We start from the raw sequence: 60948 nt of genomic DNA on the forward strand, positions 1-60948 counted from the left end.
TTACTCAAAGGAAGCATTACAGGTCCCCAAGGGGGTATTTTTGTAACTTTCTATAAACATTTAGCAAATATACTGACATAAGCAATTCTACCTAGTTGCTATTTATTCATTTGTGTGGGTGGTGCCATCATTTCTCTAATGTGGAAAAACGATTTTGGTGCAAATCACAAGGAGCCTGACCCCAGAAAGTTCCAGCAGTTGACCGGGTGTGGGGGGCAAATGAGTGCCTTTAAAAAAATAAATGTGAACGTCTGGTGTTTGCTTTATCATACATATGCTTCCCTTTTTCACCTTGTATATTCTCTCCATTATTTAGGAATTTCATGTCCTGTTTGTACAGACCCTACTGTTCATATACAATAGGTGATTCAAATTTGAAAACTGCAGATACATGCCTTGTTTGACCCTGTTATAAAACCAGAGAGTGTACATTTAAAGAAAATGTTCTAAATTCTAAATGTTCTAAAGTAAAGTTCACAAAAAAAAACATAGAAGCAACTGAATTTCTCCACTTGAAAGGCACAAGTTCTTGGAAAGGAAGGGATAGGAAAAAACACATACAATGCTCTCCACAAAAATGTTAAGAAAAACTTCTAATATGCACAATGGATGTAAAAGCATTTTTACATTTTTTAACAGTAATTCCCCAGTTATTCTACTTTGGAAGGGAATTCTATAATAAACACTATTAGCATGGACACCAGGATATCCACATTTTCTCCAAAAACCCTTTTTTTTTCTAAATGAATAAGGAAAGAAATGAATGTACTTCAAGCAGATGATTCTCCTTTAATGTTTGAGTTCAAGGCACCTGCAATATAAGAAGTACACATTCAGTTTTATGTTTCTGTGTGTACCATACTGATTATGGAAAAAGGGGTCTTTGTCTGAGGTGTTAAGATGAAGAACGGTAGGAAAGCTTAGACAATCTCAAGTTTCAGGTCCATCTCTAGAGGCCTTTTTGTTCCAGTGTCTACCAAACACAATGTTATTAAGAAGTTTAAGGCCGATGGCATTGTAACCAATCTTTATGGACATGGACTCCAGACTAAAATTGATCTTGCAGGGAAGGATAGTTTGAATTGTGGTGAAAGATCCTTGATCAACTGCCAAATGGATTTATGCTGACCTTTAGACACACGGTACAGTTTTAGCTCAAATGTTGAAAGGGGGATTTGTGGTAGGAGACACAAAAATACCTTACTGCTAACAGAGAAACATTAAAAACACCTGAACTAAGTAAGCTTTATCAAGGTCTATTTGAATAAAACCAATTACACAAAAACAGTAATGAGTCCTCGGTCAAAAGAACCATGTAATTCCTTTGCTTCTATTCTGTATACATGGGCTTCTTTATCATACTTCCTTCTCTCAGCTCAAACCTCCCAGGTATGGACATGAGCCTGAGCAGCTTGCTCCTCTCTCCCATTCCGCTCCCTTCTTATTCCTCCCTCTCCTCTCCCTGCTGTAATCTGAGACCAGAGCTACCAGCGAGCAGGGAGAAATACAGGCAGGAGGAGAAGGAAGTAGGGTAGAAGAAAGTTACATCACAGAAAGCTAATACAGCAGCTGTTTACTAAGGTATAGTAAAGCGTTCTACAAAATAAATATACCATTCTAGCTTCCACTATTGTGGATAATCTGGCTCTGGCACACGGGGAGATTAGTCACCCGCGACAAATCTCCCTGTTCGCGGGCAACTAATCTCCCCGACTAATCTCCGCGAAATTGTGCCACCGTGTGTGCCATCCCACCGGCGACTTACATTTTCGCCGGTGGGATGGCAGGTGAAGGCAACTCAGGGAGATTAGTCGCCCGCGAACAGGAAGTTTTGTCGCGGGTGACTAATCTCCCCGTGTGCCAGAGCCCTTAGAGTAAATATTGTCAGTAGCTTTCCTTCTCCTTTAATAGCTACTAAGAGTTACTTGTTGATAACTGCAGAGCTTAATGCAATATCTAATACCCCAAACCTTGGGTAATCATTCAGCAAACATGGGCTCTTCTAAGCAAATGAGGGATAATCTGAAGATTAAGATAACCAATCCAAAGTAAGGAAAGTAAGGAAAGACAAAATACCTTACATTTACAGTAATACACCATGAAGAGGCCATACAGGCCTGCTGACAGGCCCTACTTAATCAACCCCCAAAGCACCACCAATAGAATTTCTTTTGGCGTTATTGCTATTAAACTTATACTGTAACTGTGTTCTTTTAGAGAACACTTTGCATGCTTTTTTTTATCACAACAGGTCTTACAAGACTTGTATCATGAAAATTACTTTATAGCAGAGAAGAAACCAAAAAAATTTTTCAAAGAGGCCTGCAATGAGACAAAATAGGCCAACTAGCTAGAAATGTATTTATTAGATTTCTTTTGAAAACATATAAGACTTGACCTTTTAAACACGTTTTAAATCTAGGGATTTTTTCGATCAGAAGAGCCTTGGCCCAAGTTAGGCTCATAATGGACATGGATTGATTTTACAAACCCTCCCTAAATGGTTGTTTCCTTTGGTTCCTCTTTCAGAAATTTCCACTCAGTAAGACAATAGTTTGGTCTTGTAATGTTTTAACTATTTGGCTGACTTTCTTCCTATGTAACAGGTGAGGCATTTTTGGAAGGGCTGATTCCCAAAGTATAGAACAATATAAAATTAACTACAAACTGTCCCGCACAACATATTTTCTAATCTACATGGCTCGGTGTTGGTGTGGGTTGGATTACATAGGCAAATCTATATCATCATTAAGAGAGTGAATTTGCAATCACATATCTACTTTTAGGAAACCACTGAACAATGGGAACTCAGATCCAACCATTTTTAAACACTTCCTTTCACATAGACCCACCTTGCTAAAGTTTTTAGCAACTGACTATGTACCAGCCCCCAGAAGAGGAGAAAATCGAGAACTAATCCTGCAGAAATTAGAATCATGGTCGATTTATAAGTTGGACACAGTGGCCCCTAGGGGTCTCAATGAGCTTCTGCTTGTCTCAGTATTTCTAATGTAAGTGAGATGTTCTTATTGATTTTTTGAATATAATCTCAGGAGCATGCGCACTTTTAAAATACCTGAGGATCATAGAATTCTTAGACCAGGTCATACCCAGATCCAAACGTATATTGCTGTATATTTTGGTCCCACTAATATGGATGAGACTCTAGGGGGCACATTTACTAAGACACGAATCTGAACCAAATTGGAAAAATTCCGATTTGAAAACAAACATTTTGCGACTTTTTCGTATTTTTTGCGATTTTTTCGGCGTCTTTACGACTTTTCGGAAATTGTCGCGACTTTTTCGTTACCAATACGATTTGCGCGAAAAAACGCGAGTTTTTCGTAGCCATTCCGAAAGTTGCGCAAAATCTGGCGATTTTTTTGTAGCGTTAAAACTTGCACGAAAAGTTGCGCCTTTTTCGTAGCTGTAAAACTTAAAAGGTGCGACGTTTCGCGCAAGTTTTAACGCTACGAAAAAATCGCAACTTTTTGCGCAAGTTTTAACGCTACGAAAAATCGCCAGATTTTGCGCAACTTTCGGAATGGCTATGAAAAACTCGCGTTTTTTCGCACAAATCGTATTAGTAACGAAAAAGTCGCGACAATTTTCCGAAAAAATCGCAAAATACCGATCATTACGAAAAAAACGCAATCGGACGCTTTCGGCCCGTTCGTGGGTTAGTAAATGTGCCCCTAGATCTTTCATAACTCTTATGCTGATAAGATTATATTTCTCAATGAGTGGTCCATAAGCGCCATAGCAACTATAACTTAGACAAAACTACAAATTATTGTAGTTAAATTTTTTACTGTTTCTTTTTGTTCTACTTATGTTTTTATCTGCAATGTATTTTAACAGATAACAGAAAAAATACATTAATAACAGGCACAATGACACCAATGAAAAGAACCACTGTTTGATCTTCAAAGGGGAACAAAACTCATAAAAAAATACATATGGGTCAAAATGCATATTTTTTTATACTGAACTTAATGCACCAGCCTAACATTTAATAATTTCTATTACAGTAATGATCCAGGCTTTCAAATTTATGCAGAGGGGTCACCTTCTAAGATTTTGTTTGGAGTGTCAGTGACACTGCACATGATCAGTGTGCTCTGGGCAGCTGTTGAAAAGCTACGCTTAGGGGTCGTCATGTCAGCATCTACAGGGATGATTATTAATTTCAGATGCTATTGCACTAGTTTCTGAGCTGCCATGTTATAAGAATCTGATTTAATTACAAAACAGCCTCATTTTGAACTTTTATATTCTGTATATACGTGTAGCATGTTGTGACAGCAGCACTTCAGTGATGCAGAGGTCATAAGCAATACTGGGGCCTTACCCTATGGTGATCTCATGGCCACAAAAAATAGACCTTTCACTAAATAAGAAAGAACTGCACCTGGTAGGGGTCAATGCTCAAATGTCAAGGTCATTTCTGATAACAGCTGCAAGTCTATAAAGAGAAGCAGCTACATAAATCATCTTCTTGTAACACTTTCTCTGAAATATTTCTTTAAAGAACTGAGAAACTGCATTTCCCATACTTCTGCATTCAAAGATGATAACTTTCATTACCCTTCCTGAGCATCCTCTGCACCCTGTTGCAATCGGATGATGAATGAAAAAGCAGTGATAACTAAATCATTCTAAGAAGCCAACTAGATCTTGCCTGTAACTGAGGTCACAAAAAACTGAACTAGCCTGAACTGAATTCACTGCTGCCCTACATGAAGATTTGTAGTTTCTCTGGTTTCAGGGAATTGTGAAACACTAACTGATACTGAAATGCTATTTCCTATACGAGCTATATAACCACTGCACACATAGTTGTAGTTGTTGTTAAATATACATAATATGTAAGAATAAATAATAATTTATATTAAATTTGTACCATTCATAATCAAACTTGACAGATTAAAATAAGCTACTTAATTGGTATTTAAGGTTCAAAAACATGAGGCTAAGGACATCATACTTTCTCAGTGAATTAAGTTACATTTGTATTGTTAATCCACAAGTATTAATTAATGTTGCTGGCCAACAACCTATGGAATTAGCTAATGTGTATACAGGGCCACCAGGGAAGGGGAGATGGCACTGTTTTCGTCTGACAGAGGCTCAGCCATATAGCAGAATCAGTAAGTTTCAAATGTAAAGCATAGTTAGTGTAGATTCTATATCATCTATCAATCACTATATTTCACTAGAAAATAGTAAGGGTCAATATTTCAGTTTGTATACTTCTCATCTAGCGTTCTACAAACAGCTTTATTGTCATCTTTCACAAGAAATATGTATACTTTGCTAATTCTGTCTCAAACATCTACAGTCTTTAATGCTGCTTAGCACACAGTTTTCTCCTTGTCACACTCCTATCAGAATTTGAAATAAAAACTGGTTTTTAATCCTATGTAGTCAGTGCTCCTTAGAGGTCCTTGTAGCTAATCTTCAACCAGTGTGGTTTTTTCTGCTGGTGGACTATATTTTCTGCTTGGGACCATTTTTGTAATCTCTTTGTACCCACCCCTTTGGTAAACTCAATATGGATATTTGGCTTTTCAATACCATCTATGCTGATGGCAACCATAGATCACTTACCTTTCCCCTTCTTCTCTTAGTTCAGAAGAAGGGAACTGAGTCTTGAGATCAAGCACTGAACAAGTTCTTCTACCTCCTAAGTCTTCACCAGCAGCACTGGAATCTAAGTCAACAATTAGAAACAAGAAAAAATTGCATGTTATTTTATTATTTTGGAGTAAAATCATTCTATCTTGATGAATTACATACTATGCATTTGCAGTGTTGCAGTTAATCCAAGGGATGTAGACTAAGCCCATGTATCTGTGGTTTCTAAATATGATGGAACGAGATTTAAAAGTTGGACCTTGGAACCTTGAGATTCACTGAGATCTCAGACTCTGAATTGTACGTACACAGATATGACTCTTTTATATATAGGTACAGGTTTCACCAGTATTTTGGTTGGTCTGGTTTTCCTGGACAGTTTGTATTCCATAGATTTCTGCCCACAAATTTATGGTGATGGAAGGAAAAATTATGAATTGCATTATTTTATAACTTTCCACTAATTCAATCTGATCCAGCAAAAACTGACAGCTCAGCTGATTCCACTTAACTCTATGGTACTGTGCTGAATTAGTGTACACAAACGATTTTATAGCTGGAAATTATCTGTATAAATTACACCAGACAGAAACATTTATAGGAAAGAGTACTAAAAAGACATGAATTGAATACTTCAGATTTAAACTTGTCCTGTCCATTTTTCAGTCCTACAAAATCAGACCAAGGAAAATCATCGGGTAAACAAATAAGGCGTTTTTCATTAAATCCCCTGCCACTAGTGCTAGAAAACTAAGGGATAAAAAACTGCACCCTTAGAGGCTGATTCATCAAGTACGAGTTTGAATCCCGAAATGGGTAAAATTCGGATTAGATACGATAATTTCTGATGATCGGAAATGTCACGAATATGCTTACGGAAAAATCGTAATAGTCACAATAATATCGTATTGGCGATCCGAAAGTCACAAAATTTTCGTATCCAATCGTAAACGGCGGGAAAACCTTTCTGACTTTGATCGTTCTGTGCATGATTTTGGAAGCCTCCCATAGGACTCAATGACACTCTGCAGCTCCAACCTGGCCCAAGTAAAGTCTCCCATAGGGCTCAATGGCACTCTGCAGCTCCAACCTGGCCCAAGGAAAGTCTCCCATAGGACTCAATGGCACTCTGCAGCTCCAACCCGGCCCAAGGAAAGTCTCCCATAGGACTCAATGGCACTCTGCAGCTCCAACCTGGCCCAAGGAAAGTCTCCCATAGGACTCAATGACACTCTGCAGCTCCAACCTGGCCCAAGGAAAGTCATGATAACGAAGCTTTAATGAATCCGAAACTTTCGTACTCTGCGCATCAAATACGATTTTGTTGCACAAATTGTCACACAGTATGAAAAAAAATATGCACAGTACAAAAACAAACTTTTAGTATTCGGAAACAATTGTACTTTGATAAATGTGTCCCTTACTGTAATTTACTCTGCAATTGCTGAAGGGGATTTGTGTACAACCTTCACCTTGCACAGAGCAAGGTGCAGTGTGCAATGTGTAGTGCTATGGACACAATGCAGATATGATATGCATTAGGCATAAGAAATTAGAATCTTGTGCCTGGTTGTGCTCCCTGATAATCTGAATGATGTGCAAACTAGGGATCACCTAAGGCAGGGGTCTACAATCTTCTATACACGTGAGCCACACATGTCGTCACGTCAGCATTTACAGGGTTGTTGCACTGGTTTCTGAGCTGCCATGTTATAAGAATCAGATTTAATTACTAATCAGCCTTGTATCTGAACTTTTATATTTTATATATATGTAGTATATTGTGACATTTAACTGACAGCAGCAAAGAGCATGTGCAGTGAATCAGCAGAAAAGCTCACATTTGTGCAGAGGGGTCACCTCTTAGATTTTGTTTGGAGTGTCAGTGACACTGCACATGCTCTGTGTGCTCTGGGCAGCTGTTGAGAAGCTAAGCTTAGGGGTCATTGCGTCAGCATCTACAGGGCTGATTATTAATTTCTTATGATATTGCACTGGTTTCTTAGCAGCCATATTATAAGAATCTACTTTAATTACTAATCAGCCTCATTTTTGAACTTTTTTATTCTTTATATATATATATATGAAGTATGTTGTGACATTTAACTGACAGCAGCACTTCAGTGATGCAGAGGTCATAAGCAATACTGGGGCCTAACCCTATGGTGATCTCATGGCCACAAAAAAAATACACCTTCCACTAAATAGGAAAGAACTGCACCTGGTAGGGGTCAATGCTCAAATGTCAAGGCCATTTCTGATAACAGCTGCAAGTCTATAAAGAAAAGGAGCTTTATAAATTATAAAAAATTCTCATATTCAAGCATTTCCCATACTTCTGCATTCAAAGATGAGAACTTTCATTGCCCTTCCTGAGCAGCCTCTGCACCCTGTTGCAATCGGATGATGAATGAAAAAGCAGCGATAGCTAAATCATTCTAAGAAGCCAACTTGATCTTGCCTGTAACTGAGGCCTGAACTGAATTTATTGTTGCCCTACAGTCAGATTTTGTGTGAAGTTTCGCTGGTTTCAAGGAATTAAGAAACACTAACTCCTAAATCTTCCCCAGTAGCACTTAACTCTAAGGGTCCGATTCATTAAAACGCAAGTTCGAATCTGAATGGGAAAAATTTGGATTGAATACGATAATTTCTTAAGATCGCAAATATCACGAATATGCTAACGAAAAAATCGTATTACCCACAATAATATCATATTGGTGTTCTGAAAGTCACGAAAAATGTCACGATCGTAAAATGCAGGAAAACCTTTCTGACTTTGAACCTTTAGTGCATGATTTTGGAAGCCTCCCATAGGAATCAATGGCACTCTGCAGCTCCAACATGGCCCAAGGAAAGTCACGATACCGAAGCTTGAATGAATCCGAAACTTTTGTACTCGTTGCAACAATACGATTTTGTCAGGCTAACATGTTATTTCTGTTTCTTACTTTCAGAGTATATGATGTCAAATATATAATGTGAGAAGTAGAACACCTGTAAAGTCCTACACAAAATGTTATCACTATATAAAGAATATTATTATTAATAATAATGTATTTGCCTAGTTAAGCAATTAACAATATGCAGGCTGTCTAACCTAGTCTGTGTTTGTTATGAGTGTATCATTTGCACTGCAGTGGACATTATAAGTGAGGTAAATTCAAGTAACTATGTCTATGTGCATATGGTAATTTGTTGTTATAATAATATGTGGGAATAGTTGAACTCTATATACAGTAGGTAAGCCTTGTGTTAGTGCCAGACGTTTGCTCATTTTCCTCCCTGCTTCCCTCTTTCCGCTCATGGAAAGTCCATCTCCTCCATATCATGTGCTGGTTGTGGGAGGAAATGGCACATTCCTCACGAGAGGAAGAGAGGTGAGGGGTAGAGCAGCAGGGTAACAACACAGTTGTTCACCCTACCATGCCATTCAGACTAGTTCAGTTCCGCCTTGCAGACTTTCCTACACCCTCACTGTAATCATTACAAATGGCACATCCCGTGACCATGTTTATTATACACATCCCTCCCTCCATACTGTGGGTACGTCACTGGTTGTAGGAAAAGTACAGGGTGAAAGGCAATGCACCTGCTATATACTTTAGGCATACAGTAATAATTTACTTAGCCTGTTGTCTAAAGAGTAATATGGAACAGTGGAATACTGGAATTGGATATATTATCCCTACTGCTTGGGCTCTGGGGTTTTCCAGATAAGGTTCACCATACCTTAAGTGTACTAAAAGATAATTTAAATAATTCAAACATTAAATAAACCCAACAAGATAGTTTTGTGGATCTCCTAATATGGATGTATGCAGTGTAGTTACCATCAAGTACAGGGTATGCACAGGAATAATCAATAAAAACATTAGAATTATTTGCTTCAAAAGGGCTCTATAGGAGCTTTTTAGGCCAATTTCAGCCCAAAAATGTTCTTGCCTCAATTGCTGTGAATAGTTAATAACACAACACCACTGTCTGAGGCTTGTCTCGCCGCTCCTTGCCAGTTCTCCAAGAGTACACTCCCTTCTATTAGAGGATCGTCACCTCATCACTCACTGAAGAATGTGTATGGGATTCCCACATCCCTCAATCCACCTCTGTGCCAGTAGGTAGCAGCGCCGGCCAGACTGTGAACAAGCCAACACCACTATACTCCTAGGTAGAAATTCAGAAAAATACATTGTAACTGAGTAGTGGCTTTGCCCCATGTTGTGGTCAGCAACTACTGATTATCAGGATAAGTGTTGAAAGAGCTATGGTTCTGTGTAATGTAACAGACAGTATCAGGCCTGGCTCACACAATGCAGTGTTTCTAACTGATGTATAATGACCAATTATCTGCACAGTATTGGCAAATGCTTGTTTTGTTAACTTTGCAAACAAGTCAAATAAGAAATAATAATCTTTAAATAAATCATTAAGTAATATGCTTTTCTAGGCTGCTTTTCAAACACCATAATGTATGATTATATCACCATCCTATCAGGTTTGCAGCATTTGACTGAACCTGAGCAGAAAGTAAAGACCTATGCTCTTTAGAATTTATCCACTGTTCCATTGGCAGGCATAAATGCCAATACCATAACACTGCCTCTAGCATGTTTCATATTTAATATGGTATGCTTTGGATCATGAGCTATTCCATCCCTCTTCCCATCATTCTGGTACATGTTGATATTAGCAACACCTGTCTAAAGAATATTGTTCCAGAAGTGGGAAAACTTTTTTAGATTTTTTCTAGCAATGTCTAATCTGCCCTTCCAGTGACTTACCAGTGGCTTAAGCCTTGTAGTAAACCCTCAGTATTTACTGTCATAGTACTGCTTCTGTCTTTGCTAATGATACTAAATTGTGCAAAACTATAAGTTCCATGTAATGCCAATGGGCATTGTTTTTGCAACCATTGGATTCTATGGCCATTTTTTGGCGGCAAAACCTGGTATAAAATGTCTCTCAACACTGGAATAAAAAAATGCTTGCAAGGATAATTCTTTAATGATAATGACATGATAATTCTTTACTAGTACATTAGAGGGAATTATAAACAGATGGGGTGAATTGTTTACCCATACAAATTATCAAAACAGCAGAGACCACCCCTTTAGATTAGAGGAACAGAACTTTCATTTGAAGCAACATAGGTAGTTCTTCACAGTGAGGGCAGTAAGGATGTGGAATGCTCTGCCAAGAGATGTTGTGATGACAAGAGTGGCGTGGATGGTTTTATATCCAGCGCTATTGTGATCTTCAAAAAGACAGATCAAAAGCTAAACAGTATAGATACATTTGTATGTATAGTTTATCCTTGTGAATGTACATAAAGGTCAGTATAAGTCCATATATGTGCACTGGGGTTCATATGGAGGGGGGTTTCCTTCTTTTTCAACCCAACTTAACTATGTAACTGTGCAACTAAATGATCTCTTCTCTTGATTGTAGACTTTGACATGTAATGCTGCAAAGGGGTTTTCATTCGCCATTGAAAATATTGTGTGATTATCCATAACAACTGCCTTCTTTGGTCCTCCAGGCCTTCTCGTGTCGCTAAGCTCACCAAAACTTTGCTTCTTTTTTAAGTATGTTGTTGATTTGACCACTCCTAATTATTTTAATTATTATTTTTTTAAATAGCCTAACAATGTCCTGCCTTACTTGCATTAAGTTTTATTTTGTTTACTTAGCCTAATGATGCGCTGCTTTAGTTGCACTGGCACCTCTTTGGACCTCATATTGAAAGTTCACAGCAACAGCTTCCAAAGTCAAATTCCATACTGTAAATCAGGCCTTTTACCTGACTGCTAATAAAATGATGAGGGAAATGACCAGACCTCACCATGGAAAAGCTTGTCAGTCAATTGTCCAATTTTGGTCCCTTGAAAGGATGGGTAATACTTACACCATTTACCAAATTTGGATGAATATACACTCAAGTTAAAGCTGGCAGTATGCACGTGGCTATGACTGATTTGTGAATGTCACTCTTACATGTAAAGCACTTTTTGCTATATGCTGATTGCTTAAAAAACACATGTGCCATTAGGGATACCAAGCATACAGTTATATATTTTATACTTAATGTTTAAGAAAAGGTACATCACGTCAAGAGCAAAACGTTCCACTGGCTTATCATATTCAGTCCATTAAGAATAACCTCAGATTCATGCACTCCTCTATATTATACTACTTATGGGGGCACATTCATTAAAGTATGAAACCGAATCATGAAATCCGATAATTTCTGATGATTGCAAAAGTCATGAAAATTCAGTTAGTTTGAATACAAAGATTTCAAACTTATGGTCCGAAAGTTCTGAAATTTTCGTATTGAAACGATCGTTTGCGAATGGCAATCCGATTTTTCATATCCGAACGATCGTAAACAGCAGGAAAACCTTTCAGACTTTGAACCTTCAGTGCATGATTTTGGAAGCCTCCCATAGGACTCAATGGCACTCTGCAGCTCCAACCTGGCCCAAGGAAAGTCTCCCATAGGGCTCAATGGCACTCTGCAGCTCCAACCTGGCCCAAGGAAATTCTCCCATAGGGCTCAATGGCACTCTGCAGCTCCAACCTGGCCCAAGGAAAGTCTCCCATAGGGCTCAATTGCACTCTGTAGCTCCAACCCGGCCCAAGGAAAGTCTCCCATAGGACTCAATGGCACTCTGCAGCTCCAACCTGACCCAAGGGAAGCTTGAATGAATCCAAAACTTTCATACTTGTTGCAACAAATACGATTTTGTTGCGCAAATTGTCGTAAAGTAAATTAGGCGAAAGTTGTAAACTTTAGAAAATTTTTTGTAATCGGATCTGTTGTACTTTAATGTATGTGCCCCATAGCATGTGCTACTTATAGCAAACCATCAGATCTTTGCTTTCATTTTCTTAAAAGCTTGCATTATTGGAATGTAAGCTTATAAACAAACATTAATATTATCAAAAGTCTATTTTAAGTTCTGCTACACCTCCTCTGTAAATCCAAGAGTAATGGTTAGTAAAATGTTCAATATATATGGTATATTATGTTTGCATGTGTTGCCTTTGAGCACTCCAGTTTCCTTCCACACTCTAAAAACATAATGAAAGGTTAATTGGCTCCTGATGAAACTGACCATAATTAGCGTGTGAATGTGAAAGGGAACTTAGATTGTAAAGATCTCCTGTAATCTTGATCTTGTCTTGACATGGAAGTATGAAGGCAGGGGAACAGTACTTTTAATTTCCAAGAGCGTTTACAATTGCACAGGGTCTGCAGTTCATTTATGGTATTAACCCTACAAAAGTATAAAACTTAACAACTGAGAGAAACAAGATAAATAATTGCTATATTTTAAATCTGCAATCACAAAAAGCATTTCAGATCCTGTCACTTGACAGTGTATGGTATCCGGCCAGTATCACAGATAAGACACTGTGGACACAGAGCAGGAGCAATGCTAAGGGGCTGATTTCCGAATGGAAAAAAATCGGATTGGAAACGAACATTTTGCGACTTTTACGTATTTTTTGAGAATTTTTCGTCACTGTCGCGACTTTTTCGTAGCCGTTACTATTTGCGCGAATTGTCGCGACTTTTTCATAACCATTATGACTTTTGTGAATTGTTGCGACTTTTGCATAGCCATTATGACTTTCGTGAATTGTCGCGACTTTTGCATAGCCATTATGACTTTCGTGAATTGTCGCTACTTTTGCATAGCCATTATGACTTTCGTGAATTGTCGCGACTTTTGCATAGCCATTATGACTTTCGTGAATTGTCGCGACTTTTGCATAGCCATTATGACTTTCGTGAATTGTCGCAACTTTTGCATAGCCATTACGACTTTCGCAAATTGTCGCGACTTTTTCGTATTGAGCGCTCGATCATTATGAAAAAAACGCATTCGGACGCTTTTCGGACGTTCGTGGATTAGTAAATGTGCCCCTAAGAATGCTATTGTGGTCATAGTTCAAAGGGAGGTATATATATGTTTCTATATAATGAAGGAGGCTTGTACCCCAGAGTTAAGTAGCGAACAGCGCAGTCAAAGGCACACAAAACAACAATTTTAAAATAAACTGCATAGTTATAGCTAGCCGGGACTTTGGCCTGAACAAGGCACACACAACAGTAGCATAACTAACGGGGGGTGCACCCGGGCCCACTCCACCTCAAGCCTGCCGGAATCACCAAACTGAATTTCTATGCGCATCCAACAAGAAAATGCGTATATATGGAGAGGGGGGGGGGCTGGGTGCCCATGGGTGGGTGGCCTACCCAATGATCAGTTAATTACTGCTAAACATTTGCAAGGGCACTTCTTGGGCACTTTTTGGCTTGGTCCCTTCTTTTTTAAGCAAACAGACATATCTCGGGCATTTTGTGAGAATTTCAAAATCCCTTTCCAGGCTGTAGTCTGCAATATATATATATATATATATATATATATATATATATATATAAAAACAAGAGCAATACATGGAGCTTGAAAAGAAATTGATTTTACACTTACTCCCTCCTTCCTCCCAGTTAATTTAATTTACTAAGAAATCCACCTTATCTGTTATGAATAAGGACAAGATCATTAATCAGAGCTTATTATTTGTTCCTGCATTGACTTTAGCTGGAGGAAGTAAATTATAAACAAACCATGCTTCAAACAATTTGCTGTTGTTTTCGAGCAGACAAGAACACATGCTACTTATTTGGATGACTTTTAACATAGATGTATATTTTTTTTATTGGCCAAGGAGAAACTTCCAAAACATGCAGTAAGCCAAATAACTTAAAGAGAAACCTGGCCAGAAAAAAAAGGACTAGCTCCCCCACAGGAACAATGCACGAAACTTGCAAGTATTGCACAATGTCTCCATATTTACAGAAGAGGAATAGCAGGAGTAGGCAATACATATGGAGATCTGCTCTTTTGGCTAGGTTGCAAAACAAGTGGACCTCTGCCTGATTTGGCCACCTACAATCTGCATAAAATAAGGAGCAGAAAATGCAACATTAATAATCAGTTGCATTGTGATCAGTGGTGTATTTGAAGTGATTCTGTTCACACTGCTAAAAGTGGGAAGACAAGTGAGAACTTCTGTGCCATGCTCTCCTCCTCAGCAGTGATATGATGTGATACACAGTCGCAAGAAATGTCACCCAAAACTACCAACCAAACATTTTCCAACACTGAAGGTCAAGATGGCATAGGTATTATTAAAACCTGCTCACTCCAGTGGAGAGCAGTGAGCAGGTTGATATAGATTTTATAGGTTTATTCTCAGAGAGAATGCTGCATATAAAACAAGGAAAAGACACCTAGGGGGCCTCTGAAAGAACACATGCAATAAACATCTTGCCAAACATGAGGTTCGTGAGAAAGACAGCACCAAACAATGTGCATTACAATGAGCTGTCTTCACACAGCCCTGCCAAGTTTGTCTAGCCCTGGCTTAAAACATGTCTCGCCAGAAACTTTGTTTTTGCTAACCTTCTTGATAGTTACATAGTTACATAGTTACATAGGGTTGAAAAAAGACCATTGTCCATCAAGTTCAACCCATCCGAGTAAACCCAGCACACAACCTATACTAACCAATCTATACGCTCACATACATAAACTATATATATACAACCAGTAATACTAACTGTAGATATTAGTATCACAATAGCCTTGGATATTCTGCTTGTTCAAAAACTCATCCAGGCCCCTCTTAAAGGCATTAACAGAGTCTGCCATTACCACATCACTAGGAAGGGCATTCCACAGCCTCACTGCCCTCACCGTGAAAAACCACCTACGCTGCTTCAAATGGAAGCTCTGTTCCTCTAATCTATAGGGGTGACCTCTGGTGCGCTGATTGTTTTTATGGGAAAAAAGAACATCCCCCAACTGCCTATAATCCCCTCTAATGTACTTGTACAGAGTAATCATGTCCCCTCGCAAGCGCCTCTTTTCCAGAGAAAACAACCCCAACCTCGACAGTCTAACCTCATAGCTTAAATCTTCCATCCCCTTTACCAGTTTAGTTGCACGTCTCTGCACTCTCTCCAGCTCATTAATATCCTTCTTAAGGACTGGAGCCCAAAACTGCACTGCATACTCAAGGTGAGGCCTTACCAGGGACCTATAAAGCGGCAAAAATATGTTCTCATCCCTTGAGTCAATGCCCTTTTTTATACAAGACAGCACTTTATTTGCTGTAGTAGCCACAGAATGACACTGCCTGGAATTAGACAACTTGTGATCTACAAAAACCCCTAGATCCTTCTCCATTAAGGATACCCCCAACACACTACCATTCAGTAGATAGTTTGCGTTTATATTATTCCTACCAAAGTGCATAACTTTGCACTTGTCAACATTGAACCTCATTTTCCAGTTTGCTGCCCAGTTTTCCAATTTTGTCAAATCGCTCTGCAAAGCGGCAGCATCCTGCATGGAACTTATAGTTTTGCACAATTTAGTGTCATCAGCAAAAATAGAAACAGTACTCTCTATGCCCACCTCCAGGTCATTAATAAACAAGTTAAAAAGCAAAGGACCAAGGACTGACCCCTGCGGTACTCCACTAACCACACTGGCCCAATTAGAAAATGTTCCATTTACCACCACTCTTTGTACTCTATCCTTCAGCCAGTTTTCTATCCAATTACAAATATTATGTTCTAGGCCAATATTCCTCAATTTGATCATTAACCTTCTGTGCGGTACTGTATCAAACGCTTTAGCAAAATCTAAGTAGATGACATCAACTGCCATTCCAGCATCAAGGTTCCTGCTCACCTCCTCATAAAAGGCAACTAAATTAGTCTGGCAAGATCTGTTACGCATAAAACCATGCTGGCACAAACTAATAGTATTGTGAACTGCAATGTATTCAACTATCCTATCCCTTATTACCCCTTCCAGAAGCTTTCCTACTACTGATGTCAGACTAACAGGCCTATAGTTTTCAGGCTGAGAACGAGATCCCTTTTTAAATAACGGCACCACATTAGCAATCCGCCAGTCTCTCGGCACCATGCCAAACCTCAACGAATCCTGAAAAATTATGTGAAGAGGCTTGGCAATCACAGCGCTCAGCTCATTTAATACCCTGGGATGAATCCCATCCGGTCCTGGACCTTTGTTTACCTTTACATGTTCAAGTCTCTTTTGAATTTCCTCCTGAGTGACCCATGCGCCAGTAGCTAAATTACTAGCACTGGGTATATTAAAAGGGAAGCCTTCATTATCTGGCTCCTCAGATGTATAGACAGATGAAAAATAAGAGTTCAAAATTTCAGCTTTTTCCCCGTTCTCATCAACCAACGTACCTCCCCGTGATAATAAAGTTCCCACCCCTTCTTGCTTCATTTTTTTACTATTCACATAATTAAAAAATAATTTTGGATTCTTTTTACTCCTAGCTGCAATATCCCTTTCCATCTCTATTTTAGCTTGCCTGATAGCTTTTTTGCATGCTTTATTTGCTTCCTTGTACCTGATGAAAGTTTCCGCTGTCCCAGCTAACTTGAATGCTTTAAAAGCACGTTTTTTATTACCAACCTCGACCTTAACTCTTTTATTCAGCCATAAGGGTTTTGCTTTGCGATGCCTCTCCTTGCTTACAAGGGGAATATACTGTTGTGTATACCTGCAAAGCAATGTTTTAAAGATGTTCCATTTTCCTTCTGTGTCTAACCCCATGAAAAGCCTTTCCCAGTTGACACATTGCAGAGATGCCCTTAAACTGGCAAAGTCTGCACGTCTAAAATTGAGCGTTTTAGTTACTCCCTTATAGAGCTGTCTCTGTAGCATTATCTCAAAGGAGACCATGTTGTGATCACTGTTCCCCAAATGCTCACCCACACAAATGTTAGAGATAAGTTCAGTATTATTAGATATTACCAGGTCCAAAATAGACTCATTCCGAGTAGGTTCTTGAACCACCTGAAATAAAAAGTTGTCATTTAGCATATTTACAAACCTACTAGCTTTTTCTGACTTAGCCACCCCATTACTCCAGTCAATGTCCGGATAATTAAAGTCCCCCATAATAACAACTTGACCCAATTTTGAAGCCTCCTCCATTTGCAAAAGTAGCTGGGCCTCATCCCCCTCATCTATACGGGGTGGTTTATAGCATACACCAATGATCATTTTCTTTGTGACCTTCAGCCCTACTGAAATTTCTACCCAAAGAGATTCAACGTTTTCATTGGTAATGTCTTTATTACATGGCTTTAAATCTGACTTTACATAAAGACAAACCCCTCCACCCTTTTTAATCCCTCTGTCCCTCCTAAAAAGCGTATACCCATTTAAATTCACTGCCCAGTCGCATTTTTCATCCCACCAGGTCTCAGTGATACCAATTAAGTCATAATTTTCAATACATGCAATAGCCTGCAGCTCCCCTATTTTTCCCGACAAGCTACGCGCATTAGCCAGCATGCAGCGGAGATTACTACTTCTTCCTCTACAGCTTACATTAGCTAAAGGACAGTTAGAGCTAAGGTGAAAATTAGTCTGTTTCCCTTGTAACAATGGAAGCTCCTTATCTGATAAACTATATGCCCCCCTCACTCCTCCCCCACAACCCTTTACTGGTCCCACTGCCCCATCTACACTAGCTCTCCCATAAGAATCTAGCTTATGGAATGAGTCCATACTACCCCACCCAGGCACCTAACACAGGCACCTCTTTAGCCACTGCTTTAGAACCTCTTATCCCAACTGAGAAATGCTACTCACTGCTCCCCAAAAACTTAAGTTTAATTAGACACAATTGGCTGTATACAATATAATTGTGCTGCCCTTCAATGAAAAGACAATATGTCCACAGCATTTATATACACTGCAAAAATCTGGGTTCAAGAAGACTCACCTTTCTTACTTTTATGTGTATGCCTTACTTTTTAGTTATCATCTTGTGTTAAATATAAAAATATTTAATTACAGTTTTACCACTATTCGGTTAGCATGTACACATCTGTTGTTGAGGCTGTACCTCTGTAGTTATATGGCAAGGAAGTGCCTGATAATTATAAAGATATGGGGATTGTAGGTTGCTCTAAATGAAATACCAGATGAAGCAGGAATAGTACATATGATAAACATAGGCAACAACTAAGAGTGTTACTCTTATGTGTTGAGCATATTCTATATATACATTTGTAGCACCCTTTAGGGTAGAGGAGGAAACGTTGCAATAGGATTTTGGGTCTCTATGGCACTTCTCCACTTGCTCACTTTGAAAGGAGACTGTTTATAGGGAATCTATACCCCTATACACTGCAGGTCTTTATAACTATATCACATAAACACTCAGTGTCAGACTGGGGGGTGCAGGGCCCACCAGGGCTGCCGCCCCAGGGGCCGTCCGCACCACCCAAGGTGCCCCGCCGACCACATCCCCCGCTGCGCCCCCCTAACTGCCCGCAGGGGCCCCTGCCACCCACCCGACATCTTCCCCTGAACGTAAGTGAAACCACTCAGAGGGAGTGGTAACAGGGATCGGATCTGGGCCACCGGGGCCCATTGGGTTTTATCCTGGTATACCAGCGGTCCAGTCCAACCCTGTAAACACTGCATATCTAAAACACTGTTTCACATACCAAGGCCACACATATATGCTATGCAACATCAGCCAATGTTTTCCTTGCCCATTTCTTTCTCTTACAGTTGAACCTGTATTATTTTCAGTTGTGATCAGTGAGTGTAAAAGGGAAATATTTACTAATATGTATATACCAGTTTAATAGGATATTTATTATCTGTTGCTTAAATACTCATTTAGAATGTACAGTTCTCCTTTAAATGTATACAGAAAGAAAGAATGCCACCACGCTAGGCATAAAACAATGCCTCATTTGTAGCAATGCTACATAATTTGCTCCTGCATTGTGATACTATATGAATCCTATGCTTCAAATGACACTAACATTTTTAATAGGGTCACAAGAGTAAATCAACCCTACAAAACTCAGCACAGGATTAATTCACCATTTCATGGGTCCAAAAGTACTTTGTCTACTTTTCTGACACATTAGCTTGGTTCTGCGTATACTGTACTTTAGGCTTATGTCACACAGGGAGCTGCTCTTGCAGCTGGCTAGAAGTTGCTTTTTTCTCTGAATTCCTAATAGACTGCAACGGTTCCACTTTTATGTACTGTATACATAACAGCTATTTATTTCCCAATCTGACACAAGTTCTAAAATTAATGCACACAGAGAATTTTAATCACCACAACCTGTATTTCTGCTATCTGCTGCGAGTCTCTTCCCACTTATTTGAAAATCAAGTGAAGTAGCTCATCCTTGATTGGAAATTAAAGACTGAAATGGTAACCTGTGGTGCTTCCTATTCAAGTCAAAGAAACAGGGGAGAAGGCAGCATCCAAGTTGCAGCAATTAGAATGCTTAGTGTGAAATCAGCCATAACTGGACTGCTCACATTTGATACAATTCATAACCAAGATCACTTAAAAGAAGACTGAAATAAATGAGGTTGAATTTTATATATTGTTCTTTTTCTAGAATTTAATAAATGTGTTTTCAAAACAAGTTTTAAGTTTTTATTTGACTTGTCTTAAGGTGGCCATACATAGACCGATTCTAGCTGCCAATATCGGTCCTTTAGACTGATTCAGCAACTTATTGGACTGTCTAAGGGCATGAACAATGGGCCTGCCAGGCCGACATCTGACCTGAAATCGGGCAGATTTGATTTTTCAGTCAGATCAGGGACTGCATTGGCTTGTTGATATAGTCCCCAAACCATCTGCGTCTATACCCACCATTCTAATTTGTTCATTTGGCCCCAGGCAAGCAAAAAACATATTTAGAGCCATGCAAAAGAAAGCTTGAAAAGAGGTCTGCCATAAAAAACCTTGTACAGGTATGGGACCTGTTATCCAGGATGCTCGGGACCATGGGGTTTTCCAGATAAGGGATCTTTCCGTAATTTGAATCTCTAACCTAAGTCTGCTAAAAATCATTTAAATATTGAATAAACCCAAAAGGATTGTTCTGCCTCCAATAAGAATTAATTATATCTTAGTTGGGATCAAGTACAAGATACTGTTTTATTATTACAGAGAAAAAGGAAATCATTTTTGGAATTGGAATTGGAATTCGAATTATTTGCTTATAATGGAGTCTATGGGAGATAGCCTTTCCGTAATTCGGAACATTCTGGATAACAGGTTTCCAAATAAGGGATCCCATACCTGTATACTAATCACCAGTCACGCAATGAGTCTAACCTGTATTACAGCACTAAAATTATTTTATGTATATGTCTTATCCACATATCATCCCTACAACTGGAGGTAAACAAAACCAACAACCAAAGAAAAGCTTCAGATATGTGTGACAAGTCCTACAGTCCCAACTCAACAGCTGGATAGTCACAGACATTTTACCCATTTTCTCCTTTTAAACACAAGTGACTGCCGTTACTCTTTCTAAATGTTTCTTAGAATATGAACTATACCCAGGTACAAACCCCTTGTCTTGATAATTTCTGTTTAGGCGCAATACTTTTCATCCAACAATGGTGCAAAAAGTTAAAAAAAAAAAAAACCTGAGAGCTGTTCCTTTGTCTACATATATTATTTTAAACATGTTAATGCTTTATGTGTCTTTGCAATGATTGAAGGGTTATTCTCTAACATCAATGACGAATAATTCATTTTCTCAGTTAAAGAACAGGCCCACATCTCCTCAGCCAATCAAGTTTAGGTATGTCAAAACCTTGATTCTTTAACACACACACAAAAAAAGTAAGCGAGAGACAAAAAAAACCTCCCTGCTAGTGACATACTGTATTTTTACAAAGAACAGAGGACAGAAGTAAAAAAAAAAAAGTTTGGAATGATGTCAGGATGGTGTCCAGCCAATTGGAAATGTCAGGGGGAGGTGCTGGAAAAGTTCCTTTCTTCTTTTTTTGGGTTTTCCCTGCCCTTGAACAAAAAAAAAAGAAAAACTATAATAAGTTTCCCATTAAAAAAGGCAGAAGGAAAAGAATTCTGAGTGAAGGAATGCAAAGAATAGAGCTGTGTGGGGAAGTGAAAACCAGCAGGGGTGTGGGGATTCTAGGATTTGCTAGAGGGATCCCCCCTGTCTGCGTGCCTGTATATATTTTTACATCTTCAGCATATATAGTAACTTGCTTCCATTCCTCCTCTTCACTTTCTCCATCCCCTCGTTCTGAGCCTCTTTTGTCTCTGCACTGATCCACTTTAGCTGAATCCCCTGGCTCTTGCTCTCCTTTCTTTATTTTTGTTCCAGCCTTTTATTATTTAATCCATAACTTCCTATCATTCTCTTTCTCTGTCACTTAATTAAGTCCTTCTTTCCTTTACTGATTTTACTCTTGTTTGTTTAGTGCTACTTAAGTACTTCAATAACTTTTCTGGCTGAACTTTATCCTCCATTCTCCTGTTTCTTTCCTGCATCTTTTTAAATCCATCATTTTTTTTGTATTGTCCCTGCTGTTCTCTTCTTCCATTATCTATTTACTGACCACGTTTCTGTCACCTATCTCCGCTCCTTTCAGTCCCCAAATGGGGGCTGCAGTATGTCAGGATGGCGAGCTGGATTTTCGTCTGATTTTTGGCGAAGAAGATTCCGAGGCCAATTCTCCAAGAGGCACACTGCATGCAACCGGTGAGTAAATACGGGACACTGGGCTGCAGTTTAGCTGACAAAGAATGTGTCATTTGTAAAACTGTGTAAACTATTTCACTTTTTTCCTACTTTCTAACACCATGTGTAAAAAATTGCTTAGATTTTGTACAAGAAAGGAATCCTAATTTGGCCTGTCTGCAGGAAAGCATGTGTAAAACTAACATTATCTGTCAGAGAGATTAAGAGATTCTGCAGGTGACACATTTCAGACAGCGAGGCTGTGCTTTTAAGCACAAAGCTTTTTCTGCATAAATAATACTATACTCATGGACCAGCTTCCCCGTAGAGGTGGTAGGGACTTAAAACAGGACGTTCAAAAATGCTTGGCAAAAAGATCTTGCAAGGCCAAAGATCATGCAGAGTTTGAGTTTTTAACAGCCGGACTAGGGAGGAGCAGCTTCTTTAAAATCTATTTATATATTTGCTGGGAGGACAGTCTGCTATTAAAAGGCCCAAACGGTGAGGACTACAAATCGGGCAATATATTTGTGGCATCTTAGATCTGTAAGATATCCAAGGTTATGAAATGATAAATAAAGCATATGTGCTTACAAATGCAGTCAAAAGGGTTTAGTGATGTGCAACAAAAAAAAATTTTGGCCACTGTACAGCTACAATAGTTTTGCTATGAATAAATGCCAGGAGATGCAAGTCTGCAAGGTCCTAAAAAAAAAATATACAGTGGTGGTTCACAGAAAAAAAATAACAGTGCCTGCTCCGTTAACGTAAAATCCAAAATACAGGTATAGGATCCCTTATCCGGAAACCTGTTATCCAAAAAGTTCTGAATTACGTAAAGGCCATCTCCCATAGACTCCATTATAAACAAATAATTGTAATTTTTAAAAATTATCTCCTTTTTCTCTGTAATAATAAAACAGTACCTTGTACTTTTTCCCAACTAAGATATAATGAATCCTTATTGGATGCAAAACAACCCTGTTAGGTTTAAATAATGTTTAAATTATTTTTTAGTAGGCTTAAGGTATGGAGATCCAAATTACGGAAACATCCCTTATCCGGAAAGCCCCAGAGCATTCTGGATAACAGGTCCTACACCTGTACTGGGATTCGGACCTGGCTGTGTCGCTTGTCTGCTGCATTTATATACGTCCATATTTCCATACATAGTTATTACACGTCAGAAAATGGATGTATACAGAGACAACAAAGTATATATATATATATAGAGAGAGAGAGAGGAGAGAGAGAGAGAGAGAGAGATACTACTCCTGGTAAAACTGTGCCCACCTGTTCAGTGATACAGATGAAGGTTATTACAGCCCTGAACACTGGGCCTGAAACACAGACCATAGAGCAGCACACTGACAGCAGCCATAGTTTTATAGAGAAAACCCTTGGGCACCAAAGCAGGTATAGGGATCTGCTGGTTTTATGGGTCCTTTTGGTAAAAAAAAAAAAAAAAAACAATGCAGCCAAGTAAAAGGAAAAATAGACTATAGGAACAAGTTGCTTTAGATTTATTAATACTAGATAGACTATAAGAAGGATGGGTTTTTTTCAATACAAAAGATGGCAGCACTAGTACCCAGGGACTTGGTTTCAACAACCATTAGCCCTCCAGTTGTCGAGCTACAGCCCCCCTTTGTACTGATACTTTACAATGAGGGGCACAAAAGCAGCTGGGATCCAGGGGCACGTATTGCTGGCACACAGCTGCAGCTCGGGGCGGGAGCAGGAGGGCCGCAGGTTAGGCGTCTCAGCTGGAAGACCCGCCATGCTAACCCTGGCTAATGACATTATCTAAATATCTTGAGCCCCCAGCACCTCCGCCAGCAAGGGCCGCACTGTAAATATAACTGCGGCAGGTCAGCTCAAACCCATTACAGCAGTGAAACGGTTAATCCCGCTTCAATTATTTCTTTCCTATAAACAATTCACCCTCCCATCTCTCCCTCTGTCTCCTTCTCCCTTCTCGTCTTCTCTCCCAAGTTTTTCTTTCCCCACCTCTCTCAGCTCACATCCTCCCTCTTCCCACCCTCTTTCCCTGCCGCTTGTTTAGAATATCATTCTTATTTAGATCTTCCCAAAACATGTGGTACAAGTTAGTCCCTCGGAGGTTTGGCAGGCGAGCGTTGCCATGGCGACGGTGATTTCGACTGGCGTAGTGAAGCTTTGGGGTGGGGGTGTAATTAGGTGCACATGTCCCTGAACTTCTGGATAACTTTATAGGGCTGATGGGGAAAGGGGGAGGGATCCCACGAGCTGGATATTGTCTGTAAGGAAAAACCATTTGTGCTTGCTATAAAGGTCATGGAGCTCTCAGCGTGAGCGTCCTGGGTCCTGGCACCCCCCAAGCCCGCAATGAGAAGAACCCATAGACGTCCCTTAAAGTCCTTTTATTACCACCACCCTCCATACCCCCAGGCTTCTACATAACGATAACCATATCTGCATTCAGGCAGGGCTGCCTTAACAAAATATGGGTCCTTCAGCAAGAGACTTTACTCATTTTGCACAGTTCCAATAGCCTAGCCTTGCAGCTTGCAGATTTCAGGTATTAAAGGGATGAGGTTGAAGTATGCATCAGTTCTTTGCCAAAAAGCACATTAGTTGTATGATTCTACAGGCAGCAGATAGATATGTAATAGATCAAATTTTGACCCATTTAAGGCCAGTAGGCAGCAAACAAACTATTTCCAGCTCTGTCCCATATCTGCACCTTTCACTCCAAATCATGACATACAGTTTGATACTAACCAGTCCATCCAACATAGTTACAAGTCCATGGGTATGAAAAATCCATACCCCTGTCCAGTTTAACCCCATGCAGCAGTATTTGTGACTTAAACATCTTGTATGTTTGTAGCCAGTCTCAACATCTGCAGGTCCCAGTGTATATCATCTCAATGGAGCCCCACAACTTTACATACATACATACATATACAGTATAACAAGTTGCATTTGACATAAAGGGGGTTATGTAATGTAAAGTGAAACTTTGGAATAGTTCTTATCACTTATAGTAACCAATCATGAGGTAGCTGCAGGGCCAGACCAATCAACCTTGCACACTAGGCAACCTGGCCGGTCACTCCCCCCTCTACATTTGCAATTGTTTGCGCATGAGCAAAAATGAACACATGCAGTCACAAGGGGCTGGGCTAGGAGTAGGCGACAGATGAGGTAGGTACCTAGTGTACCCCCATCATTGTGCCCAAGGCATGTGCCTCTCCTTCTTATCCTTAGTTCCACCCCTGGGTAGCATATGCTTTCACCTGTTTAAACGCAAACTTCTTAATGGTTCCTTTGGGTTACTGGACCTGGACAAACTTTTTTCATTTAATCATATGGAGAAAAATGTGTTAACATGCATTAACCCTAGAAAAGGCTTCACATTAATGGCAGACATGCTAGTAAAATCACTGCAGAAAATAGATTCACAGCATTGTATTAACCCCAGACATGCCAGTAAGATCACTACAGAAAATGGCTTGAGAGCATTGCATTAATCCTAAGAATGCCAGTAATGACTGCAAAAAATGCATAATTAGCATTAACCTCTGGCATGTCAGAAACCATTGTTAATGGGCAAAAGATAGGGTTCTCCTTATACAGTGCCATGTTTTTGTACACACTGTAGTAATATAGATGCATCAATTATTCACTTACTAAACTCTTCATTAACTCTACATCATTTCAGTCTAAGATGTTTTTTATCAATGCAAAATACCTAAACAATTCATTAGATGTTAGTACAAACAACTCAAAAAAAGAAGGTAACGTTCATCAACAGAGTGAGTACAATTTGTTGAACAGAAACAATATGGAGTATCCCCATCTTTTATGTGCTTGTGTGCTCATTTATTTTTAACAGTCATTTTTCTGTGTGATCCTCAGATCCCTTAATATGCCACTCCCTTGGTTGTTAGATGGATGTTGGAGCATCCTACAACAGATCACCTGAGCTCACAACTCAGAAGGTACTGTATATCCCATATTAATGGGGTATATACTAACTCAAAAGCTAATAGCAAAAAAGTAAAAATATACAGTAAGCTATACCACCACTGTCTGAACTTAAATAAAATAATGAGGAACCTTATCAAGCATTGTGCAGTCAACTGTAGTAGTCACAAATCCTTGTGGACCATTTATTACAGCGTACATAACAATAAGATTATTTCTGAATTAGTTAAAGTGGAATATGCAATGCAGAAAAGCAGACCCATAGAAGACTATTGCAAGCTGATTGCTCCTGTTCTCCTGCACTTCCTCTTGACATGAGAATCGTCATCACCAGGACAATATCAGGCAGCATGATGGCTCTGTACTGTGCCTGTTTGCCTTTGTCCTCTTCTGGTTGCTTTCTCTCCCCTGTCCTGAATGTCTGGAAAAGATCACAAAAAGCAGAAGGGGAGAGGGAAAGCAACAAAAGAGAAAGATGGTGGGGAAATAAATCTTGGCAGGTATGCAGGTTGGGACAGGGTCCTCTGAACTTGGGGCCTAAGACTCCCTTGCCCTCTGCTCTTGGAATTATAAGGATATAAGGATAAGTTACCAAAGATTTTCAATAAAGCACAACGGTGAGAGGTCACAGGCAGAAGGGAATTGCCCTTTTACATCTAATATCCTTATAGTTTAAAGCTGGGGTGCAAAATCCATTATACAGAGAGGCTGTTGAACCCTCTTTTGTAGTTTTTGGGGCTATTAGATGTTACAGAGAAGTTTCTCTCTTCTCTACAGAGAAGAATCAGCTGCTGAAATGTATGGCCAGCTTATTTTTATAGGGCCAAAAAAAACTACCTCTCTGACAAATATATGGGCATGGCTCTGTCAGATACTGGCAAAAATTTCAAGGAAGGATCAAACTGAGACATGGATTTTCTGACTTTCTATAGCTGCAGTATCGTTTTACTATTAATTATTGGCATAAAGTGTAAACATGTGGCCATTATAGTGGCTAAATTAGGGAAGGAGCTGACATTACTAAATGTATGAGTAGTTTAAGGATTATGCAACACATTTGATGATCAATGATCAAAACTCCACTAGCTACTTCTTATTTACTTATGTACATACCACAAGTCACCCTGCATGGACAAGTAATGTAAAAATGCATGTTGGTGCATAATCAAGTAAATATGGCAGATACCAGACCTGAAGAAGGGCTGGTTGTGGTTATTGGTGTTTTGATTGGCATGCAGGTACATGTGATCAAATCACCCCATGTACCATACTCCTAACTGGTAATGCTTTTACAAAGATTTCTCATCATTTATATCACTTTCTGCACTGCTGGAACTTTCATGCACTCACTAGGCTTGTTATCCTCATAATCTAATGAACCTATGAGTAGGTTTTTAGTGTATATGGGGAAAACCCCAAATAGAAAAGGAAAGAAAGACACCACAGTGCAGTACTGGCCATCAAGCCGCATTGTGCTATTAATCCTAATTAGGTGTTAACTGAACTAGATCACTCATTCTGGGATATCCCTTTGGATATATTCATATATATTAGTTATAATTGATCCTAAACTGCATTCTCTCGGACCAGATGGCGGGTGTCTGGAAGCTGGGGATGGGGACTAATATCACAGATGGGGAGGGCCCTGGGCATAGTTAGTCCTGCCATCTATAAGGGTGAAGACACACAGAGCTACTAGTAGCAGCTACTCGTTGTGGCTACTAAAATAGACAATGCTGATCATTAACTGATAACTGTCTCTACGTGTGTTTTAGCAGAGGTCATTTTTAGTATTATCTATAGCAGTGCTGTCCAACTGGCGGCCCGCGGGCCGCATGCGGCCCGCGACCCCCCTCTGTGTGGCCCCCCACCTGTCTGGCTGCTTTGATGGCTTACCTTTGAGTAAGCATTAAATGGTATCAGTACTGAGATTAACTGGCCCCCTGCATGGTTAACACCTCAGATTCAGGCTGTAATCCCTCTGTATTGTTTAAAATGTAATCCCCTGTGTTTTTCACACCTTTTAATACCTGCATTGTTCAACCCCTGCAGTGTTCACACCTCAGGCTCAGACTGTAATCACTCCCATTGTTCACTTCTTCACACCTCAGACATAGGTACTGTAGGCAGAGTATGGCACATACAGCCAGCATAGGGCAGGTAGAGTATGGCACACACAGGCAGCATAGGTCAGGCAGAGTATGGCACACACAGTCAGGGTAGGGCAGGCAGAGTATGGCACACAGAGGCAGCATAGGGAAGGCAGAGTATGGCACACACAGGCAGGGTAGGACAGGCAGAGTATGGCACACACAGGCAGGGTAGGGAAGGCAGAGTATGGCACACAGAGGCAGCATAGGGAAGGCAGAGTATGGCACACACAGGCAGGGTAGGGCAGGCAGAGTATGGCACACAGAGGCAGCATAGGGAAGGCAGAGTATGGCACACACAGGCAGGGTAGGACAGGCAGAGTATGGCACACACAGACAGCATAGGGCAGGCAAAGTATGGCACACACAGTCAGGGTAGGGCAGGCAGAGTATGGCACACAGAGGCAGCATAGGGAAGGCAGAGTATGGCACACACAGGCAGGGTAGGGCAGGCAGAGTATGGCACACACAGGCAGGGTAGGGCAGGCAGAGTATGGCACACACAGGCAGGGTAGGGCAGGCAGAGTATGGCACACAGAGGCAGCATAGGGAAGGCAGAGTATGGAACACACAGGCAGGGTAGGACAGGCAGAGTATGGCACACACAGACAGCATAGGGCAGGCAAAGTATGGCACACAGAGGCAGCATAGGGAAGGCAGAGTATGGCACACACAGGCAGGGTAGGACAGGCAGAGTATGGTACACACAGACAGCATAGGACAGGCAGAGTGCTGCCTGTGTGTGCCATACTCTGCTTGCCCTATGCTGCTTGAGGGAGGTGAACCTGGCAGGGGTTTGTTGTGGGAGTTTGTTAGCAGTTGGAAACAGCCATTAAATGGTCCCTAAGGTGTGTAATGATGTGCTGGGGGTTGCTGTGCTATCCACAGGGGAGGAGGAGGCATATGGAATTTAAGGGTATATCTTAATATGACATAATTCTTTCACATATGAATGATGGTTGATATCCCCACAGTAAGGACCAAGCATTTGGGATTTTGCTGTGCTACCACCATTGTGATAAAATAGGTGTGGTTTGAAGTGGGTGTGGTTCAAAAAGGGGGAGTGGTCAAAACTGGCTTCCATTAACGGCCCTCCACCATGTATGCTAGAGAAATTCCGGCCCTCGGCACCGTAGAAGTTGGACAGCACTGATCTATAGCATGGTATTTTTTGGAGTTTAGTAGCTGTAAAAAAGTAGCTGCTACTTGTTGCTCAGTGCGTCTTCACCCTAAGAGGTAAATCATTAGCCCAAGCTCACCCCTATCTTCATAGGAATCTGTATTTCGTACTTCACAGATAGGACCAATATATAGCAAAGCTGGAAATGTATACAGAGTGCTCGCCCTCAATTTAAAAAAAATAATGTATATATGTATATGGTATTTCATATACCCTCCAAACCTCCTCCTTTTCATGTCCTTACCTAACCCTTCACTGTATTGAGGAGGGAGCAAGTGACCCAGCCCCTGAAGTTAGTGGGGCTCCCCCATACAGTAGCAGCAGTGCTAGGCAGAAAGCTTGTGGAGTTGTGCCAGAAAGTTAGCTCTTGAATGTGGAATGTGCCAGCAGTGCCTGTAGCAGTGTGGAGAATAGCTTCTGATTAGGGACTGAGAATGCGGGAAAATGTGTATAATGAGGTAAGATAGGGACATACAGACTGATTTGCCTTAGGTGCTGCCACCACCAAAAACTGCCCTGACTTCACCCTACCTTCTCTGTGAAACATGATGTTTTAATTTTTTTGCCACCATTTAAACATTCAGCATGGAAAATAGATCCCACTGTTAAAGCAGAAGATCTGGGAGCAGCATTAGGAAGCACTGCAGTACAGTGCCCAAAATGGTGTACCACAGGGGTCTCAAACTCACGGCCCGCGGGCCATTTGCGGCCCTCGGTACAGTATTTTGTGGCCCGCACCAACGCCTTCTCAAAAGCAATGAATGGATCGCGATTTTTATTGCGATTCAAGGGATAATGCAAGGCACAGCGGGCGGGAGCTGCTGATTGCGGAAATGACGTTATGCCATCATAACAGTTATTATGGGAAGACGTTCTGTGTGCACAATTAGCTGCTAAGGAGCTAATTGTGCACACAGAACGTCTTCCCATAATAACTGTTATGATGGCATAATGTAATTTCCACAATCAGCAGCTCCCGCCCGCCGTGCCTTGCATTATCCCTTGAAAGCCAATTTTTTTGTGAAATCCCTTATGCGGCCCAGCCTCATCCTGACTTTGCCTCCTGCGGCCCCCAGGTAAATTGAGTTTGAGCCCCCTGGTGTACCAGAATAATGTGCAGCCATTAACACACAGGAATTCAAGGGTAGAAAAAAGGGATAAAAGTATCTATCTGTATGAATACACAAGTATTACTGATCAATTCTGTAATGTGTTCTAATCATGTTTATTCTATGCAGTCATAATAAGTCTCAAAGTAAAAATGTATCAGAAGCTTCTCTTATAGGTAGTATGTCAAGCACAGTGGCCCAAATCCCACATAGGAATGGCCACTGGATTAGTGTTTTAAGTATAGATTAGGATCACTGCATTAGCTTTAAAGATATATGTACATCCTCCAAACACATTTATAAAATACAGACCACAATTTGTAGACCTCTTTAGGAGTGCAGGATGTGATACTGGAGGGCATTTGTGTATTATTTATTAGTATCACACCATAGTGAGTTATAGAGTTGGTCACATTCAAATGTTGGATCTCCAGGACATGTACTGAATATCAAGTTAATTGCTCCATTTTGTGACTTGTAATCACATTCCTCATGCCTACATTTATTTTTTTGATTTCATGCAGCAACAACTACAGGCAAATATACATCTGCAGTACAATCTAAAATGTATGTATGTATATCTTTATTTATAAAGCGCTACTTATGTACGCAGCGCTGTACAGTAGAATACATTAATACAAACAGGGGGTTATTAAGAAAATAGATAAATACAAAGTATTACAATAAAGATAAATAAATAAAAGATACAGTTGCGATAAGAGTCAAAAACACAAGAGGATGGAGGTCCCTGCCCCATAGAGTTTACAATCTAAAATGATTTAAATATACCAAACAACTCATAGAAACACTTATGCCATTGTGCCTTCTGGCTGTATTCTTTTCTAAAAGAGTTTTTATGCACACAAATATCTGCATCAGAAATTCTTGTGTATTATAAGACATAACATACCTCCTACACTTCTAAGGATTACAAAAGTCAGATTCAAATCCTGTGACCTGTATAAAAGCACTTGCCCTTCAACCTTAATCCTTTATATGGTCACATAACTCCCTTTAGTGACTTCTAACATCCTTGTATTTGACATTAGAGAGTATTAGAGAGTGTATTATCCCATATATGGTACAGCAGTCACAGAAGGGCTAATTAATATCCCCAGGTATTGTAAACTTGGGGAAATTGTACTTCTACATTAATTTTAAATTAAGAACCATTAGATCCACCAACCATGCAGTTTTCTTTTTTTGTATTTACAAGATAAATGGGTATTCCAATTCAGCAATTTATATACAGGTATAGGACCCATTATCCAGAATGCTCGGGACCAAGGGTATTCCGGATAAGAGGTCTTTCCATAATTTGGATCTCCATACCTTAAGTTTACTAAAAAATTAATAAAACATTAATTAAACCCAATAGGATTGTTTTGCATCCAATAAGGATTATTTATATCTTAGTTGGGATCAATTACAAGGTTCTGTTTTATTTCTACATAAAAAAAGGAAATCAGTTTTAAAATTCTGAATTATTTGCTTATAATGGAGTCTATGGGAGACGGGCTTTCCGTAATTCGGAGCTTTCTGGATAACGGGTTTCCGGATAAGGGGTCCGATACCTGTATATACATTTTTTACAGACAACATTTATAATTTGGGTTAAAGGGTAAGGTCAGGAAGTAGGCTATATGGAGGATGTAGAGTTTGAATTTAAAAAAATGTTTAACAAGCAGGGATGCAGGGATGCACTGAATCCAGGATTTGGTTTAGAATTCAGCCTATTTGTGCTGGGTTTATTTGGAAGGGTTGAACTAGATGGGCTTTTTCAACCCTATGTAACTATTTAAACCATCTTTTGTAAGATTTAAATTTGGATGAATCCTGACAATTGGCCAAACCAAACCCTTAAAGTCATTTGACTTAAGATTCCAGGGCAACTCCAGATGACATATTACCCTCTGTTGATGCAAATTATTTTAGACTTATCTCATATTTGAATATTCAAGTCAAAGTACCTATTCCATATTCAGTTGAATCTTTGGTGGAGGAGTAGGTATGAGGGATTTTGTACATCCCTACTAAGAACCCCTTCTGTAAGGAAGTTGATATGATCTTTGATATGTCAAAAAAATGCTGGGTAAGTAGAGTATGGAGTGTCAAAACCCAATGCTAAATAAGTTCAGTCATCACAGACAGTAACTAATTTCTGCCAGGCATTATTAACAGTCCTGGCACAAGAGAAATGGATCTTTCAGTGTGGGCCGCCCCTTACCCTCAATACACATGCAGAATAATAGGTTTATTATTGTATAATTAAATGACCAGCAATTGGGATCTCTATGATGCAAAATTGATGTAACTAACTGACCCCTACTGTCTCTTATATTTTAAACATAAAAGGGCATTGCTGTGAATAATGATGTGATGTGATTTAATGAATAAAACTTACTTATTTAACGTAAACCGAAAGTCAAATGTTATTATAAGACAGAGAGCAAGAACAGTGTCCATAGCTTATATTCTCTCATAGACAGTGAAAAAAGTGCTTCTTCAACAAAAAATTTACCTGAGGCTTTTCAAAAAAACAGAAAATTTACCTGAGGCTTTACAGAATGTGTTGCCTCATCATTTACTTTTTAAGATGCTGTTTGTACTATACTTATGGAGCAGTAACCCATTTACTGTCACCTGTATACATCTTAATGTTTGCTATGAGTTACTGCTCCAGGGCAACTTAGTGCCTTTTATTACATATGGGGGATAGAGTCTTTCTGGTCTCTGTTAGCTAGCATCATGCCCTATGCCAATATTATTTTTCCAAGGAGTACATTCTGATTCCTTCAGAGTATTCACTTAATTAAAAGCATCTTTAGATAAATCTAAAATACAAACATACTCCATCTATTGAATCATTTTCAAGGATTATTTCATAGATGCAGGCTACCACACTAACTAAATTAAGGGAAAAGTTTGCCATAGAAGCTCTAGTAAAATTATTTTTTGTGTGAGATATTCTCATCTCTGATGTCATGTCTGACTGAGAAATCAGCGTGCATAGAAAATACACACAATATATAGGTCTGACTTTATAACATAAGATTAACATACCCTCAATAACCCTCAAGCCTGCCTCCCCAACCAACCTTGTGACAGGACTGAAAACTGTGTATCTTTCTTACTGTTCCTTACAGGCATAATTTACAGGTATCGGATCCATTATCTGGAAACCTATTATCCAGAAAGCCCCAAATTATGGGAAGGTCATATCCCACAGACTTGAATTTTAATCAAATAATTTTAAATTTAAATTTTTAAATTTTAAAAATGATTTCCATTTTCTCTATAATAATAAAACATTGCCTTGAACTAGATCCAAGCTAAGGTAAAATTAAAGGGAAACTCCAGCTTCTGAACCAAAATTTGATAAAGAGCCCCACACAACACAGAAACCCCTGATATACCTATGACTAAATTCTGTTTCTTAAAAAAATCCAGCTGCAAAAAAAGTTATTTAAAATACTGGCAGGGGAGGAGGGACTAAAACATTGATATTACAAATTGTAACAACTTCTTCACAGCAAGCAGGAACTGCATAGCCCACAATGCATTGCAATGTGATGTTTCTTTCCTTAATGAAGTCACGTATGCAGGGCCTTGTCGGATTTGAAAAGGTGCATATTTTTAATGACTGCATATTGCAACATTGCTTGAAATTATGTTTACTTTTCAAAAAACATAAGTTGTGTTTGGGTGAAGTAAACCTTTAAAGGAGAAGGAAAGGCTAAGTCACTTGGGGGTGCTAAAATGTTAAGGACCCCCAAGTGACTTTAATCGCTTACCTCGTACCCCGGGCTAGTGCCCCTGTTAAGAGAAAACAGCACCAGCCCGGGGTACCTGGAGCGATGCTCTTCCTCCTTCCGTCCTGCATTTCGCTAAGACTAACACAATAGGCGCATGCGCAGTAGATTGAAAAGCCGACTTCTCTGTTAAAGTTCAGCTTTTCACTGTACTGCGCATGCGCGCACTCGCAAAGCAGGAAGAAGGAAGCGCTGCAGGTACCCCGGGCTGGTGCTGTTCTCTCCGTACAGGGGCACCAGCCCGGGGTAAAAGGTAAGCAATTCAAGTCACTTGGGGGTGCCTAACATTTTGGCACCCACAAGTGACTTTGCCTTTACTTCTCCTTTAATCCTTAATGGAGGCAAAATAATCCTATTGAGTTAATTTAATGTTTTCATGATTTTTAGTAGACATTGTGCATGGATAAAAAGACCCCTTATCCAGAAAATCTCAGGTCCTGAGTATTTTGGAGAACAGGTCCCATACTTTGGTATTTTGCAAGTTAACCTGTACAGTAACTATTTACAAGTCTGCCACCATGTATATACAATATACATGGCCTTAGCCTTGAGACCCAGAGCCAGATTTTTGGCGAGGCCACAAAGGCCTGGGCCTAGGGTGGCACAAATTTAGGGGCAACACTGAAATTTTGCTCACATACGGAGCAATAGGGACCTCTCCATCTCACAAATGGGGGCAGCCTCGGGGCACCCCCGATAACAAATCCGGCCCTGATGAAAACACTTTTGCGTAGTAAAAATTATGTCAAGGATATGCTGGCATTTCAAAAAAGTAGTGGCAATGGATCACTTGCTAGTTATCCCGTGAATAACTTTAAATATCTAATACTTATTCCACACTATCTCATCTGGGATTGGTATTCAGTCTGACCTTAGAACTGAACATACTTATAATTCAATACACATTTGGCGCTTAGGTATTTGACTCTACCACTGCTAGTATCTACTGTGATTATCTACTGTGATCTGTATCTCCTTAACTCTTTGACATTTTTTATGTGTTGTTTCATAACCCCTGTGTTTCTTTTGTTGTAGACCACTGTAAAACATACTGGAAATGTATAAATCTCTCTTGAAATAATATTACTGTTTTAATACAGGTACGGGACCTGTTATCCAGAATGCTCAGGACCTGGGGTTTTCTGGACAAGGGGTTTTTGTCTACTAAACATTTTTGAAATATTAAATAAACAAAATAGGATTGTTTTGCATTCAAAAAAATGTATATGTATATATATATATATATGTACCATTTGTCAATACTGCACCCAGGCATACAGTGACCTTTTAACGTGAGTGCCGGCTTCCAAAAAGACTTTTATATATATATATATATATATATATACAGTGGTGTGAAAAACTATTTGCCCCCTTCCTGATTTCTTATTCTTTTGCATGTTTGTCACACTTAAATGTTTCTGCTCATCAAAAACCGTTAACTATTAGTCAAAGATAACATAATTGAACACAAAATGCAGTTTTTAAATGAAGGTTTACGTTATTAAGGGAGAAAAGAAACTCCAAATCTACATGGCCCTGTGTGAAAAAGTGATTGCCCCCCTTGTTAAAAAATAACTTAACTGTGGTTTATCAATTTCAATTTTCAATTTCAATATCAATTTCTGTAGTCACCCCCAGGCCTGATTACTGCCACACCTGTTTCAATCAAGAAATCACTTAAATAGGAGCTACCTGACACAGAGAAGTAGACCAAAAGCACCTCAAAAGCTAGACATCATGCCAAGATCCAAAGAAATTCAGGAACAAATGAGAACAAAAGTAATTGAGATCTATCAGTCTGGTAAAGGTTATAAAGCCATTTCTAAAGCTTTGGGACTCCAGCGAACCACAGTGAGAGCCATTATCCACAAATGGCAAAAACATGGAACAGTGGTGAACCTTCCCAGGAGTGGCCGGCCGACCAAAATTACCCCAAGAGCGCAGAGACAACTCATCCGAGAGGCCACAAAAGACCCGAGGACAACATCTAAAGAACTGCAGGCCTCACTTGCCTCAATTAAGGTCAGTGTTCACGACTCCACCATAAGAAAGAGACTGGGCAAAAACGGCCTGCATGGCAGATTTCCAAGGCGCAAACCACTTTTAAGCAAAAAGAACATTATGGCTCGTCTCAATTTTGCTAAAAAACATCTCAATGATTGCCAAGACTTTTGAGAAAATACCTTGTGGTATTTAAAGTTTAACTAGTTTAAAAGTTTAACTTTTTGGAAGGTGCGTGTCCTGTTACATCTGGCGTAAAAGTAACACAGCATTTCAGAAAAAGAACATCATACCAACAGTAAAATATGGTGGTGGTAGTGTGATGGTCTGGGGTTGTTTTGCTGCTTCAGGACCTGGAAGGCTTGCTGTGATTGATGGAACCATGAATTCTACTGTCTACCAAAAAATCCTGAAGGAGAATGTCCGGCCATCTGTTCATCAACTCAAGCTGAAGCGATCTTGGGTGCTGCAGCAGGACAATGACCCAAAACACACCAGCAAATCCACCTCTGAATGGCTGAAGAAAAACAAAATGAAGACTTTGGAGTGGCCTAGTCAAAGTTCTGACCTGAATCCTATTGAGATGTTGTGGCATGACCTTAAAAAGGCGGTTCATGCTAGAAAACCCTCAAATAAAGCTGAATTACAACAATTCTGCAAAGATGAGTGGGCCAAAATTCCTCCAGAGCGCTGTAAAAGACTTGTTGCAAGTTATCGCAAACGCTTGATTGCAGTTATTGCTGCTAAGGGTGGCCCAACCAGTTATTAGGTTCAGGGGGCAATTACTTTTTCACACAGGGCCATGCAGGTTTGGATTTTTTTTCTCCCTAAATAATAAAAACCCTCATTTAAAAACTGCATTTTGTGTTTACTTGTGTTATCTTTGACTAATAGTTAAATGTGTTTGATGATCAGAAACATTTTGTGTGACAAACATGCAAAAGAATAAGAAATCAGGAAGGGGGCAAATAGTTTTTCACACCACTGTATTGGTTGGGACCAAGTACAAGGTACTGTTTTATTATTATTATTATTATTACAGAAAAAAGGAAATCATTTTGAAAACAAATTATTTGATTAAAACTGAGTCTATGGTAGATAGGCTTCACATAATTTGGAGGTTTCTGGATAATGGATCCCATACCTGTATTAACCATAATAAGTAAATTCAAGCTGCTTTTTATACAGAAGAGTTGTGTAACATTTACCTATGCAGGTATGGGACCTATTCTCTACAATACTTGGGGCCGGGGTTTTCACATGGGTTTTTTTAATGTAATTTTACCATACCTAGGTCTGCTAAAAAAAGTATTGAAACATAAAATAAACCCAATAGGATTGTTTTTGTCACCAGTATGAATTCATGCAGCTTAGTTTGGATCAAGTGCAAAGTACTGTTTTATTATTACAGAGAAAAAGGAAATAAGGGAAAAAAATGTAATTATTTTCTTTAAACTGAGTTGGTCTTTCCATAATTTGGAACTTTATAACTTTCTGGATATATATGACTGATGGCTTGCAAATGATATTCAAAACCCTTCATTCATCATATATCGTTAACAGGCAAAGATACCAGTGCAAATTAACACTATTTCACCAATTAAAACAGTAAACAAATTTTAAATACTTATTGTATTTATCAATTGTACAAGTTATTATTTGAAACTGGAACAGTAAGTAATCTACCAACAGGTTCCCTAGCAACAACATTCAGAAATATTTCCACCATTGTTTTTCTTATTCCACTGCAGATCAAGAATCTGATGAGCCTTCCCTATGCCATGAAGTTTCCTCTGATTCTACAGTAACCCTTAATGCACCTCTTAATGCTGGAGAAAATGGAGGGGGAATAGCATGTGTACCCAGGGCTGGCATGCACTCCCCACCTCCAAGACGTGCCTCTGAACAAGATCTGAATGGAACATATCTAAGCCAGCCATCGCGTTTCATCCCTTTAGGGGGATCACGTTTTATAGAGTGTCCCAGTATACGCATCACTAGTGACTCTCCAGGAAACAGTGATGGGGAATCAGAGGAGCAAAGCAGAAGGGACCTATGGGATGATAGACCCCCACGGGACCAGCTTTTCCTTCCTCCAGATCCATTTGGTTACCGTGAATCCTTCTTGAGCCCTAGTCCAGCAAGTAGCCATTCTTCGTGGAGTTTTTTGTCCTCTGAAGCCTCCTCTTGTGATTCTCTGGGGCAGATGTGTGAGGAGGTTGAGAGAGAACTTAATGAGGCTGCCTCACGTTTCACTTTGGCATCCCCCCTTGGATCTCCAAGGGGTTCTCCAAAACCATGGTGTGGGCAAAATGATGATTTTTGGTCAGTAAGTTCTGTTTCAGGACCCTCACCTTCACCACGTGAAGAGTTGCTCTTGCCATACCCACATGCCCAGGTATCCAGACCTACATCCCCTTGTGGAAAAAGGAGATATTCAAATTCTAATGAAGAAGGTATGCAGCAAACTGGATCTCCTTCCCCAGCCCACTCTCGAAGAGGCAGTGTTGGTGAAGATAATATTGCAATAGAAAGAGATGCTTCTCCTAAGCCTTGTGATCATAACCAGCAACCTATGCCAACTCCAACTACGGAGAGAGGAGATAACATACCACAAAAGGCCAGGAGAACCTCAGCAGAACAGACTGTGGCCCCAGTTAGACCTGAGGAATCTACAAGCCCCGTAAAAACCTCTCCACCAGGAACTTCTTTGTGTGAGGAGACCACTGGTGTTTTCCATCAAAACAGGAAAGAGAATGCAGGAATGGATTATCTTGCAGTTCCTTCAGCTCTGGCCTGGTCAAAAGCTAGGGTTGCAGGGCAAAGTCCAATATTCAGGTAATTAAGTGACAATAAGTGTTGATAATTTTTTATGCTAAAAAATATTCTATTGTGTGTTCTTAAGAGAGGGTGACCTTACAGTATAGTTTACTTAAATGTAACTGAGTATAGAATATGTTCCATACATTGTTGGCCAAATTGTTCTGAAATGAAAATTCACGTAAATGTTTGTAGGGCTCATTTAAGTTAAGTTGTGGTTTCTGCACCTTCCCTGCAGTAAGTTGTATGTAAAACCAATTTTGTTAAAGGTCAAGTGCACTCCCTCCACTTCCTTATAGTTGCACTCCTAGTCACTTAGTCCATCTCTGCCATCTCTAGGGTTCCCTCAGCACCCTTCTTTAATTGGTGCAGTTCAGTTGCGCTAAAAGAATAGGGGGCAAGCATTGCTTGTACACTGAATCCTGTAAATTATACCAGGAAGATTTTAAAAATATTCAGAGCAACTGTGTCTGATTTGCAATGAAGCGCACAAGCAATTGCCTTAATTTTGGTGAATCTGACACAGTTGCAGTAGGAGAAGCGCAAACACATCAAGATTCTGTGAAAATGCTGTATTGTGGGAAAAAAAATGGTGGACATGCACTCAAAACTACAATTTGCTCACTGCACAGGGGAATATACATGTGTACATGACAATGATGCAAATACTTAATGGAATACTATCATGGGAAAAATGCATCAGTTAATAGAGCTTCTCCAGCAGAATCCTGCATTGAAATCTGTTTTACACAAAGGCAAACAGTTTTTTTTTATATTTAATTTGTACATTTCACATGTGGCTAGCCATATTCTTTATTTCCCAGGGTGCCACAACCATTTGACTAGTGATGAGCGAATTTTTTCACCAGACGTGGATTTGCAGCGAATTTCCGCATTTCCGCATTGGCAAATTGTTTCGAGAAACTTTTGTGAAAATTCGGCACACGCCGAAAAAGTCGCGGCTGTGTCAAAAATGGGCACGGGCGACAAAAAAAAGACACAGGCGACAAAAAAGTCACGCGACAGATGCAATTCTCTCATCACTATATGTGACCTGTGGTCTGATAAACTTTAGTCACACTTTACTGCTGATCTGCAAGTTGCAGTAATATCACCCCCCCTCCCAGAAGCTGATCAGCAGATCAGTGGAAAGGTAGCAAGATAGCAGCTCCCAGTAGATATCAGAATAGCACTCAGTAGTTACAAATACAAATCTGGCTTGGGACTCCTCCAGTTACATGGGAGTAGGAGAAACAATAGGTTACCTGAAAGCAGTTCTAACGTGTAGCTATGGCTCCTTCTGGAAGCTCAGAATCAGGCACAATCAGGCACATTTGTCAGTTCAAGAATAACATTTTAAATGGTAGAGTGAATGATTTGCTATGTAAACAGTGTAACTTAGAAAAAAAAATACACCAAAAAATCATGCCAGTATCCCTTTAACTTTTGATTCTTCCCCAGGTCTTCCTCTCTGCCCCCTTTGGATTGGCCTCTGCCCAGCCAATTTGAGGGATTGGAGCTGAGAGTAGAGATGCAACCACGAACTCATCACCGTGCGCATTATGAAACAGAGGGAAGTCGGGGAGCTGTGAAGGCTTCTCCGGGGGGACACCCTGTAGTAAAGGTAACAATAATGCTTGTTTAGTTTTGTATATGCCAAAAATACAGGAAGCCCACAACAGCAGGGTAGGGTAGGAAACAAGTGCAAGCTGCTATGTTTTTTGCACTTTGCACCCTGCTCCACCATCAGAAAATAGGTTTCCATTGTGGTGTTATATATTTATATATATATATATTTATATATACATTAATAAACTTTTCTTTCCACCTTTTCTAATTAGTTTGATATAGGCCTGCCATTATTTTGCCATAAGTCTTGTGAGACTGTTGTTCTGTTATAAAGCTATCTACAATTCCAGTTATAAAGCTTGACAGAAAGGATGGCATCACATGGCTAACAAGAAATAACTTGTGTGTAGCATACAGTAGGTTCCTTGCTGTCTTAGAAAGGTGCATTCTGTGGCAAGTTACAACACATGCCTAGGATAAATGAAAAAGCAGTCATTTTGATAAAAACTTGTATTTCTACTAATAGCTTTTTTTAATGCCCACAACAGATCTGCCTGCAAGTATCTGCGTGCGTAAATACAGTATAGTTGTGCATCCAAGCCATGTGTATTTATAATGTCTTGTGCAATAGGGCCGTGTCATGCTTGAAGGCCCATGAAATATCTAAACCATTTCCTTTTTCAGTGGGGGAGGGATGGGCTGAAAAAGGAATGAGTGAAAATGTTACAGGAAAGCAAAAAGGAAATGAGTGAAAATGTTACAGGAAAGTAAAAAGAAAATCAGAAATCCTTGGAAGAAATAGTACAAGTGCAATTACAGCACTGGGGCAGATGGTTATAACAAAGAGATACAGTGTTCAAACTAAGGGAAGGAAGACTTTTTAAAGGGACGTTACCATAATAAGAAAGTGTTTTATTTATATTTTGAAGTTATAGAATTTTCTTTGGTTTGTGCAGTGTCCTGTAATTTGTTTTTGGTTGTTTATAAATGGGTTTTTTTGTATATATATCTTTTGCCTTCACTGATGTATTTATAGAATATAGTATTCAAAAATAATAATGCCATGTTAATGGGCAGGCCTCTTTATTGGGAATATGTAGACTAAAGGAATACAGCATGAGTTGTTATAACCACAACACAGCAAGTCATAGGGCTTTATTTATCAAGTGTAAATTGGGCCAGGGTTTCCTTTTATAAAATCATGGTACATAAAACATCAAATATCTCTTGATCTTATAAAACATAAAAGATTGTTGGTGCTTAATGTCACTCTTGTACCTGGGGCAGTAAGATCACAACTGTCTCACTGTCTTTTTGTCTGTATGTAATAACTTTTCACTGGGCTAATTTAGAGATTCAGTACTGTATAAGGTTAGCATCACTGGTTGGTTAACTTAACTTAGCCATAGATAAGATCACATGTATTTGCTGTTCCCAGTTTGGGGTAACAATTTTAATGACTTTTAATGAAGTACATGTACATGGTGTCTGTGTCTCTGTCACCACATACAAAGTCTTTCCCAAGCTTAGCCATTGGTAGCTTCCAAAACCACAGCTGTTGCTAAAGCTTGGCAAGGAAATAGTTTAGGTGATCCCCAACCAGTTGCTTGTGAGCAAACATTTTGCTCACTACCTCCTTTGATTGTTGCCTCAAAGTAGGTATCCATTTTGACATTTCTGCCTGCAAGCTTTGGAAGAACAGAGATACAGTTTTACTCCAAGCAGAGCCTCCTGCAGGCTAGCAGTTCGCATTGGACTAATAAATCACAAATCAATCACATTTCTTATTTTGCATCCTAATAGAACCTTTTTTATGCTTGTATGGCTCACCAACACTTTTTACATCTTTGTGGCTCACAAGTAAAAAAGTTTGGGTATATTGTTAGCAGCTCTAGGGAATCATAGGCATGACACTGCACACAGAAGTGCTCTATCATTATACAGGATCTTGTCACACCAGCTGGAATTATACTATTATGCTAATAACATTGACTTTAATATGGGGTTGTCATTGCGGGAGCCATGCTTATTATGTGTAGGCAATAACATGGATTTCTTCCTGAAAAATAATTGAGACAGAATGTGGCTGAGGTGTAGCAGACAGTACCCACAACACTCTGCATATTATTGATTTCTAAGGGATTCAGGTTAGTCTCATAAATTATGGAATCCGCATGAGGCATATTTACATTCATGTGCCTAAAACCACATTTTTACACACTATAAGGCTGAAATACCACACACTCCTACAGAATAAAGGCTTTACCTAAAGAAGTAATGTGAAGAAACTATCTTTCAACAGTCATGCTCCAGCTATCACAACATTTGTAAATTTTCTTAGAAAACTCCTGGTAGAGCAAGAATTCCAGCGTAACCTTCGGCAGACAGACTCTAGTAAATGCATATCTTTATACTTTTGCAAGGTTCCCTATAGACTTAACTGCACTGGAGAGCTATTCCTTTGCTGCATGCCTTGTGGCTGAAGGACTAAAGCACTGTAAAGGCTATTAATATCTGCCTTTAGCAAAGAAAGATGCCATTGTATGGAGTTGTTTTCACCTCTGAGTGTGGAATGGTTTCTGGTTCCTTTAGTCATTCAAAAAACTTGCCCATATGTTTCCATTTTATCCAGAGATCATCCACACCAAATATCCCTGTCCTTATGCAGGGTGCTTTCATGCTTTGTTGCTTTAACTAATGCATCACCTTATGGATGATCTGTTTTAGAGCTCAGATAAACATTTCTGCAAATACCATGCCAGAAATGTGCATATCTAAATGGCATGTGATTATTATTGTACAGTATGTCCTGATTTTCATCAAGGAGAACAAGTACATGTGGCATTAGAGAGGATGGCTGAGGGTATAGCTCTTTAATACTATAAGAGCAGTTGCATCGCCTTTCCGACAGTCCTAGGCAACTGAACTATTTTATGGTTTAGCAGATGTAACTTGGTGCCTAATCAGGGACCCATCCATCATCATTTGATGGCATAAAAGTATTATATAACCATATAGCATAATATATTCACAGGTAAGCCCGGAGAGCCACTAATCACACATCTTAGAGGTAACTATCATACTGTACTGGTAGGAAAGTGTCACAACTTGCTTGAATTCTAAAAATATACATTCTTGATTGATGTGGTATCTCAACAGGTATTAGGTGGCATGACTTTTTCATGTATTTTATTTTTCACAATTTGATAGTTCTGAAAAAGCAATAGCAAAACAATTGTCTGCCATGACTTTTCACTACCAAGATAGTATGAACTTATTTATTTACCAACATATTCCCTCATAGCCCCTCAAGTCTCCAGGTATCAGACTATAGTGTACATTTAAAGCTCTAATGAGCATGGCCTTTTATATCTGTAATAAAACAGTAGCTTGATTGTACTTGATTCTAACCAAGAATAATAAATCCATATTGGAGTAGGCAAAACAACTCTATAATTTTTAAATTATTTTTTTAGAAGACTTAAGATATGGAGATCAAAATTATAGAAATAACCCTTATCTTGAAAACCCCATGTCCTGAGTGTTCTGGATCTGGGGTTTATGGGTCTTACCTGTATCATCACTGCAGGATCTGCTTTAGAGCCCTGACAGACAGGACACTTTATTGCCTGGAGGGAAATCTCCTTTTCTTCAGGTGATAAAGATCCTGACAATACCTGTCCCTCTGCATTCAGTTCAATCACTACATGTAAAACAGTGTATGTCATGTGTTTTCCATGCAGCAATTCAAACAAATGCAAAGGGGCAATTATTGTTAAGTGACTTCCTCCTTACAAGCCTTCTTGCCACCATTTCCTCCGTAATACAGAATCTTCATACCTAAAATTAGTCTCAATATTCAGTGCATTGTGACATATAGCTTCTCTGAAATACTTCACAGATTATAAGGGGATATATGAATGTAGGACAATAGTGTTACACCAGTTAAAGTGTCTGTTTTGGACTTAAGTACTGGTGTTTAAATCTTTGGCATCCTTCTCATTGTGGTATATTAACAGATTAGTAGAAAAATCATTGGCAGGAAATTGCATATGATGAAATTAGGTGGTTATGCCAGCAACATCAGTAGATGATTTAATATAGGCTGGGTATATTAAAATGGTTCTTCTGGTATCATAGAAGGTGGTTACACTGTAATATAGGATTCTACAATTATAATTAATTGCAACCTTTGTAGAATCTGCTAATGAAGTTATGTTGATACAGACAGTGATCTACGGGTAATTGCTTGTGGAATTATTATTCCATGAACAGACATGGAAGGAGGTTAGTTGGATATAATACAGTGCTCTTTGCACATAGGGTAATTGTGTTCCACTATAATGGGCACACTTAGGTACAGAGCGCCATCATATTTATTACAGGAGCAATAAAAAATGTACTGCAGTCAGTCTAGAGCAGGGGTGTCAAACTCAATCACATAAGGGGGCCGAAATCTAAAACACAGGCTAAGTCGCGGGCCAAATTTTTTATTAATATACTCGTAAGATACTATGGGGTATATTTATCACAGTGTGTACAAAGTGGAGTAAGACATTACCGGTGATGTTGCTCATAGCAGCCAATAGATGCTTTGCTACTGTTGAAATCTGATTACTGATTGGATGCCTTGGGCAACATTACTGGTAATGCTTCACTCCACTTTTTACACAGCATGATAAATATACCGCTTAGTCTTAGTTACTATGTGAGGAAAATGGAAATTGATCAGGCTGGATGGTCAGAGACACTCACCAAGGGCCACATAAAACAGCCAGGTGGGCCGGATTTGGCCCCCGGGCCTTGGGTTTGACATATATGGTCTAGAGCAATGCGATAAGAATTTTACCATAAATACCATATCAATAACAACACAACAATCAGTATTCCACTACAGCTGAGGCATGTCACTTTATCACAGAAAAAACATAAACGAAAAATGTAATAAAAGCTGGGAATAGAAGATAAAATAGCATAAACAATGCAAGTGCAATGTAATATTCTACATTACACATTTTTATTCCCTGCATAAAGGTGGGATAATTTTTGGTGCAAAAAAAATTAGATTTCCAGCTTTTAGGGTTGCTAACTATTTTCATAGTTCCTAAAAATTGTATTCAAGTTTTGCAAAATAAAAATTGTTTGTACAATGGAAAAATGACTTATATTACATTGCGCCATTACAGTCGATTTGTCATAGCCTGTTTTCTGCAAATGATGCCTGGCTTTCCTATATTAAATTCCCCACAACAGTGAAAAAGATTTACTTTGAAAGACCTGCTGCAGTAAACTTCTTACATTACAAGAAACGATTCCCTGCAGTTCTTACATGTGACCATACACAGGCTCATAAAAATGCAAAGGAATATACAGGTATGGGATCCTGGAAACCAGTTATCCAGAAAGTTCTGAATTATGGAAAGGCCATCTCCCATAGACTCCATTATAAGCAACTAATTCAAATTTTTAAAAATGATTTCCTTTTCTCTGTAATAATAAAACAGTACCTTACACTTGATCCCAACTAAGATATAATTAATTCTTATTGGGGGCAAAACAAGCCTATTGGGTTTATTTAATCAAAATTGATTTTAAGTAGACTTAAATTATTGAGATCCAAATTACAGAAAGATCCCTTATCCGGAAAACTCTAGGTTTTGAGCATTCTGGATAACAGGTCCCATACCTGTAATACTATCATCTGCACGAAGCCTCTTATGACAGAAATATGGAAAGATTTATACTATTGCAATAAAAAAGGAAGACTGATGCGTAACTTAAGAAAGCACTACTTTACTTTAACAGTTATAAACACATGGAATAAACTCTGAGCAGATGTTATGTTCACTAAAACATTAAAGGAATTTAAAAATGCATATGTTATGAGGCAATTACATAGACCTAAGAAAATAATACAAAAAAAAGCATTTGATAGAGGGTGGTGTTAGGAGAGTTTGTGCTTAGGCACATTCTTGTATCTACGTGTGCTGTTTCTTTGATGGTATGGGGCAGATGTTCTCTAAAAAAAAATAAAAACTTTTGGTCAGCTGAACGCCATAAAGCAAGAAGGCTAAGAAGCCACATCAGACAGTGTGGGCTGCATGGTGGGCAGCTAGATAACTGTACTTCAACCAAGGAGATGTCACATTGATGCTTCCTTCACTGGGTGACTGGATGATTCCCAGCTGTTCCCATCTCCTCTTTTCTTTCCCACGCTTAAGCTTCTGTTCCTACTTTATAAAACTGTGTCCTGGAGGGACATTTATAGTCCCTTGTACCCATGACTGTCCCTTCTTCCTGTGCCTGTTCTCTGTCCCATTACCCTCACCATTCCAGCGGCCCTGACATTTATACGCAGATGAACTTATCAGGGAGAGTACAAAAAAAGGGGGCAAACTAAGACTTATAAAAAGTCTGGGACAGAGATATGGGAATGGAAGGGACACAGAAGAGTAGAAAGTATGAAGGGAAAGCAGTTCAGCCCCCCCTCCTTCCATATAAACACATTCTGAGCTTTTAATAGAGGACTAGAGCTATGCTTGGCAGTTTATATTCCATATGAGCATGGGACTGAAGTTTGTGTGTGTCTGAATGGGGTTTATATTTAGAGAGGGATACAAAGTAAATATATATGTGTTACGTACATACACTTGCCCTGTTCTGTACATTAATGAAGTTATGTAGTTAGATATCTGAACATCTTTTTGATGATCTGTGGTACAGTATATATATGTATGTATGTACGTATAACTTTATTTATATAGCGCCACAAGGGTACGCAGCGCTGTACAATCTTACAAAATTAGAATAGAACAAAATAGAATTCCAGCAAATGTGAACTGACAGTGGTTGAGTGTTTTTTTGTGCTGACATATAAGAACACATATATTTCAGTGTGTATGTCTGAGGATGGCATAGTAGCAAGATTAGTTTAAGACTTATTACTTATCATTTATTAAAAGATATTCTCTTTCAATAAATCAGGCCATCTACTAATGAATGAAATCTTCATAATTGCAGTTATGTTAATGCAATAAAAATAGTTACCCTTATTTAGGAATACGTTATGGATTAAAGCTGTTTGCAATAGGGAACCTCAAAGTGTTGCTGAACTACAGCTGCAGCATTGCACTAGCGTTAAAGGCTGTTAGCAGACACTGGGAGTTGTGGTTCAACCAGGTGCATTTTGGGGTTCAATAACACCTGAGATGGCTGTCCTGATGCCACCCCCACTTCTGATAACACAAGGGCAAGAGGAGGCCATATCAAACAGTTAAAAGAAAACTGAAAAAAAGAAATGTGGCTCTTAATTCTACCAGGGTGGCTTTTTGTGTCCCCTAGTAACTTGTCACGCTTTGTCTCATGAGGCAGTGTCTGGCAAGTGACTAAGGGACATAAAAGCCACCCCAGTAAAATTAAGAGCCACATTTCTGTCCCATACCTGTTCACATAGATCACTTTCCTCCAGTCCCCCTGCAAATGCTGTGCTGTTGTTTCCTGGTATTGCAGTTCAACACTTCAAAACTACCTGTTCCTCACATTCATTCAAGCACAGTAGGCATGCCAGTAATGGCCACATATTTCAGCATGAACCCTTAAGCATGTGGGAAATTTAACAGTAAACCCAAAGCTCTTGGGCACCACTACTATCCCAAAGCATATTCTGTTATGTTCATGGAAATTGTTTCCTTTGAATAGAAAGACTAAAAAGAAAAACATATACCAAGCTGGCAAAATGAATTTATTTTGTATAAAAGAGATTAGAATTGTGTATTGCTCCTTGCGCTACCAAAATCCTATGTGGCAGCTTAGAAGAAGAAGCACAGGAGTCTTTATCAAGTGATGATACTAAGAATTGAATTGTTCTGATTTTTCCTTCACTGATTGCACAACTGATATGAAAAGGCAATACCTTGTGGCATACAGAAGTATTTGAATTTTGTGCCGTGTCAATATATAAAACATATGGGACCCAAAAGATGCTGCCCTGGTTGCTTAGAAGTAGACCCATTGAAAAGAATTGATGTGTATAATTTTACAATCTTGCCTTTATACAACAAGCCTGGAGTCATCATAGATAACAAAAAGAAGTTAAGAGTACTATACAGATGGGTGTGAGCTGCGCAAAACTCTGAATAATTTACTGTACAACTAAACCAGAGAACTCAAATTGTTAAATGTGCAAAAAGGAACAGTAACACCAAAAAAGTGAAAGTGTTTTAAAGTAATTAGAACATAATGTACTGTTGCCCTGCACTGGTAAAACTGGTGTGTTTGCTCAGAAACACTACTGTAGTTTATAGAAACAAGCTGCTGTTTAGCATAAAGGCAACTGAAATAGGGATAAATGGCACAGGTTACATATCAGTTAACAGATAAGTTCTGTACAACATCATTATATATCTGCTTTCTACTGTTTAACCTGTACTTTTTCTCCTTTGAATGGCTGCCCCCACGGCTACACAGCTGCTTGTTTATATAAACTATAGAAGTCTCTTTTACAGATCACTTTTACCAGTGCAGGGCAAGAGTGTTACCTTAAAGTGTAAGTGTGCACAAAGGCCTCTGTATAAACAACCCCCTCCCCAGCTGCAGCCTGGCTATGAGATAAGGAAAAACTCATTATACAGAGGGTTTTTTTTTTATTGTGTGCATTAGAACAGAAAATAGGATGTTTACTTTCAGATTTATTCCAGTTTAGTGACACAAAATAACAAATACCATACATATTTCATAATTAAAACAATAGGCAAAAAGTATTCTTAGCACAAGCCATGCCCTGTATTCTTAGCACAAGCCATGCCCACTGAACCAATAGTAAAAAAAGGTCTACTGCCCTTTTAAGTCTAAATACAGGCATTTACTTGGTTATTATTATCATATGTATTATATATGTCTCTGTTTAGAAGCCCTTTGGTGTCTATTTTAATCTGTTATTCAAATAACTGCCTGGCACCTAGGGCCATAGGAAACCTAGCAATCAGACAGCATTTTTTCTTTGTTTTGTGCCATTGTGTTTCTCTGCTTTATTTTATGCGTAATTCACATTTCTCAATTATTTCCTGTGGTGATTCGCTTTCTACTTTTCTGCACAAAGTAACATGAGGAACATTTGTATTGTGGTTACAACTGGCCAGCATATTTGTATTTAGTCATCAGTTGGGTAATAGCTAATGACAGAGAATATTAATATAATGATTTTTCTTACTGTAGATGTTTATTGTAAATTAGTAGGGTTTTTTTGTTCTCTGTTGGAGACCGGATAGTAACCCCCTCCATTACTGTTCCCCCAGCTCTCAGGATATAACGAGAAGCCAATTACACTTCAAATGTTTATTGGCACCGCAGATGAACGCAACCTTAGGCCCCATGCATTTTACCAGGTTCACAGAATCACCGGTAAAATGGTGGCAACACCGAGTTATGAAGCACTGGTGGGAAGTACCAAAGTGCTAGAGATGTCTCTCCTTCCCGAGAACAACATGTGTGCCAAGTAAGCAGGATATTACCTTCTACTGTATATTTTTATGTAGAAGGATTGAGTGTGATGTTAAAAATGTTACTGTTGGGTTTCCTATTTGTAGTGAGGGAGAGCAATAGGGGATAAAGAAAACAGTATAAACTGTCAGCATTGTCATGCAGAAACTCCACTCCAGAACAAGTAAGTTAGGGCAAAACCAGTATGCTCTGACCCTCCATTAGCAGACTTTTTAAATTATTGTTTATACCCTTTCTATCATGTTTAGGCCCCTTTCCTTGCTGATTTAATAACCTTCACTTATTACAGATCTAAAGCCAGTGGTCACAAATGCAGTGTGTTGAAAAAAAGAATAATTTTTATCTCCTGCACCAAACTTGGCATATTTTCTGACTTACCCACTGTGTGGGCACTGCCAAAACAAAACCAGGGAACTGGAGAACCCAAATTAACATCAGGATCATGTGTTTTTCTATGTCTGTCCCTTTATGAGGTATCATTAAGTAGAGAGCCTATCCATGTTTTGCCTGGGTGTATTTCTGGCCATTGGGGATTAACATTCTCACAGATTCAACACATCAACTGTTCCCTAGGTAAAATGGGGTCGTCATTTGATAGTGGCAAATACAGTTCAACCTGCTAAGTATATTTCAGCAAGCACAGATTCCAGCTCCCAATTTGACTAATGTTAGCCTTCCCCCTTCTGCAGTGGAATGATTTAGGCACTAAAATAACTAATAATATACATTCTCATCCTTTAGTCAGGGATAAAAAACTATAAAACAAGTAGGTGTGACCTTATCCCATCAACTGTCAGTGTAATGGATGAATGTAATAAAAAGCTTAAATAGAAAAACTGTAATGAAAAAATGACCATTTCACAGTATAATGCTCTTTATTAGGCATTTTTTGTACTGATAGTTGAACTATGCATAGGCTTGCTTTTAAAAATGTGCAAATAAAAAAATGTGATGAGTTGCTAAATACATTGGAAGGCTTAAAAAAATCTGTATTAAATTTGTACAACGGAAACCTATTTATTTGTTTTTATTTGTTTAAGAGAAAGATTTATGCATTGCACATTTTTGAATGACATGCCCCCATTCCTCAACTTTCTGTAATGTATTTAGAACAATACTGTGTGATTAGCTTTAGTAGGACAAAGGATGGATAATTGTGTTATTGATTCAGTATAGACTGTGCTGGTATCCTGAAGCTTCGAAATTCTGACATTGAGCTTAGAAAAGGGGAAACAGACATCGGTCGGAAGAACACCCGGGTCAGACTTGTGTTTCGAGTGCATGTTCCTCAAGGCGCTGGGAAAGGCATTTCATTGCAAGTGGCCTCCATACCTATAGAGTGCTGTGAGTAATCCTTGTAAGAGTATATTCTAAAGGGGTTAAAGCAAAACAACTTTCATGCAAACAGATAAATATGATTGTTCAGAGCAGGATTCTCTGGGCATGAAAGAGTAGACGTGTGAAAAACTGGTTCTTCAGAAGTGACAGCTGATTTGGACCCACTTATACTATATTTTTCAGAAATGTTGAGAATAGAGTCGTGTGAACTCTGTTGCCTTTTTAGACCAGAGTGCTCATGTCACATAAAAGTAAAGGTTTAAGCACTGGCCCATTAGGGGTGGCTTTAATACCTGGTGATTAATCTAAAGGTATGTTAGATCACTAGAAGTATAGCTAAAATTCCTGTCCTGAGTGCTAGAGTATTAAACCCTCATGAGATGTCCATAAAGTGGACTGTGCTTAAGTATAATTTTATGAAACAGCAAAAGATAGGGCTGGCTGTGGTTATATGGAGATAAATAAGTGGGATAGGTTATTATTGTAGAATTGTCTGTGAGGCTTCTGTCTGTGCTGCCTTGCCTTCATTTTAGCCCTACATCCTGGGCACTCTATAGTGCGCCATCTTTAAATAATGTGTCCTCATGTTTATGTATGTCTTTTCTCATTCTCAGCCCAACGCTCAGCGCAGGAGCTTCCCCAGGTGGAGAATTACAGTCTTAGTGCATGCTCAGTGAATGGCCGGGAAGAACTATTGATCTGTGGCTCCAACTTTCTTTCAGACTCTAAGGTCATCTTCCTAGAAAAAGGTCCAGGTAAGATTCTATGCTATTTGTAGCATAGTTTGGCTAATAATTAAATAATTGGCATAATAATTAAATAACAGAATTTTATTTTTCACTTTTCACCTGAATCTTTGTGGCAAATGTGTCATGGGGATAAAGAGCATTTTGCCACTGGGCTCATGGCCCTTAGACCCAAATGGTGTGAAAGCAGAACAATTCTGTGCATGATATAAGGTGCTGATTTTAGCTGCAGATTGTCAGGTACATGTGTGTGTCTTTATTCCTTTAAATTACTTTCAACAGATGGAAAGTTACAATGGGAAGAAGAAGCGAAAGTTAACAAGCTGAAGAGCAATGAGGTAAATGTACATCTGTTTAGCACATTTGCTGGTTTATTAATTTCCATGTTTAGGACAGTGAATTGTAGGTGTAAGGGGATCTATCTATCAAAAAGTGTGCTTATTTTCTCTACTACAGATCAAAAGAAGCCACTATACTGTATGCAATATGCATTTTTTTCCATTTTTTCAAAACTAATACCTTTAGCTTGTTTTGTCATTTGCTTGGCAGTGACAGAAATGCCTGTTCATTTCCTGTTGGCTGCTGCTAGCTCAGTAGAAAGAAGTGCCACTGAGCCTTTTGCAATAGGATGGTAGCACCTTTTTTTTTGCAGAAAAGAATGAGCTGTTAAAAAGAGAGAAAAAAATAACGATACTATATTACAAAATTACTTATTTTGCTCTACATAATCTACAGCTCTACAGTATAATAACTGTAATTATACATACCCAATATGGAGGGTTAGCAGAGAATACAGGGAGTGGTAGTATATTAGCAACTGAAGAACTGCAGACTTCAAAGTCTGAAAACAGCTCATTTACTGCCAGTTTGGAATATGCACTTAGTATGGAAACACTGGACAAGACTAGGCTGCTGTAGTACTCTGGGCTTATATTACTTTACTACACAAGCCTCAGTGATACTCATTCCAGTTATTCCTTCCTGCTGCTTGCATTTGTAGATCTTTAATTCTATGCTGCCCTCAGGTGGTGGATTACTGTCTGTTTTATCTAGAGCTCATTTTCCTATAAAAGTGTCAAAATGAAGGTACTGTAAGTTAAGGTGCCTTTTGCTTTCATTTGTATTGCTCGCCCTAGGCCAATCAAAGGTGTTTCCTAATAAACTACAAGGGCTAAATTCCACAGCAGATTTTGGTCAGATTTTGTGAGTCAGATTTTATTTGATCTTGTCATGCAACACCACAAAATCTTATCTCCATAGTAAATGATGTAAAGTCGGATCATATAAAGTCAGATGGTGTATTTTGTTCATGCATCTACATCTGACAGTCAATGTATTTCAATGAGAAAAAAAAGTCTGTCAAATTTTATGAAGACGCAACATGCAGCATTCCCTTCCAACAAACATGCCATCTTGAATGGCAATCCTTTTATATAGTTTACACATCAGATTTTGTATCAGTTCCATTATATTTTAACCCATCTGATTTGTAGGATGCGTTTTGTCAATCCGACACCATCCTACAAAATCTCCTTGGAGTTTAGCTCTTTATGGTTACAATACTTTGCTGGTTTACTGTATAGACCCTATGTCAGTCAGTTAGTCATTCCTACCAGACTAAATGGGCATATAATGTGTGTACTACAAAATAAACACAGTGGCTGAATTCTGAATTAGGGGATAGGGAAAGACACTGCAATAAATGTTAAGAAGATTTTTCACATACTGAATTGTAATAACTGGTATGCCATTAACGTGTTTATTTACAGTCTTTGTTGTCTGTGCAAGTCCCTGAATACTGTAACAAGGAAATAACACGACCTTTGCAAGTCTATTTTTACATCTCTAATGGGCGCAGGAAGAGGAGCCCCATGCAGAGTTTTCGATACTTACCCAGTGAGTACCAACTACCTTTTGCAATACCAAATAATAATGTGTCCCACTTGTAGGAAAGGGGCTAATCAAAGAACTATATAATATGGAGAATGAGAGCATGTACAGTGTTTTAGCTACTTCCCTTCACTAAAAGCCATGCAGGAAAGTGTCCCATGACACAAACTTTACATGCAGTATCAATGCTATATCTGTACTGTGGTGGCACCCAGATTATGGGTGAAATATTAGGTAATGATGCAGCACAAGTTTCTAGGGTCAACTGATATTACTGCAGTAATGCCAAAAAGAAGGGTGCCAATGTATTCCTAGTAACTAGCGATGAGTGAATATGTTCCATTTTGCTTCGCAAACATTTTTTCAAATCTTTCAAAAGATTCTCGAAACAGGGAAAATGTTGTGCATCAAAAAAATTGTCGCACGCGTGAATACGTTTGACGTACAACAATTCTTTTGATAAGAGACAATTCTTTTTGGCGTGAGACAATTCTTTTTGACGCAAGAGACAATTCTTTTGACATGCGACAATACGTTTAATGCACAACAATTCTTTTGACAAGTGAGACAATTCTTTTTTGATGTGCGTCAGTTCATTTGATGCGGGCGACAATTCTTGTGCCCATTTCATGAACAAATCCGCCAATGGCGAAATGTGCAAATTCGCCGTGAATCCATGCCTGGCAAATTTTTTGCCTATCACTACCAGTAACCCATACCTTAAGTGAAATGAATTATCTATTACTCATTATTCACTGTATTTTCCTCTATGTACAGCACTAAATCCATGTGCCATACATTACCTTATATAGTATACACATGTCTTTACTGTTTACTTTCAATACTACTTTTTTCCTTCACACATGAGGGGTCATTTACTTCCCCAAGTGAGTTACTGATATTAACTTTTACTATTATGTTGATCCATTAATGGATCAACTAGGGGTTTTGCCTTTCGCTGGCTCAACTAGACATAGGTAGGACAGATATAAAACACTGCATTCTCTCTACTTTTATTCATAACAAAATAATGTAGACCAAACATAACCAGAGCTTGCCATATTCACTAGAGCTATTTTTTGTGCAATGTATTTAGAGATGCATTCAACCTTAGAAACTGGTAATTTATTACAAACAAAATGTGCCCTGGTTGCTATTGGTTACTGCATAGGATTAAAGATGCATATATGCTCATAAACATGTATGTTCATGTGTATGTTTTAATGATCACTTATGACATTTTCCTTTTTGTTTTCTAAAACTTTTACTCTCTGTCATTTTCTTCCCCTTTTTCTTTTTTCCTTAAATGTTTTAAGTTATTTTTAAGGCAGAGCCTTTGCCTGAACTTGCCCTACACAGGTTCCCCTCTTCCTCTCTGACAAATTCGTGCCACCTTTCAGTAGATTCAGGGCAGATGGAACTTAGCACCTCCTTTTTGCCTCCATTGCAGTCTAACTTGGGGGACACCCCCATGGAGGTCTCACCTTATTACACATCTCCACATTCAGAGCATATGTACCAAGGTGACCCAGACTGTGCTGTTGGCAGCAGCTCTTTCATGGGATGCTATTTCAATCCTCCGGTACCTACAGATTTCAAATGTCCTCCATCTTATCCTGAGAATGGGAGTGAAGTGTCACTGTCATTGCCCTTCCACTCTAACTCCAATCCTGCTCTCCCTCCCAGTCCTGTGCCTTGGTCTCCACAACCCTGTTCATCCCATTCTGCATGTGCCTCTACATTTGGGGGACCTTTGTTACCCCACTTAACTCAACCCAGCAAATTAAATGAAACACTTGCTGTATCACATGAAAATTATTCAGCTTCCCCAAACCTGGCAGCCTTGGAATTCGATGCCACTGCCCATCCCTTCTCACCTGCTTATCAACCCTTTACAACGTGTGCACCTCCATCTTATACCACTTTGGGTGATGGGGAGAGGTTGGGTCCTACACAACCTGTTGAGTCTTCCACTCTTCCAATAGTGAGCAGAGTGGATCAGTGCACTCCAGTCCAACAGTTTCCTTCAAATGCTCTCCCAGATCACCAAACTAATCATTTAAATTCCCAGGTACAGAAGGGCAGAGCAGTATCTCAGACAGTATTTGCAACTCCGTCTCCAAGTTTGCCCCCATCAGAAGAGGAGACTGCACCCCAAGCATTTGCTCCTACTTTCCATAACTTATCCTCTTGCAGAGCTTCTTCACTCACTTCCCTTTGTCCTTCTTCACATCCATCTCCCTTTTCATCTCCTTCATCCCCCTCTATATCCATCAATTCTAATCAAAGTTCAGAGCTGAATCGAAATGGTACCCAGGCCCTATCTCCTAACAAGAAAGACAAGGACGTCTGTTTCCACCAACTTTCTGAAGAATACCCTAATTCCACAAACAGCACCGAGAAAGGAAAGGCAAAAGAGGATGGGCAAGAGTTTGAAAGAACATTTCATCCCATACCTATCCAGGGGATCACGCTGGAAGAAGGTAAGATAATAATTATTATCCTTTATTTATGTAGCACAGACATATTTAACAGTGTGTTACAGAGATTATACATAATACACAATAAGCAAATACCTGGTAGATGCCATGTTCATATTATCACAGCATAATTGGTTTTCTGCCCTGGCTCTACTAGAGGTAATAAAATAATGAATTGTTCTTCAAGGTCTGAACAGTACTTAGCAGGGTGAGTGTGCAATTGCACCCAATGTGTCAAATTAAGTGAAAATAAAATTAACGCACATAAGACACAGATTTGGTGGAATTTTTCTTAGATTGGATCTCGTGGTTTCTTGTGCTCGGCATCAAAATGACATCAATACACAATTCTTTAGGTTATCATCAGATTGAAGGTGTCAGAAGCTCCAGGGTTCTCTTTTGTCAATACTCACCTATGGCGAGCCCAGCTATATAGAAGCGCAAGGGGCATGTTTGGATGTAATTCAAGCAACAGCTTCATTTATTTTTCACAGACTGCAGTTTTGGTGCTGTGCAGCTTTAACTAAACTCTAATGACTGGGGAAACCACACACACAGTAGATTGCAATAGCCACAAAACAGAAACACTCATATGTAATAAAAGGCACTAAGTTTATCCAGAAGCAATAAAACATAGATATGAAATCTTGTATCTGGAGTGAGTTAGACCTAGGGTTTTCCATATAAGGGAACTTTCTGTAATTTTGATCACCTTTCCTTTAGGTTACTACATAACAGTTAAACATTAAAAACCCAATAGGATTGTTTTGTCACCAAAATGGATTAAACTTAATTGCTATTAATAATGAGAAAGGGGAAATCAGTTAAAAAAATAACAATTGTGCCAGGATCCACATCACAGCCCAGTGGAAGTCCAACATACTTTCTAATACAAAAGTTTTAGCTAAAGTTGAGTATATACATGCTAACAAACTACTTAAATACCAACTGGACAATAAGATGAAACCATATATCAAGATATGGGACACCTGGATACTAAACAGAGAGACTCTCTCGTGCACAAAGCTATGGGTAGAGCCCCCCTACTTTAGGTCACCATAATGTATTATGCTGGATAACTCACTGTTCAATTACTTCCTTTCCTGTCTCTTTTGTCTGGCAATAACCAACCATGCAAGGAGGCAACACATGACAGGACCTAGAGCGCATATTGTTGATTATTATTGTTTCTTTCATTTCCTTATTCAATTGTACCCTTCTCCTTACCTAACATACTATGTGACAAGTATGATTGGAACCATTTTTTCCAGTTCTATACAATATATTAAATTTAATAAAAAATAAAGTTAAAAAAGAACACTTAATTTCTTAAATAGAGCTTTATGGAAATATATTTTCATAGTTATGAACTTTCTGGATAAAGTGTTTTTTTATACCTGATACAGAATCATAAAGTATAAAAAATACAAGTTGTTTGCTGACTTGCTGCTTTTTATAAATACCCTTGCTTCTGGGCTGAATGTAAACTAGTGAGATTTTGCTTTCCAAATGCGAAAGTACTTTGAATTAATAGTAACAAAATGTCATTCCTGCTGACACTGAAAGAAACTGCTTGGGATAGGAACACCGATATAATGGCACAGAGGTTTTTTAATGTCCTGTCTTTCTCTCTTTCAGTGAGTGAGTTTATAGGCGAAGATCTGCACAGCTTTCCAGAGCCGCCTCAAGAGGAATAATGCATGATGGCACCAAACAATACCCAAAATGGTCTTGGCCTTCTCAAGCTGCTCTGTCAAGGGCAGGGCTGGCTACTGTCATCAACCTTTCCAGAAAATAAATCTACTAAAGGCAGGCAAACCTGCCATATTCTTTTTGGCTTGTCCATTAATTCTTCCACGTCCCTAATGTAATTTTCTGCTGTAGCATATTGTCCTATTGAAATTTCTTCTCTAGAATATTTTTTTACAGCAGAATGTTGTTGGAAAGGCCATGAGTGTGCTCTGTATTTTTATGAGTATGCAAAGATTTGGTACTTTGCATCTTTCACTACCCCTTTATCCATTTACGAACTAGTCAAAAAACCTCATTCTGCCAAGCATTGCATGTGTGAGTGCACTGACTTTGTGGGCAGCACTGATTCTCAAAGCATGAACCAATGCAACTATATACATCTGTTTTATATTTATACCTATTTTTGGGTCTGTTACAGTGGCAGTTCTTTAATATAGCTCCTCCTGTATATAAAGATTCTCTCTGGGTTACTACACAGCTGGCATAGCTCTGAACCATTCCAGATAAGTGGGAATGGATTTTGCAGCAGAGTCTTGTTTTTTTAAATCTGCAATAGAAAGAAATACACAAAAAATGCTTTATTCAGCAACTTAAGCAGTTGTGGAACTTAAAGTTGCATTGGCCTTATTCAGAATTTGGTTTCACGCCATCTATCAGGGCCTGTCCTACTTAAGTTGCTGTCTGTAGCATTGATGCAACATGCTTCTTTCATATGATATAGCATTTATGTGTAGAACATGTACATGTGTTTACCATCAAAGACCCTCTGCTAAGTGGATTACAATGTATATTTATATATATATATATATGTATTATTTGTATTATTTTATATGTGCCAGTTTGGCCTTTTGTATGTCTATGTTTTGCAATGGATTGATTAAAAAGATGGTAAGATATGTTTTTTTGCCTGTGGCCAGTTTGTGATACATGCCATACTTTGTCTCTTTTGAAGAAAACCTATCACTGGTTGATGTTTTGCTATCAACATTGGCATACCTAATGGTATGGCTCTATGGAATATCTCAAATGAGAATATATGCAAACATGTAAGAGTGCTTGTAGAGCAAGGAAACCCAGATGAAAAGGGGCCCTAAGTGAAAGCAATTTCATATTATAAGTGTGAAACAATTATGTTCCTAAAACTTTAGGCCTGCTAAAAATACATTTGCATTGGAGCCCACTAACTAGTTATTCCTCTGCTGAAAGGTTATGTTTTAGGTAATCAACATACTATGGCACTATATTTTACTGTCTCTTAATGAAAAATAAAACCTAACATAAATAGGGTCATGTCTGGACTGGCAATCTGTGGATTCTGGCAAATGCCAGAGGGGCTGCTCTAAAATGCCATAAACAGACATTATTAATTGAGCTGGTGGGAGTTGTTTGGACCTCTGTGTACTGGAAATGCCAGGACCTATTTTGTCTCCCAGTGCAGACCTGAATAGGGTGTATTTCCATATATAATATATTCAGTACTATTATATATTATATTAAGGACATTCTAATCTGAATATTTTAACAACAACCTTCACCCTTTCTTTCCTAAACCACATTAAATGATACTACAGCTATGGAACCAGTTATCCAGAATGCTCAGGACTTGGGGTTTCCGGATGAGGAATCTTTCCATAGTTTTGTTCACCATACTTAAGATCTCCTAAAATATTATTTACATTAAATACACCCAATAAAATTGTTTTTATTGGCACCAATTATGTATTAATTGGGATCAAGAACAAGGTACTGTTTAATATTACAGAGAAAGGGAAATCATTTTTAAAAATGTGAATTGATTAAAATGAATAACAGAAAAATATATCCAAGGCAGGGCCAATATGGGACATTGTGCGGTCTAAGACAAAAAAGCCCAGACACCATCTCTACCAACCTCCCTCCCTTTGTCCTCTTGTTGTAGCATAGCATAGAAAGCACTACTGCTATACTGTTTTATACCAAAAGAGCTGAACATTCTGTTAAAAAAGTGACTTACTTGTGCTATATAAATAAAGACACAAAGACAAAAATGGGCTTTATGGTTCAAATTTTCCTATTGTAGTTCATGGGTTTCTCTGTGTTGACTTAAAATGCTTCATTAAAGCCTGCTGTTTGTGTGTGCATATACACATACAGATGGAGGAAAATTTATTAAATTAACTAGAACAAACTGATTCGACCTGGATCAAAATATTTTCTAATAGGGTAAAACATAGAAGTATAGGAAATGGTACCCACTATGCTATGCTTTTTTTTATACCTTCACAAACAGATGGTATACCATTTAAAATAACTTTTCCACTTGTTTTTTTGTTCTGTCTGAAAAGAATTATAAAGTGGGTTTAAACTCTCCCGAACCCTTACACTGTC

The 60948-nt window shown here is 38.9% G+C and overlaps 1 protein-coding gene across 1 annotated transcript; it reads left to right on the forward strand.

The window, feature by feature from the left end:
• Positions 1–21585: 21585 nt before the first annotated feature.
• Positions 21586–59493, forward strand: nfatc4 (nuclear factor of activated T cells 4). Its single transcript, XM_002934323.5, has 10 exons — positions 21586–22285; positions 38240–39326; positions 40770–40932; positions 50171–50370; positions 51547–51719; positions 52328–52468; positions 52742–52797; positions 54229–54355; positions 55666–56832; positions 58468–59493. Exons 1-10 carry the CDS (start codon positions 22183–22185, stop codon positions 58524–58526), a joined length of 3276 nt encoding a protein of 1091 aa, XP_002934369.1. The 5' UTR covers positions 21586–22182; the 3' UTR covers positions 58527–59493.
• Positions 59494–60948: the final 1455 nt, after the last annotated feature.

This window comes from Xenopus tropicalis, chromosome 1, assembly GCF_000004195.4.
Source record: "Xenopus tropicalis strain Nigerian chromosome 1, UCB_Xtro_10.0, whole genome shotgun sequence".
NCBI lineage: Eukaryota > Metazoa > Chordata > Amphibia > Anura > Pipidae > Xenopus > Xenopus tropicalis.

What these genes read in the sequence shown, in the direction of transcription:
- nfatc4 (XM_002934323.5), top strand. Translation starts at nt 22,183, where the DNA reads ATGGGGGCTGCAGTATGTCAGGATGGCGAGCTGGATTTTCGTCTGATT. An exon ending in GGGGACACCCTGTAGTAAAG is followed by an intron (nt 40,933 to 50,170) that starts GTAACAATAATG and finishes CTGTTCCCCCAG; the next exon opens with CTCTCAGGATATAACGAGAA. An exon ending in CTCCATACCTATAGAGTGCT is followed by an intron (nt 51,720 to 52,327) that starts GTGAGTAATCCT and finishes TCTCATTCTCAG; the next exon opens with CCCAACGCTCAGCGCAGGAG.